This window comes from Mustela lutreola, chromosome 8 (assembly GCF_030435805.1).
Source record: "Mustela lutreola isolate mMusLut2 chromosome 8, mMusLut2.pri, whole genome shotgun sequence".
Lineage (NCBI taxonomy): Eukaryota > Metazoa > Chordata > Mammalia > Carnivora > Mustelidae > Mustela > Mustela lutreola.
Window position 1 is genome coordinate 11,452,111 of NC_081297.1, and position 71,218 is coordinate 11,523,328.

Below are 71,218 nucleotides of genomic sequence, written 5' to 3' on the forward strand. Positions count from 1 at the left end.
AAAAAAAAAAAAAAGAAAGATGGTCTATTACAATGAATACCACAAAAATAAAAAACATTTAGAATACAAATGTAAAATAAGTAAAAATAAATAAATAATCTCACTGATAAGAAAGAAAGAAAACAGGCAAGCCAGCAATTAAGCGAGCTGGAGTCACCACACTCCAATTTCAAGCTAGATTACAAAGCTGTTATCTTCAAAACAGTATGGGACTGGCATAAAAACAAACACACATGTCAATGGAACACGAAAGAAAGCTCGGAAACTGGTAATCACAGTAATTTTGGCAAAGTTTATTCATTAGTATATTAAAAGTATATTTAAACTTAGCTCTGATAAAATTGTTAACTCTGAATGGGAATTAATAATATGGATGTCCTGCTCCAAAGTTTGTTTCCAATAAGTGCATTTTTTAAACATGCTGTTTTATATAAATACATATTTTAAAATACGGATGACTTAGAATCCACACTTTTAAGAGAAATTAAATTCACTTAATGAACCTACCACGGAAAAGGAAATGTAGGTATCCATCATCACAACTGAGAACATCACAAAAGAAGACTTGAGACACAATCTGGTATCTGATGGAAGAACAGAATACTGCTTACGTAGTTCTGCCCAAATGCTCAACCTGTTGAAAGCTATAGATCCAGCTACTTAATTTACAAAAACACAGATGTCAGAGAAAAGTCCTAACAAAGAACATGAAGACGTTGCCAAAGAAGCCCACACTGCATATATTCCGACAGAAAAACTATTTTCCCAACAAATAAACTGTAAGACAAGAAAGAAAGGAAGAGAGAAAGAAAGAAAAGAAAAGAAAGAAAGAGAAAGGGAGGAAGAAAGAAAGAAAGCAAGCTCAGAAACGAACCCCCACATGTATAGTCTTAACTTATGACACAGCAGCAGAAAACTCACAATGGGGAAAGGTCTGTCTCTTCAGGGAATGGTCCTGGGAAAACTGGACACTAAATGCAGAAGAACGTGACGGGGTCACATCTTACACCGCACACGCAATTCATGAATGGATGAATGACTTGAACGTATGAACTGAGTCCCTAAACCTCCAAGAAGAAAACACAGGTAGTAAATTTCTCGATACTGGTTTTGGGGAAGAGTGTCTTCCATCAGACACCAAAAGCAAAGGCAACAAAAGCAGAAATAAGCAAGTGGAAAGACATCAAGCTGAAGTTTCTGCATGACCAAAGCAGCTGTCCAACCTTTAAAAGACAACCTCCCCAATGAGAAAAAAAAAAAAAAATCTGCAAATCCTATGTGTGAGAAGAGGCTAATATCCAAAGTACACGAAACAGTCCTTCAAATCCAAACACAAACTGAAGAAAAACGGGGGAGAATATGTGAAGAGACACTTTCCAAAGATGGCATCCAGGTGGGCAACAGACCCCAAGAAAGTTGTTCAACATAATGAATCATTGTCAGGGAAACAGAAGTCAAAACCACAATCAGCTGTCGCCTCACAACAGTGGGAATGGCAATCATCCCAAAGACAGACACCCGGTGCAGTCAAGGGTGTGTGGACAAGGGGACCCTGTGCACTGTTGGTGGGAATGGGAATGGGCGCAGCCACTGGCGGAAACGCTATGGAGGTTCTGGGAAAAAAATGAATACAACCTCCACATGACCCAGTAGCTGCTCTACTGAGTACTTCTTTAGAGAACACAGAAACACTCCCTCCAAAAGAGAGATGCCTCCCATGTTCACGGCAGCAGTATTCACAATAACCAGACATGGACACATCGGCCTTGGGAGCATTATGCTAAGTCACTCAGACACAGCAAGATACACACCCGAGGCTCTCATGGACATCCCACATGGAATCAAAAAAGTACTGAGAACAGATGGGTGGTGGCCGATTCTGGGATGGTGGTGGGTAAGGGGAGACGGTGGTCCAAGGTGCCACGTTTGAGTGATACAATCCGCACGTCATGGAATGTTCTGTGCAGCATGGAGACGAAAGCTAACCCTGCAGGATGGGGTCCAGGCTCTCCCGCTACTTGAAAGTACAGTGTTCCTAGGAAACCTTTCACAGCAGAAATGGTGTGAACTGAAAAGGGTACGACCATTCATTTCTACAGAAAAATGAGTGAGCACGCTCAGACACCGAAAGTTCTTCTCTTTGGCTCTTCTTGGGCCTCAGGACACAACTTCCTCATGGAAGCCCAGAGGGAATGGAGAGAAAGCACAGCAGATGCTCACACAGCCAACGGAAAGTGCTGGTGGCTGGACGTGGAGAGCCAGGGCCCCGGAAGGAGCCGGTTGGGGTGCACACTGCCTCTGTGGTGGTTCCCCGCAAAACAGATGCTGAATGCGATGCCCACTTTTTGACTTTTTTCATAAGAGGGAAATCCTCTTCAGGTTTATTCTTGCTACCAAGGCTGTGTAATAACATAGATCTTTCCAAAAAGCCAAGTGTCTTACCATGAACTCTGAGAAAGGTGGGGGAGACTTGTATGTGAAAGTTGCTGAGGGGAGAAGTTCAGAGTTCTCCCGGACACAAACATCAGCAGGTTCACTGTGAGAGGCACCGTGTCAGCAGGTGGAACACAGACTACTTCCTTCCCCCAGAAACCTCCTTTTGCCTCGCTCGGGACAACCCACAAGAGCTGGGAGTTACCTCAGTTCCTCCTGTCTCCCACTCACAACATCAAACCCAAATCCTGTGAGCTCCATCTCCAGTAGGTACCGGAATAGCACCAACCCCTCCTTCCAAGGCTCCATGTCTGATCCACACTGGAGCTCATCTCTTGCCTGAGTTCCCGGAAAAGCTTCATCAATGACCTCCCTTGCTCATCCTCAAACCTGTGTCCTCTGTTCTCAACAGTGTAGCCAGGATGGCCCAGAGAAACAGGGTCCCCTGGGGTCACAGCCCTGCAATGGCTTTCTGTTACCCTATTGTCACCTCCCTGAGGTCATGTCCTAAGCTGTCTCCTGTGGTCACAGGGTTTTCTTGCTGCTCCTGGACATACCTGGTATACTCCTGCCCCAGGGCCTTTACATATGCTTTCTCTTCCATTTACATATGCTTTCTCTTCCATTTAGAAGGCTCTAGGTGTGATATCCCTCACGTTCTTTTGAACTTGACTCAAGCATCACCTTCTTAGTGAAGTCTCATCTGGCCCCTCTGTGACTAGCAAACACCACTGCCACCTCCCCTTCAGCACCCCAGCCCTGTCTCCTGCTTTCTATTTCCAAAGCAGTTATCACAGTCACCAGACCATCTCGGCAAGGGGGAAACGGAGCCCTACTCGGCTGGTTTCACCACTGACTCCCTCCCTCTGATTTCCTAGTCCAGTGCCCTGGGGGAAAGGGTGACCAGAGCTCTTGCACAGCCAGGAACCCCAGACAATGGGTCTCCCTATGGCACCATGAAGACCATCAGGAAAATGAACCATAAGAGGAATCCACTTGCACATGAAACCTGAAACCGGACACCTTCCTCCATTCCAGGGGAGCACATCTCCGTCCTCCCCTTGCCGGCTGTCCTCACCTGTGAAAGCTGAGCAGAGAAGCATCCCAGCATCCAAACCTCCCTCTGGCCAAGGTCCTGGGGAACAGACATCTGTTCTTGCACCAGCCACCTGCGACAGATGCCCGGCGTCCTCCTGTGCTGGGGCAGAATGTGCACCTGTCTTCTTTCCTGGGACATCATCTCAAGCCAGGCTTTGCCGCGCAGGTTTCAGGAAGGAGCCTGCCGCCGCAGCCGCCGCCGCCCAGGCTCCGTCTCAGTCTCATACGGGAGTCCCCGCGTGGAAGGAGAGCTCCGAGGAGACTACTGTGCCATGTGGCCTTGGAACCTCATGGCAGTTGAGATTTCAGTTCCAAATGAAAACTGGCCTCTTCTGCAGGGCACAGGAAAGGGGAGGATTTCTCAGGGGTGTGGCTCTGGAAGAAGTGCTTCTGCGGGCTGTATTCACAGACGCCAGGAGAGGACACCTGCGGCGCCTCGTCCGAGGAAGCGAGGGGCACGCTGGGCAAGAATCCAGAACGCTGCCTGTGAGCTGCTTCCCACCAAGCTGCCGAGACGAGGCTGGAGAACCCAACAGGAAGCCAGTTTCCTATCACATCTGCAGCAGGAGGGCTGGCTGGGGAGCAGGGCCCTGTCCCTGAAGCAAGCTGGCCTGTGTATCCAGAGCGAAGGCCACGGCCACGGCTCACAACTTCCCAGCTCTTAGCTGACTCCCCTGCCAGGCCCCTGGCACAAAGCTGCTCACAGAGAAGCCATCTCCAGCCTCGGAAATGTTCATCACCAGCTCTGGAATCCCTTGGGCTTGTCCACACTGGCACCCAGGTGTCCCTTCCAGAGCATTCCTCCAGTGCCCGAGGGTTTCCAGCCACCTTCAAGCTGCCCTTCAAAAGGCAGGAACAGGTCCGTTTAGGCAGACGGGCCGGTGACTCCGCGTGTGGGAAACTCAGACCACATCCTCCCTGAACACCAGGCTTCCAAGTCCAGGCTTCGAACCCTCGCTCACTGGGCACGGAGCACCACGTCAGCAGGAGCACGGCTCTCAAATCTCGAGTCTCCCATTCCTTCGAATCAGAAACCAAGCCCCAGGCACCACTCCATTTTCCCTTCGGAGAAGTACGGAAAAGGAGAAAATAAAGCCCTCGGTGGGCACAGCACTCTTCTATCCACATAGAACTCCGGGTTCCTTCTCATCCGGGCGGCCCCACGTTGCCCATACTAATGAGAGGCGCCACAAGTTCAGTCCTCATAGATATATCTGACCTTGTGTTTTTCCTTTAGATATCTGTATCTCCAAGTCAATGTCTAGATGGCTTTCTTAAAATAACAAGAATCATGATGATGTGGTCGCGTAAAGGTCGGGGTCTCCATAACCGGACAACACGGCTCTGGTTCAGCCAAGGATGAAGACACCACCTCTTCCCACGAAGCAAAGCCCACACCCTCCGGGATCCTGACAGGCCTCACGGATGATGGGTTCCTTTGCTCCCTGGAGCTGTCCAAGTGCAAAGGATGCAGGCACCCTCTAGGGTCGATTCTGTTTTCTTCATGAATTCCCCAGTTCAAGTCGCAAGTGATTCACTGGATCAGGTTTCAGAGCCCAGGATGGGCCACAAGGTGAGCAGCACCCGCCCTGGACCCCGGGGATGCCAGAGAAGGCTCACAGGGGCTTGTGTTCCATGGGGAGCACAGTGAGCTACTCCCCAGCCTCCTGGACAACCTACACTCCTCCATTTCTCCCCCTCACAAAGGTCAATTCTCATGAGACTTTTACCCAAATATTGTGAGATGTCAGGGAAATCTCGTGAGATCTCAGTCCGAATCTTGAGATATCTCAGTCCCAATCTCCAGAGAACTTAGGCAATTCTCACAAGATTTCTACCCAAATCTCAGGAATGAAGACGTAGATCAGACAAAGGGTGTTGGGCAGCAAAGCAAAGTTTATTGAGCGATTGTACAAAGTTCCTGGAGAGGGAGGGGGCCCAAGAGGGTTGTCATGGAGATTTTAAGTCTAGGGGTTTTGATGGGCTTGTTGGCAGGCTGTTTTTTTTTTTTTTTTTTTTTTTGTTTGTTTTTTAAAGATTTTTTTTTTTTTTTTTTTGACAGATAGAGATCACAGGTAGGCAGAGAGAGAGAGAGAGAAGGAGGCAGGTTCCCTGCCGAGGAGAGAGCCTGATGTGGGGCTTGATCCCAGGACCCCGGAACCATGACCTGAGCCGAAGGCAGAGGCTTTAACCCACTGAGCCACCCAGGCGCCCCTGTTTTTTTTTTTTTTTTTAAGATTTTATTTATTTATTTGACAGACAGAGATCACAAGTAGGCAGAGAGGCAGGCAGAGAGAGAGAGAGGAGGAAGCAGGATCCCTGCTGAGCAGAGAGCCAGATGCGGGGCTCGATCCAAGGACCCTGAGATCACGACCTGAGCCAAAGGCAGAGGCTTAACCCACTGAGCCACCCAGGTGCCACGGCGGGCTGTTTTAATCCGATTTACCCTCCGGAGCCCGTCACCCAATCAGGTTTTTGTCATCTACCCATCACGTGGGAAAGAAAAAGGTGGAGTGCTCCTTCCAAGGTGATATAAGATGCTTTTAAGGTCGTTTCCATTTATTTATTTATTTATTTATTTATTATTTAAAAATTATATTTTATTTATTTATTTATTTGACTGACGAGATCACAAGTAGGCAGACAGGCAGGCAGAGGTGGTGGGGAGCAGGCTCCCTGCTCAGCAGAGGGCCCCATGTGGGGCTCAATCCCAGGACCCTGAGATCATGACCTGAGCCCAAGGCAGAGGCTTTAACCCACTGAGCCACCCAGGCTCACCAAGGGTGGTTTCCTTTCAGGGCATAAGGCGGGGTGGGGCTTGTGTCTTGCCTGCCTTTCTTCCAGCTTCCCTTATTACCGACAGGCTAGCCCTGGACCGTCTGCCTCTGGACCCCTTTGAAATGGGAGAGAAATCAGCTTTCATCTCATGTAGGCCACCGCTGTTTCTAACTTTCTGATGTTAAGCCGCTGAATCTGATCTTAACCAATCCATTTGGGACTGTAAGCTGTTACCTCTGGGTTTCCTCGCTGGAGGATCATTGTCTCATCCTCCTGGGAGGCAGCGGGCTAAGCTGCACAGCGTGGACTTCAGGTTGGAACCCTGCTGTGCTGCTAGCCACATGCTGCCTGTATCTCCTCTTCTCTGTACCTGTGTGTCTTTCGAAAGGTGACCTGCATTAAATTCGTGCATACCACATACCTGTCGCACCACAGGGACCCAACAATGAGTCCACCACGATTCAGCACTCATCCCCGTGTTGAGCATTTTATTTTAAATACTCAAAAGAAACTCTAGGTAAATGCACACCAGAGTTCATTTCTCGACACGCTGACCCTGCGGTCATCTGTGGGGAAACACGGGTGGGGTTAGGTAAGGTTAAAAACAGCCTCAGAGAAGGCAGCGGAAGCGCAGGCTGGAGGGAAGTTGCCAGAAGGAGAAGCGAATGGAGTCTCCGTGTGACCTGGAACGTCCTCTCACTCAGAGCAGAGCTGGACTCTCCGCCTGAAACCAAACCAGAGGCCCACGGGACCTGGGAGGGCGAATGCCTCCCCCACCCCACCCCGTACCCCACGGAGCGGCTGTCCCCTGAAGGCTAAGCCCTGGGGTGAGCGACAGCATTTCCAGCGGGTGGGACACAAGCTGACCAGTGGGGGAAGATCTGTGTGTGGGGTAGAGGCAGGAAGGCCGAGTGAGCGGTGCGTCCCCGACATCGGCGTTGAAGACTCCACTTAAAGGACCCCGAGCAGGCCGATTGTGCGCAAAGCGCTCCCCACGGACACTGGAGATGAATGTTTTGGGCGGCCAGCCAGCGTCGTAAACGCCCTGTGCCCTGCTCTAACATAAGAAAAATAGGCTTGGGAGAATTCAACATTGTCTGTCTCTTGGCTGGTTCCGAAGTACGGCAAGGGGGTTAGAAGTAAGATCAGTTACTGGCAGGGGAAACGGACCACCCTGGTGAGCGAAATCGTGGCGGGGCCCCCTACCCCCGCAGGGACCCGGTCCGCGGGCCTCTGCAGAGGTAGTTTTCACATCAGTTTCCTCTTGGACTCTTCTGGCGGGGCAGAGACCCTACAGACTTCCAACTTTGCCCCCCAAAATAACTATATAATCTTAGAGTTGGAAGAGACCGGTTAATTGAGTTCAGTCCCGCTTTTCCACTTGCGAAGTGTTCCAGAGAGAGCAGGGGAGGCAGCCAGAGTCCCGGCTAGTTAATGCAGAGCCAGGCCCGGGATGGGTCCATCTTATAGCATTAATCTGGTCAAGGAACTTCTTTCTCAGTTTTATTTTCTTATGTGGATTCAATTACCAACCAGCTGGGAACAACTCTTACTTTAAAACCTGCATTTAACAGGATCTGAAATTTCAGACTCCTAAGAGGGCCTTGGAACCCTAGAGCACGGAGACCCATACACGTGGGGCGGAAGAACGAATGAGAACAGGTCTGCAGAAGCCAGTGGGGAGGAGAAAGAGCTGAAGCTGGATAGAAGGACCAAATCATTTTTTAAAACTCACAGACAACAGCTTCTAGGTTTCCTAGGCTACTGGAAACAAATCGAGAGCATGATGGGGTACGGAATTTGCATCTGTTTCCAGAACTAGGATACTAAAAATGAGGATCCCCGTAAGAGCACTAAGTCCTGGATTTGCAAACCTGCAAGCTTGCAGTCAAGCATTTCCCCCGTACCCTGTAAGATACAGGTCTAACTCCATGCTCCATCCATTGATGATCCAAAGTGTGGGCTTTTCTAGATGTTTGGTTCTTATATTCATGGAGTCGGAGAGGCAGATGGGGAAAACAGAGACCAGGGAAGGGACACAGCAGGGCCACATGGCTAACAATGGAGCCCAAATTCAAGCCCTGTCCCCAGACTGACTGTAGGTCTCTTTCCACCCTGTGGTGAGTCTTTTGCGGGAGATGCGAGGGGAGCTTAAACACCCAGGAAAAGCTCAGGAGACCAAGAGGCACTGGAAGTCTGTGGCCCGCCCATCCCTGTGTTGGGGAACCATCAGAGCGGCCACCGGCGCAGGGCCCAGCCCTGAAGGCTCATGGGGCAGCTCCTGCACCCACAGCCAAGGACAATGGGCAGAGGTACTTTCATGTAAAATGTTTATTTGGAATACTTATGCTACTGAGTGGGCCAACCGTCCGGAACTAGCAAGTCTTTCCATTGTGCAGAGAAACAAGAGCTCCCCAGGGACATTCATCTGGGCTCTGCTGGCATCATGACTTCTCCTCACCCATCTCCACCTCTCCTCATCTTAAGGCCTCTGGTGCTGCCTGATCTGGAGGCAGCGAGCCACAGCTGGTGACTGGGTGTGACCCGTCGTTGTGTCTCTTCCTGGGATCCTCTCTACCTGCCTCCTTCTGCCTTCGTGGTGCCCAAAGAAATGATGGGCACATACAGAGCTTCTGTGGGGTTCCAGGCCTTTGTGGTCACCACACTTGGGAAGGTATTTTTGGTTCTATTTTGTTTTTTTTTCTTCGAGATGCCTCTGTTTAGCTTTCCTGACAGGGCCGAGCTCGAGGGCTCAAATTTCAGCTGACCCAAGTGGAGAGTAACTCATTGATTTTTATAATCTGTAGGTTCCCGTTTTTCTCCCTGGCTAGGACATATGGTTTTCATTTCTAATTTCTGCCATATGCTTCTCAACTTGAACTTGCTTTTGTCTCTCTCTTGCTCCGTGACAGTGAGTGTCACATATGTGGGCCTTGCCACAGGGTGGGGTGAAGGGGAGAAGTCTCACCCCGCTGGCGGACCTGCAGCCCCCGCAGGCCGGGCTTCTGCACGGAGAAGGGGATGGATCACCTTATGGGGTGTTCTTCCTCCTCAACACCCCCCCGCCCCCATCAAGGCAGTGGGATGAACGGTTGGACAGTCTGCACTTGCCTTTGGGTTCAAGTTTCAGTCACTGAGCTGAGGCCACAGAACAAGGACCTCCCTGTCTTCTGTAATAAACACAACTACGACAGGGGCTCTCGAAAGTCAAAGCCAGGAATCTGCAGGCACTCTGCCCGCCTCTCCGCACTGCTGATGAACCCAAGGACTGTTTCAATGGGCAGCTGGCTAGACCATATTGACCTTTTGAAGAGGCCTCAATCGGGACTGTAGCCTTCCCTGATTTTTTTTTTTTTTTTTTTTTTTTTAAATAAAGTGTGAAGGCTGGAGACCTATTCTCTCTTTAACCTTTTTTTTTTTTTTTTTTTTTTTTTTAACCACACCCCTCCTTCTTTGCTTGGTGGGTCCCAGAGTGGGCCAGCCCACGCTCCTGGAACAGGACCTCCCACCATGCAGACTCTTAAAGGTCACTTGGAATCTGTCTCTTAAATCCTGTCCTGAGTAGCAACCCTCCTCCCACAAACAGATGTACAGAATCTGCAGTTACAAACGAAAGTAAAAACCAATGCGAAAATCCCCCAAGCCTGCAAGGCTGCAGCCGGAGACTCATCCTGTCCCTCGAGCACAGACAGATCTAGTAGAAAGTGGCCCGGACACGGTGGTAACTGGTCGTGAGAACTCAGGAAACCAGGAGGGCTGCTCTGAGCCCAGCTCTTTAGAGAGTGGGAGCTCGGCTGTACTGGTCACTTTCCAAGAGCTGCTAACCTGACACTTAATTGTGTCCTACTTCACCAAACAAAACAAAGCAAAACAGCCAAGACACACAAACACAGTCTTTGTGGCGAGGGTCAAAGATGAAATGGAGGCTTCATCCTATTCTCCATCAGTCCTTTCTGCTGAGAGCTGGGAAGTAGTCATGTCAGCAGCAGGTCGGCTGTACCCTTCCTCCTCAGAAGCCCGAAGCCAACCCGCCACCGGGGTCTGTCATCCTGCTGCTGTAAAACGTGGTCAGGGTCGAGCTCCAGAGTCATCTGAGTTCACACACTAGAACTTCCATTAACCACCACACTTCAACCAACAGTCACATAGAAAAGGTTTGACTTAGAAACTGCACTCAGATCAAGACCTTCACCTATGATTCTAGTAAGGAAACCAGGATCTCAGAGAGCAGATACGTTTTCAGGGACTTTTAAAGAATTCCATGTGACAAGTGACACGGACAAACGTTCTGCAGATGTAGCAGGAGCGGTGCCCCTTGCGCGGGCAGCTTCCTGCGGCCTGCAGGGACCTAAGGTTGAAAATGGTATAATGAAGATACTTGGTTTTTTGGTAATTTCAAAATTTCCTTCAAAGCAAGCCAGTTAGAGAGCTCTATTACCAACCTGTTTTCCCTTCTCTTGTAAATCAAAAAGTACAAATACATTTCATGTGCAATTCCTCATGTAACATTGAGTCCGAATGGCCAAAGGTAGAAATTTAATTATAGTGAGCCCCAAATAGGAAACACCAACAGTTAGCATATGTAGGAGAAAAACAATGACAAACACAAAATATGAGAACTTTTTTTTTTCCAGCCACAAATAATAATGGAGAATTATAAAAGCATGAGAAGTAGTAATAATAAAAGAATAATTAGCATTAAGTTCAAAACTTCTTGGGAAAGCTATTTTGGATTAGAGAATGTATTATTTACCTCAGAGTGTGCAGGCTTAAAAGTCAAATTGTCAAAGTTATCCCCCCCTCAACACACACACCACATGATGTATATACAGGCTGGAATCTAGAAATTAAGGTTCAAAGTATAAATATTGATAATTTCAACTGAATTCAGAATGGTTTCAGAAAGATGGTACAATTTAGGATAGAAACTGAAAGGGTATCCTATTTTGCTTTGTGATCTATGTAGGTTACCCTGTTTTTTCTCTTCAGGATCCTTTTCTTTCTCCTAAGGAATAAGCTAAAATTTAGTTATTTTCATTAAAAGAACTTCTTAGATGCGATCAACAAATTCTAGAGGAAGTCAGGACAGAGTTCACAGACATGTGTAAGTGCATGCATGTGTGTCCGTGTGTAGGTCCGTCTACAAATACCTTCTCCCATGTGCAGCGGAAGGAGGGAGGCACGCCCCCACGAAGACCTCCAGGTCGCCACCCTTGTTTGATTCTACAGATCACTTGAGTGATTTGTAACAGACTGACCTCTTCCCCATTAAATGTTTCTTAGGAAAAGGTTCCCGCCATTCCAAATGCTGAGACTTGGCCCATCTCATGTGCTGGGAAAGCAAGAGCCTACTCCAGCTTTTCACCAGAGCCAAAATCTGGAAGGAAGTAAGAGTAAGAACCAAGAGTGCAGATAAGTGTATTTGAAATGACTGTTCAGTATGACTTCGATTCTGTGTGGTTTATTACAGTCCAAAGACATGAAGTTCTTATGAAATAAAGTCATATGGTACAGATAAAAACAGGCCAGTCAGAGTTGTTTTGCGGGCCAAACTGCGGACCACCCAACAGTTCACATTTTAGGAATTTGAAACGTCTAAAAATAGATAAGGTGGTTTCTCAAAGAAAAAGAGAGAGAGAAAGAAATAGGGAGAGAGAGAGTAAGACGGAAGGAAAGAAAAGCGAGGGAAAGAGGCAGGAAAGCAACAAGAAACCGCTGAGGAAGTGTGAGCTCACAAGATGCCTTACTTGGAAAGAAGGGGCAAATGCATAAAAATGCCACGTTTGTGCAGGCTACGGCGACAGTAAACACAGTTGGATACACAGGCCTCGTAGTAATTTTGTAATGGCATATATATAACGTCTCTGGCGCTTCTAAAAAATATGCAGAGACTAATAATTAAGGATCATTCTAGACAAAAATACAATATATGGTAACGGGGCAGGGGGGTGGGGAGTAGGAGGAAAGTCTGGTCTCAGGGAAGAGCCCCACAGACATTCTGAAATGAAGCTGTTTTTTGGTAATTCTAGTGGATATGGCAGCAAAAATAGCTGTAAGGGTGTTGGCTGGTTGTGAGCAAGTTATTTTCAAATATCACCTTACAGCTACATTTGCAAAAGCGTCTTTGTGAAAAGTTCATTTTGTTAACCCTGTAAAATGTCTATACGGACATCTCTTTCTGAGACAAAAGGAAAGGAGCTGGGCCGTGAAGAGGTAAGGGATGTGTGCTTTAAAACAGACATGAACCCCTTCTGGGCTCCTCTCACACAAAGGGACACAGATTCTTAAATAAAATAATACTTCCTTAAAAATCTGCCACCTCACAACTGTTTACATCATAGAAAAATAGCATTTTTTGGTAAAAAGAAATATAGTTACTTTGTTAAAATGGTCTATTTTAAACCAGCAATTATTTTTCATATAAAGAATTTCTGAACATCCATACAGAACATAAAAATAGATAATACTGAGGGCAAAGCAGACGATGGCGTGTTTGCGAATGATCAAAGTATTTCATCGCCAGATAAAATAATACTCTGAGTACATTATGGTACAAGTTTTAATCTTTTAGGAACTTAAAAAGATATTGCTTTTATTCTCTAATGGCAAGTTACTTATAAATAGAGTTACTTGCAGCAGCAGAAGGCCAGACTGATTAGAAACGGGTCGTATATACTCATCCATTTCCCCTCAACTCAAAGTGCTGGAACGCCAGGCAGCTGGCCCAAGTCCCAAACTCCTTAGCGTGAGCAGGGATGACAGGCCGTAGAGATGCAGAGGGGGTTTATGACATTCACAGTCCTTTCAAAATCATTCACGTCTGAATTTTCACATAGAACCAGATTAACACCAAACTATTTACCAGCTTGGCGAAGTCCATCATTACGGAGAGTTTGTGTGGCTCCTTTCTAAATACAGGTATTAACTCTTCATATTATGAAAACAGATGGTTTCAACGGACTACTGCTTTATTTCCACAAAGTGACTCTGGAGGGACGAGGAGTTTCTCGGTGGCAGTGGGAGAGGCTGTGACCGCATACTACAGGTCAGCGGGCTCCAGCCAACACGGGGGTGAGACGGGCCGGCAGGCCAGACGACACCCCGTGAGGAAACTCTAGCAATCTCGGACTTCACTGGCATCTCCTCACACCCTCTCCACTCTGCTAGGGTCATAGGAATCTGAAAAAGCAAAAGCAAAAAAAAAAAAAAAAAAAGGCAAAAAAAGTATTAGTGGTATATTCAATTAGTGTGTTTTCTGTTTAATCCTCAGACCACAAATAAGTATGTTGAAGGAACAAAGATCCACAAGTGTAAAGTGAATGCTTAGATATTTAAACAACATTGATTTCACTGAGGATTAAGAAACTATCATTAAAAGACTATTTTAAAAGGACACGTGTGATCATTACCTAATCACAGATGGAAACATGGGAGTTGCTTAATTTTTGAAAGTCCTTTCCTATTGTCCACAGTGGAACAGAAGGACATCGGGAACTTGACACACGACACTGGTAAACCTGCAGGGCTACGTCTGGCTGACACTCAGGAGTTTTTTCTTTTTCTTTCTCTCTCTTTTTGTAAATTACAACTCTAATGAAATCTTGCTTTAAAAAAATGCATCCTTGGTGGGGGCGCCAGGGTGGCTCAGTTGGTAAAGCGTCTGTCTGCCTTCGGCTCAGGTCATGATCCCAGGGTCGCTGCGGATGGAGACCCACATCGGGTTCCCCGCTCAGCCGGGGGTCTGCTTCTTGCTCTCCATCTACCCCTCCCCCCACTGCTTGTGCTCTCTCTCTCTCTCTCCCACATAAGTAAATAAAATCTTTTAAAAAAAGCATCTTTTTAATCAAATGCAAGCTTGGGGACCCTGAAATCCTGACTGCCTGGCCGACAGCGAGAAGCCTCCTATCCCCGACCACCACCAGCCAGCAGACAGGCCTAGGATGGACTCGTGACTGGTAACACCCTCTTCCAGGCCTTCCCACATACCCAGGTGTAGGAGCCTGGGCCACCACGCTGACCCATGCCACAGCCCACACTGGAAAATCCCAAACTGGGCCCAAGTGAGCGGGGTTTCCAAAACGGGACCCCATACACAAGGTCATGCGGTCGGAGGGCTGAGGCCTCCTCATCCGAACCCCTCTGGACTCACAGATCTCTGCGACCCGGGTCAGCCTCGAGCTCAACTGTGGGCCTCCTACAGGCAGAATTTCCCACCAGAGCAGATCACAGGTGTCCTGACTGTTTAAGAGAAGACGCCTAACGGAATCTAGAAGGACTGGCAGAACTTGGTAGTTACAAACACTACTGCAAAACGGTCTCTGCTCTGATCCGTCTGGGCCACTGGCCCTGACAAAAGCCATTGAGATCCTTCCCAATTTCTCCAGCAGCAAGACACTCTGCTGTGCTTCCTCACACCATCTCAACTCCGTCACGACCGGGCTCCGATCCCTCTGCGACCGTGACAGCGAAGGCCATGCGGACAGCGCACCCGCTCGGCCTCCAACACCGTGTGCTGCACCAGTGCCCGCGCAGCCACAAGCAGGCGGGGTGCAGGCTGGTCTGCTCCTTCACATCTCTGACACTTGGCCACGTGGCATGTGACGACACAGGCTTCGGACAGCTAGGCCCGCATCTCTGTGCTCCGTCAGCCTCCCGGGTGTGGATTCCGAGGGTGACCCACTTGGAGCAAAAACCTCTTTTTCTCCTGGAAAATGGGGTGGGCGGTCCTAACGGAGGACGCCGTGGGTGGGGCGCATTTTCAGAGGCCAGAGGCAGAGAAGGGGTTGAGCATCTAGAGAACATCTAGGTCCATACATGGGGCATGGGGCGGCACCACAACAGGCCTGCACCCCAGGGCCCCGCTGCCGAAGCTCGCTGCCTGGAGCCAGGCAGCTGGGAAGAGCTCTGTAGGACAACAGGCTCCTTCTGTGGATCCGGGAGGACCGTAACCCATAACCTCATGTTAAATTTTTCTAGAAGTTGTGTTAAAGCAAGTAAAAGGAACAGGTAAAATTAACTTCAATAATATATCTTATTTTGCCAAAGAGACCCAAATTATTATCATTTCAACAGGTAACCAATATAAAAATTGAGAAATCCCCCAAAAATGTTTAGACTAAGTCTTTGAACCCTGGTGTGTAGTTTCCACTTGTAGCCTGCTGTAGCCTCATCCTCGCTGAGCAGAAAGCCTGATGCGGGGCTCAATCCCAGGACCCTGGGATCATGACCTGAGCAGAAGGCAGAGGCTTTAACCCACTGAGCCACCCAGGTGCCCCAAAAGGACCACCTTTAAATTGCAATAAAGGTACTTTATGATACAATGGGTACTATGACACCACACAGATCACGAAGTTCTAGAAGGGCGCATGTGTGTACGCTGGGCAGGGGAATGTCTCAGATATCCGTGACATAAACTTATTTTAAAATTCCAAGACAGGGGTGCCTGGGTGGCTGAGTGGGTTAAAGCCTCTGCCATCAGCTCAGGTCATGATCTCAGGGTCCTGGGATTGAGCCCCGCATCAGGCTCTCTGCTCAGCAGGGAGCCTGCTTCCTCCTCTCTCTCTGCCTACTTGTGATCTCTGTCTGTCAAATATATAAATACAAAAAAATCTTTAAAGTTCCAGGACAAACTCTGAATCGGAGTGGGCCGTGAACCCGGGCGCAGTGAAGGGGCTCCTGCCCACTGGGACGCTGGGAACGGGGGTGGGAACGGGCACTGAGATGATGATTCCTGTGTGCAGAATGATGAAATACACCAAGAGGAAAACAAAACCCAAGAGTTTATCAGCCAAAAAAGCAATGAGACTTTATATTAACTTGCGAAGCCACAATAAGGGAAAAAGGTAACGTGTCTCCAAGTTCGACCATCTAGATTATATGATCTGCATTCCTCTCAGAATGAGTTTGAACGCCTGGTGACTGTCATGTGAGGGGCCGTGGAGGTTCATCTGAGCCCCGGCGCATGGATGAAACCTCATGGGGTCCTGCTATGTAATTATTTAATCGTGCCAGAGTGAGCTGTGTGGCACCCCAGGAGACTTTAGATCTGGGGTCATTTTATTATGTGCTAAGAAATGCATCAAATGGAGAGGGAAAAAAATTCTAGTGATTTTCAGTAACTATTGTTTTAAAAAAAAAAAGGTCTCGCAGAGCTGTTTCTAAGGGCTGGCCAACATAAACCTGGCATTATCTACATGTTTTCAGATAGCTGTCCTACCTGTACTCGCGTGCCAAACGATCGAGCTGAGGCGGGAGGGAGTGCCTCACTGAACTAGCTGTTTTATGTTATAAAATCCTCCCTGAAATACGTGGGCTGTGTACAAGACACAGAAACCTGGACAAACTGGCATTTATTATTGTAACAGGATTTGTCTCGTTTTAAAATCCTTACAGTTCTTAGGATGAGGCAGGACCGAGAGAGAAACTCATTTTAACTCACGCTTAAGAGCACGTGGGCATATTTTGGGTGGGGGAGGAGGGAGCAGGAGAGGAATTAGGTAGAAACCCCATAAATCCCAACAACTCAAAAAATGGGCCACGTAACACCTTCTTCCATCACTGGGGCAAGAGTTGCACATCCTTACTGTTGTCTTTCTTGGCAAAGACCAAACTGGTCCAGTCGGATGACCCAAGAGGGCCCCGACCAATGGGTTATTTCCAACATGTATTTTGTGGAAGCAACAGAATAGCACTCACTAATGTTCCTTACAATCATACTGTATTTGTGGGAAAATGTAAAAAGTGCCATGGGCAAGTTCTGTGGAACAAAAATTCTGGACATTTCTAGCTGAGGAATCCTGTTTTCAGGATTGAAATCCTGATTTCAAAGTAAGAAAGAGAGAAGGGGCGGGGGTGGAGCCTGACCCCACAGTGAGAGACCAGAGGGCCTGGCTCAGGACAGGGGCCCAGGGCCCTGGGTCAGCGAGGTCACACACACAAGGGCACAGTCTCCCCTTACTGTAAATAGGTCTGAATGAGGGGCACCTGGGTGGCTCAGTGGGTTAAAGCCTCTGCCTTTGGCTCAGGTCATGATCTCAGGGTCCTGGGATAGAGCCCCACATCGGGCTCTCTGCTCAGCAGGGAGCCTGCTTCCCTCTCCCTCTCTGCCTGCCTCTCTGCCCACTTGTGATCTCTGTCAAATAAATAAAAAAATTTATTTAAAAAAAAAAAAGGTCTGAATGAATGAGTCAAGGCCCCTTCCTGTCTGCAGTTTACAATCAGGCCTTTTGACATGTCCCTCTGCTCGTCTAGAGTTCTAGAATTAGTTCTAGAATACATCATTGCTGATTCCCCGGCCCCTGAAGAAAATGCTAGAAACAGAGATGCCTGTTTGTGGCAGCGCCTGAGAGGGTGAGACTGCGTTTGGGGGGAATCCCTGCTGCTGCCACCAGGAACCCGCCCTGTGCTTTGACCTGGAGCAGCCCTGAAGGCGTTAAGGTGATGGAAGGGAGAGGCCCAAAGGCCAAAACCCTCTGTCCTGGGCTTTAGCACTCAGACCTTAGGGGGCCTCCTGGGACAGAGCTGGCGGGGGAACCTTCTAGGGTGGAGTGTTGAGAAAGTGCAAACTGCTCCTTTTATCTACTAAACCTTCTTCAAGTTTCAAAAAAGGTAGCGTAGCAAAAACAGATGAAAGCGCGGGACAAAGGGTTTTGGAAGGTGCGCGGTAAGCCCCGGCATCCCGGGCTGCGTAGTTCACGTGTTATCTCGGTACGTCTTTCTTAACCAGGTGAATAAAGAGAGTGTGGGTGGCCTAGGTGAAGGCTTGTTTGGGGCGAGAGCAAGACTACCCACAGGACAGCCTCCTTCCTACAAGGTTCGTCAAGGTCCGACCAAAGCGGGAACGCTCTACTGATTTCCCTCTCCACAGTAAACAGCCCAAAATGTGTTTCTGTAGGTAGCTGTCTATACTTGTTCGCATGGGTCATTCCCACAAAGATATGATCCTCACAATACACACAGGATCTTGATTCTTAAGCAAAGCTTCTGGATAATTCTTTGTAAAATAAAAGGAAGACTCTTTTGGTACAGTAATAACTGACAGCCTCAGGGTTTTCATCACCCACCCACCCACCCGGGGTTTCCTGCACACCCGCCGGCTCGCCCGAGCCCTCACCTGGGCACCAGAAGTCCTGCAGGACGTCCTTCTCCCTCTGTGCCGACGGATGCCCGTCTTCTTCCAGCGGGGAGCCGCCACTGGACACAGGGGGGCTGTTCCCGGCCTTCAGAGACACCGGGCCTCCGGGCGGCACCCTGGGGCCCCTCTCGGCCTTCAGGTCCCCGGCCTCGTCCACGGAGTCCGCGCTCCGCGAGCTCAGGAGTCTCATCCGGGACACGGAGTTTACCTCCTTCATCCTCATCAAGCGGTCAGGGTCTGCCCTCCTCGCGGGGGAGGCCAGTTTCTCTTGTAAACTTTCGATCACTTTGGAAGTGCTTCTGAGCCGTTTTTCGGAGCCCGGCACACTTGGGGTCCTTTCTACAAAATGGAACAGCGTGGACCTGAAGGGTGGTCTTGTCCCCACATCCTTGTGATTGAAGGGCTGGGACTCCTGGGGGCTGGGCTGAGGCTCGGGGCTGGGGGCCTCGCTGGGGACGGTCCTGTCCACGGTGGAGTACTCAGAGGCCCGGGGAGCCCAACGGGCACTGTCCCTCTCCCCGACAAAGAGAGGGCTTTTGGTCCAGCCACACTTTCTCCTGCCATAAAAGGCGTCAGTGGACAGCGAGGGGTCATCCGGCGGGACTGAGCTGGACACAGACTCCTCCCTGGGGGCCTCCGGCCCGAGGGCACGCCCGTCAGGCTCGGGGTACTGGTTCTGACCCGTTCTCCTGGTGCCTGGCAGCAGGGACTCCATGGCCACCTCAATGCCCAGGATCCTTGCAGCCCTCGCTTGAAGGGACTCATTCGGGGGGATTTCTATTGCACTCGCTTCCCCTAAAAAGCCATCTAATTTCTGGGCACTCTGCTCTCGTGTGGGCGGCAGCCCCACAGACCTCAAGTCCGGCGCCGAGAGTCCTCGGGGTTTGCTGGCAAGAGAGAGCTGCGGCGGCGGGCTCCTCTCCCCTCCGGCCCCCGCCTTCCGAGGGGCTGCTGCGCTCAGCCCCGCCGAGATGGAAACGGCCGGCAGCTCCTCACCTCCCTGGGGTGGCCGCAGTTCAGCCGGATCTGACGAGGGCACTGGTTTTGTGTCACTTGACCTAGAAGATGTCCCTCCGTGCAGCGGACCCGGACTGTCCGCTAGCTTGTTCGCTCTGTGCTCAACCTCCTGGTGTCCCTCCTCCGCGCCCAGGCTTCTGTGCACCCACAGCGAGGCTGCACCCCTGCTGCCGCCCACTGTGGCGGGGCCCGGGGACAGAGGCGGGGCCGGGGACCAGCTGGGCTTCTGCTCGTCACTCCAGCTCTCGGATTTACTCTTCATTCTCCCCGTCCGGGCCCCGGGCTCGTCCAGCATCGGCCTCCTTCGGGGCTCCTCAGCTCTCCAGGCCCGGCTGTCTTCACCGAAGCCCCAGGTCTTGCCCGGGACATCAGCGTGGACTTCGCACGGCCACTCTGTGTCACTGTCCTCACTGCAACTGTCACTGCTGCTCTGACCGCTGTCTTCCTCCTCCTGAAGCTCCTTGTTAAAACTTTCTAACTGGCTGATCAAGTCCCAGGGGCGCCGGCTCACCGGCTTCAGGAGAAACTGCCCGAACGGCTGCTTGCTGTTGCAGGGGCCTGTGGTCGCCCCCTTCACCACCTCGCCCCGGGGCCTGGGGCTGGGGCCGCGGCCGTCCACGTCGGCCTGACCCGGCACTGCTTTCAGAGCGGGTGCTTGGTGTGTGCAGGACATAGTTCTCGAGAAAGCGCTATTGCTGGAGGGGCTCAGGGATATCTGACCTTTGAGGGCAGGGGCCTTTGGCCCCTGGTTCTGGTCTCTGGAAGCTAATGCCACGGGCACGTGAGCATCAGAGGCCATGGGTTCTGAAAATCTGGGAGTCAGTACGGCTTTGGGGGACCCTCCAGGCTTCTCGGCAGGGGGGTGCCGTGGGCTTTTGGAGTCCTCGGTGAAAGTGGTTTGTGTTTGCTGATCTCGGTACTGGTGCCCTGGCCACGAGCCAGAATACTTGAGCTCTCTGTGTTTTGCAGGGGGAATGAATCTGAGGTCATCTGTTTGTTTGCCTACTTCTGGTTCCCCCAGATCTTGTTTCTGGAACTCTGTTCTCCCAGCCATGCTTCCTGTGAGAGCCTGTAGCTCCAGGTCGGTGGAAGACAGGCTCAGCAGACTCTGTTCTTGCAAAGCCGCGTTCTTATCGAGCCCATTCTTTTTCTCGGTGCCCTGTTTTAAGTCATTGTTGTTCGTATCTGTATCTGGCAGATGTGATTCGGATTTAACTGGGATGGAAACCAAACAAAATATCGTCTCGTTCATTTTTTTCTTTGAACTTTTCTTGGTCTGAATCCCAGTTTCAAACTTCTTGAGCTTGGTTCGAGTTTCCCAGGTACTCTCGCCCTGTGGGCTTGGGGAGGAGGCTGGGCCTTCTGTGTGTACACGCTGGCCGCGGCCCACAGCAGGCCACCGTCCTCTTGTGGCGCCGTGGTCTCTGTGGTCAGGAAAGCCGCCGTTCTCCACATCCCTGGGGAGCTGGCCCCATGGCCACTGGGGACTGGGCTCGGCAGTAATGGAGCCGCTCACGCTGCCCGGCAGGGCCGTCACCATCTGTGAGCTCAGGATGGCACCGTCGTGCTGACTGCGTCCGGACGCAGGTGTGGGGACCGCGCTGGGACTGGAGCTGTAGGACTTCTCCTCAACCTTTGTTTCCTGACAGAAACCCTGGGGGTGGGAGAGTTTAAAGTGTCGGATCCGCGGATCGTCAAAGGGAATATACAGAACAGAGCTGTCGTAAGTGGTGGTGGGCCGGGGCGGCCGAGGGGAGCTGCGGGGCGAGTGTGGGCCCACCCCATACGTGCTCCCGGCTCGCAGGGAACTGGGAGGAACCTGACAACCAGAGCCGGCCAGCTCCATCGGGGCCAGCTGCTGACGGGGACCACCACACACGGGCCGGGGGGCTGGGTCGTCCCCGTAAGGGTTGGAGATGTGCTGGGGCGGCGACCGGTAGGACGGCGGAGGCACGTACACGGGCGGCTCCAAGCCAGAGTCAGACGCACCCGGCTCCAGCCGGGGCTCGTGAGTCCTGCTCAAGTAGGAGATGCACAGGTCTGCCTGCTGACTGTCCGCAGAGTCGCTCTGCTCCACTGCCACCCGGGTGTGCTGGTGAGTGTCGTAAGAGGGGGGCTTGAGGGGTCGCCCGAACTTAGGCCGGGGTAAAGGGGCCAAGGAGGCGCTCTTCTCGGGGTTCCTTGTGGATTCCAAATTTGGTGCACAATTTGGGGGATAAAATGGCATTTTAGGAGCACCTGGAAAATGTCCATCGTTTAACGGAATGGGAATGTCCATGCAACTCAGGCTCTCGGGCGAAAGCACCCTGGGCAGGGACTGGGATTTCCCTTTGCTCTGGGAACTCAGTGCTCGCTCTCCTTGCAGGAATGGGTACAGATCTTGAAACAATCTCTCCCCGTCACCATCAGACATCTGCCGCCCTAATTTCCTTGGCTGATTCCAGCTCTCAAGGCTGATATTCTGCCACTTGGCAGGTCCCGCCACTCTTAGCTCTTCTTCCCAAACCGCCTTCTTCGTCACATTCTCTGTCCTTCCTCCAACTTCCCATGGACTCTCCCTCATGGGGACGGGCAGACTGTGCGCCTGGGCCATTCCTCTGTCCTCCAGATCTTCTCGGTCCCTTGGCCCCAGCACGCCACTGCCCTCCTCTCCCCTTCTTCTCCGGTAGTTGTGGTGGGGAGCAGGCTGGGGCTGAGAGGACCCCCTTAGCACGGGCTGATGACAAAACCTACAAAACAAAGAGGCACGGAAGTTACACCCGGGGAGGAACCACACACAAGAAACATGTCCTTCTCTGCTTCTGTGACTGGTGATCCAAGTCAAACTCCGGGCAGTACTTCTGCAAAATATCTTCCCAACCAGAGTACTTACGGACTTTAAGGAGAGCAGGGCCCACTAATTATGGCCAGAAGGCAGCCGTAAGTTTTGCCTCCAGGGGCCTAGGAGTGGCAGCAACAGGCTGCCCACAAGAACATCAGGATGTTGGTGGTACTTGAGAGGTCAAGGCTCTTAGAACTCTTAAGTGCCTAAGGGAACAAGGGTCAGCTGGAGAGCGGTATTCCTCCAAGTGTGCTCACGGGCCACCAGGGGTCCCTTCCCTGACGCATCCTGACCACTGAGCTCTCCTGGGAGTCCGTCTGGGAACCTGCTTCTCATAACCCTACCCTAGGGCAGTGGTTCTTAACTGCAGTGTGGGCAGGAATCATGAGAAAGGGTGGTTCAGGCCCAGACTGCCGGGTCCCCTTCCCAGTTTCTGATTCAGCAGTTCTGGGTGGGACTCCGCAGAACTGTAATTCTAACACGTTGCCAAGCGATGGGGTCCCAGGCACCCCACTCTGAGAACCATCGCAGCCAGTCACTGTGAACCATGACTGCACGTTGGAATCCAGAGGGACTTCCCCAGTCCTGAGGCCCACACATAGCCCGGCTCCATCACATCAGAGTCCGAGAGGCGGGAGGCAGACCTGGCAGTGGGGTCTCTCCAGGCACCGCACACCCCGTGTGCAGTCTGAGAGAGAACCACGGCTTCAACAGAGTTCCCGTAACTTCCCTGGTGGCAGGAAGCCCCCAGAGGTCTTGTTAAACACATATGTTACCAAGTTTCTCGGGTAAAAAGTTCCCACTCGGGAGGTCTGTTCAGGGTCTGGTGCCCACAGGTGGTGTGGGAAACACTGCTCGTGCGACTTGGGAGCTGCACCAGAAGAAGGGGGGGCTCTGTCCGTGGGGCAGGAGCCCCGGGCAGGTAGGAGATGGCAGCAGCCGGTGCCAGCCTGCTACCAGCTCGCCCCCGCCCCCCGTCACCTGGCCGCATGGCAGAGTTTCCTTGGGAGGCCCCCGTCTGGCCAGCGGGATGACATTGCAGCACCCCCTCACGTGATTCCAGCACGCACTGGAGTTCGGAATCACTGCTCTAACGCAGCTGAAGAGGTCTGCACAGCACCGTGGCCCGGCGCAGAGACAGTCGCCGGCGGCTACGGGTGACCGGGGCCGCGAGGCTCGCTTCTCCGAACTGCGGAGAAACCATCAGCCTGAAGGCAGCGTGGCCTGCACAACTGCTCTGATTAACAGACAATGATCCGACTCCCAAACCACTGTTCGTTTTTGAAATTATAAAAGCAATATGCATGTGTTGTCAAAAAGTTGGAAAAATAGAGGAAAGTACAAAAGGCAAAAATTGCTTGTCATCCTTCTACCCAGCAAGTAATATTTTGATATATACCGAGTCTTGATGTGGGTGAGGATGTGGATTTTCGAAGAGCCCTGGTCCCAGCTAGGGATCTGTTTGTGCGGACACTTCCCTGCACGTACAGTGCAGACAGTCGCGGACAACCTACGTGGCTGTTACCATATGCCCAGTCCACGCCAAGTGCCTTCTGTCCATTAATGCACCCTGAGACAGGAACTGCTGTCCTTCTCACCAGACAGAGGAGGAAACGGAGGTACAGAAGGTCACAGAAGGTAAGTAACTTAACACTAACATGCACTCGGGCACTTATGCTGTGTCAGGCACTGTGCGAAAGATGCCGAACGAACTATATTTCCACTGTTCTCTCTCCCTTTTACAGGTAAGGAAACTGAACAGAGAGGTTCAACATCTCTCCCAAGTTGCACAGCTTGTAAGGGGTAGGGACAGCTTCAAAGACAGTTAAGTGTGACCCCAATAAAGCCCATTCAGGGAGCCACTCCGTTTCACTTCTTCCAACGTAATGCAAAATTCCTCAAGTGCATCATTTTAGCAGATGAAGTATTGTATCAGATCCCTTTAACCACTGTTGGGCCTCTCTAGAGGACATTCTGAAATGCTCTGAGGAATGCTGTTGTTCCGCAAACACTAATCAGATCTCAGCTTGGAATAAATCCTGAGAAAAGGAATTAGTAGACTGGGGGCATTATGTCATCTATATCGTCAAATCGGCCCTTACATCCACGGTTCCAATGGACTCTCCCCTCCCTAGTGCCAGGAGAGCTTATCCTGCTGAACCTTTCTCATCTCTGGTCATTACAATTAAATTGTTTCCTTGTTCGGTAAGTGGAAATAACTTCTGATTGGTTTTAATTTGCATTTCTTTGATTTCTAGTGAGCTTAGCTGTCCCCCCCCCCCCACATGCTCAGGTATCATTTGTGGTTTCGAAGGCTTCCTACAACACAGCCCACTTTTCGGCGGACAGACAGTGGCATGAGGATGGTGGGAACCCCAGGGAGCTCTGGAGCCGCTGGTTCTGGGCAACGGCAGGTGAAGGCCTGGGCGGGGGCTGTGGGGGAGCAGCTGCCAGGGACGGGCTGAAGGGGGACCATTCCCAACGCGCGGGCAGAGGCTGCTGTCCGGAGGGGGCCCGGGTGGTGAATGACTAATACACATCCACGAGCATCATCATCGTTAACACAGGCATACCTCGCTTTACTGTGCTTTGCAGACCTGTTTACAAACTGAGCGTTCAAGATTTCGGGGGAAGAAGTCGTGCAGACGGGGCACAACAGCAAGAGAACAAGAAGTAGGAGAGGAGCCTGGAGATAGGGCTGAATCACTGCTGTCTTGTGAGAACACATGAACGGGTGAGGCGTCGCTTTTTACGGACGAACAAAGAAAGCGGTTTCTGGAGGTGGGGCCCACTCCCAGGGAAGACGCTGTGGAGTCTGGTGCAAGCACAACAGAGGACTTAGAACCCTACAGACGCTGAGCTGAGAGGCACAGGCCTTGAGAGGAAGTCCAAGAGTGGAAGAAGTCCTGCGGGGTGTCCCATGCTGCCAGAGAGCATCGCCTCTCATAGAGAAAGCGTTCACGAAAGGGAGAGGTGACCGGTGTGGCCGTCACTGATGTCTCTTATTTTAAGAAATGGCCACAGCCACCCCACTTCAGTAGGTACCAACCTCCAGGCAAGATCCTCCTCCAGCAAAAGGATGATTTTGCTGAAACTTCAGATGGTGGTTAGCGTTTTTTAGGAATATTTTATAATTTTTTTAATTTTCTATTTTGTTAAGTAATCTCTACGCCCCACATGGGGCTCGAACTCATGACCCCGAGAGCAAAAGTCGCATGTTCCACCAAGGGAGCCAGCCAGGCACCCCCAATTAGCAATATTTTAAATTAAGTTACGTGCTCTGCTTGTTTAGACGGAACACTATTGCACACGTAAGAGACCATGGTGTGGTGTGCGCGTGACTTTAATACGTGTTGGGAAACCCTAAGACCCCCGATGGAACCCGCGCCGTCCCCAGGCACACCATCAGCAGTGCGGGAGCAGGATTGGTACTTCAGAACTACTTCTTTTGCCTCAAGTCCTGCTCCAGTTCCAGATAACTTCTCCAGCAGCCGCTTAAAGCAAAACTGAGCTACGGGTTGAAGAAGTAGAAAATACACAAAATCGATTCGAGGTAAAGCATTTGCACGGAGCAGCCCGAGTGCTTCTGCACGGACTCTTCATACAGAGTGGTGGCTGTCCTGACACTGGGCCTGGCTGAAGGCCGGCTTCTTTGTCTGCTTTTGTTGCTACTGAAATCTTGTTCTGAGCTCTTAGGATTTGAATGCTTAGCAGGACCTTCTTGGGGCAGGTTCCACAGGGACCTGGCAGGGTGGAAGTCATCGCCTCCGCACCTCCTTTCATAGCTGTGACCTGGGGGTGGGGGGGAGCAGCAAGTCGCCACCATGAGCTCTGGAGGCCACAGGCCCTTCCCTCAGGAAGTCCTCTATGACAGCCCGTCTATCACGGATGTCCTGAGAAACAGCAGAAGACGAACGGACTCTGGGGTCTCAGACTCTATGCACAGCCCAAGGGCAAGACTTAAACTCAATAAGAAGTGACAATTGTCACGGACCCAATTTAGAGAGAGTGAAGAATCTCTCTTGCCCCATTCTTCAGCAGCTGGTGAGAGGGTTTGGAACCACTCGGCTTTAATAAGCACCGCGCCTACTCCTTCCAGTCCTGTGACCATTTTCCTAGGGCACCTGACTTTATGAAAAACCGCATTGTGTGGCTTTCACTCATTTTCTCAATGGATAATCTGGCTTCTCAGTAAAAGTGTGGGGCGCTAAAGCGCCGAGAGGTGGCCGGGACCCCAAGGTGCTATTTGCCTATGGACGTACCGTGAGCACGACCAGAAGACAAATAAAGAAGGAGATAAATAGGGCAAGAACACAGACCATAATTACCTCCACGATGTACGTAGTCCCTTTTCTACCCCACCTAAAAAGGTGATGTTGTATCACCCTAACTTTGTCAAAACTGCCCTATCTAACCAATCAAAATGGCTAAGCATTCTTGATTCAACTTCTTCTATTTGTACAAGACACCCAAATCCCAATTTAAGGTAAATACAGGTCCTCTGGGAAATATTAATAATATGTATAATAGAAAATGCTAAAGAGCCTATTTCACAAACATCTGCCCTATACCCAAGATGAGCCTGACTCTGACAGGTTCAAGTGGACCCCACTCAGGGGCAGTTCTGGTCAGTTTCTCCCTCAGACAACTTATCAAGCATGGGTATCTATGGGCTTTGAAGTCCATGACTTCAGGGCCAAGAACAGATTTTCTCATACCTTTGAGAAAATGAGATGAGATCAAATTTTTCTTTTTAAAAAAATGAGAGCTAATAATTTACATCTTAAAAAAGTTAACAGTGGGACGTTTTACAAAAACAAGCTGAACACATTAATACAGGGTGGGAAAAAAGATAAGAAAAACAAAGTGGAATGTGAGAACTCAAATAAATTGTGTGGCCAAGTTCAAAGAGACAAGCAGGGTCTTTCTACGGAGCCCCTGGGAAAGCAGGACAGAGGTGAGACCAGACGTTACACTTGCTAACAGCCCTATACCTTATCACAGAGAAGAGACCTGATCTCAGCCAAACAATGGATAAACACTTTTTGGAAAGTATCTGAAAGGTGAACATGTGAGAAACAACATGTCCAAAGGAAAAGAGGCAAGCGCATTCACTTCATATATAAAAGCTAATGATGAAAAATTTAGGAGACATTTCTATTAGTACACTCATGACTCATTTTCAACCACAACAGAAAATATTGTCCTCCTTAAAAAAAAAAAAAGCCTCCTCGGAACGGCAGTATGGGACGTGACTTGGAACCATGGTTTCACACGCTCCGGGACCATCTTCTCTGTGGACCCAGGTCCTCAGGAGCTGTACCCATTAACCATCCAGACACACGAGAGCCGAGCTCTGTGTCGATACTGTTGATACTCCTGCATGAACAAGATCCTGAACCTGGTTCCCCGGGGGGCAGCCCCTGGGGTCTGGCCAACTGTGCTTCCTGCTGGAGGTCCAGGTGAGGGCGGCAGGCTCCATGGACGCGGACTCTGGGTCCCGCGAGCTCTTCCAGTTGGCAAGCCTGCCGGTCTAGCAGATGCAGGTGCTGCCGACCGCACTCCCACCCTACCGGTCACGTCCTACAGGACATGGGGGACAGTCGTGGCGCTCAGCCAACGCTATTCCTTCAGAGGCCACTCCCTATTCCAGCTGGGCCCATCTGACCCCCACGCACAATCTGAGCATAAAGGCCACTTAAAGAACCCCCCACTCCTTGAAGGGAAAACTCTCTCTGTCCAGACTGGCAGAGGCGTCGGGCCATCCCTTCGGAGTGATTCAGACTCACCAGTCCCCGTGTGAGGTGTCTGACATGGTTCTGTGACCGGTCAGCCATCTACTGCTGTGCAATTTGCCCTCGATGCCCTCTGGGCCTGGAAGCCTGCAGTTTCGTTTCTCAGCTTGCCTCGGTATACTCAATGTGCTATACTGTGGAAACCACCCGCCGATCCAGGGCAATAAAGAGGGGATTTAAGAAACGGGGAAACATGAGGGCAAGAGAAGATTCAGACTCACATATGGAGGGCAGCCTAAAAATCGGAGAAGATAAGGCGGCTCTGGACACATTATGGACCAATATCACTGTCGAGCAAAAATTCAGTCTGAACAAGAATTGTTACTTGTACTTACTACCGGTTACTCGTCACATCTGATCAATCTCCTAGCTTCGGGAAGACGACAGAGCAGAGGGCAGAGAGGAGCTGGTGGCTGTGGTCAGGCCAGAAGGAGCCCAGTGAACCTGGGTCCGCCCCCAGGAAGGGTCAGGGCCGCGGCGCCCACACCCCGCTACAGGGAGCATGGCTGGCTTTGGGCTTCTCCGTGTACCAGCAGGGAGGGTGTGCCAGTGCCCTGAGGGGAGCCCGAGCACCTGGTCAGGACTTCCCCGCCTGTGCCTTCCGTGACATCACTTCCCTTCGCTGTGTCTCTGATTCTTCATTTCTACTCAAGGGATGGGAACAGTTCCTTTCTAAGTTTCCTGGGAGGGCTTAATGAGAAAATACATTTAAACTGTTTGGCGAAGCGTCTAACACAATAAGCCCTCAGTTTTGTTTTTGTTTTTTTTTTTTTAAACAAGTATTACTATTATTAACCCGATTAAAATAAATTCTCCGCAGCGACGATCATTTTGAAAATTCTTTTCCTCACGTCGTCCGAGGAAGGAGGTAAGCAGCACAAAGGAAAGAGAGAACTGAGTGTTTGTCTTATGTGGTGATTATTTTAGATCGGTATTGTCTTTTCTGAGTCCTAATCAATGGGCCTTCACAATAACAGGAAATGATGATAGAGCCGACTGTCATAACAAGGCTCCACCCCTCCGGGGCCGGCTGGTCTCTAAGGAAGAAGCTACACCCGCTTCCACAATGATCGTGGAGAACAAACCAATATTTAATTTATGAAAACAAAGCAGGAAGAGCAATCTCTGATCCATTTTTTTGCATGTAACACCAACAGGTGAGGCAGATCCTGAATTTTCATGTTTTCTCTGTAATAAAGGCATAGCTCTACCGTAAAAACGTCTTCACCGGTGTAGTCTACACAATGTCGCTGTCAACAATGAGGAAAACCAGCCCTAGTCTCTGGCTTCTCCCCCACGATCCTGTCACCACGCACAAGGACATGCAAGGAGTGCTCTCCATGCCTCAGAGGCTAAGCTTAGAGCAGAGCCCAGGGGGCGAGCCAGCCCCTGAGGAAGGTCAACCTGAGCCAGACGGGGCTCGAAGGAATGAGTCCGCTCTCTGCGTAGACAGACGAGGACACTGCCCTCCGTCAAGTACAAGTACACGTCAGTGCATCCACTCCACTCTGGTCTCAGGCTCTTTGACCCTCCTCAAGAGCTCAGAGGTATCATCATCTCTGAAACAAAGTGAGCCAGAACTGCAGACGCGCTCAAGGCTCTGTTTTGGACCCATGTTTCATCTCCTCACCACCCAGTGCCTCTCACCTGGGTATCTGCTGGCTTCCCTCGCAGACCCAGTTTTCTGGTGGAAGAAGGAACTCAATTCTCCTGACGAGGGCCCGGCTACCCAGGCCGGTGAAGCTCTAGGCTGTGCTGTTGGAATCTCCCCATGAGCTCTGGGGGCACCTCCTCATCCTCATGGCTGATTTTCCAGAAGTCTCATGTTTAAAGGATCTAACCTGCCTCTTGTCGGGAAGCCCTGGTAGCAGGAAAGCCACGTGAGAAGGTGTGTGGTGGGACCGGCTGCAGGTGTGTCTGGATGGTGGCAGCGCTTAACAGCCAGAACAAGGCACCTCAAGAGAAGGGTTTACCAGAAAGACAATGGGAAACACAGGGGGTCAGAATCTTCCGTGTGTGCCCATGAGCTCCTCGGCTCAAACAATTCGAACTTTCCTCTGTAAAGAGGTCAGGATACCACCACCCAATAATTAGGCAATGAAGCAAGCAACTCAAAGACAAATAATGTCTGTGGAAATATAATTTTGTGAAGAAAAAGAGATACATGGAAACAGATGTTAAACTTGAGGCCTTCCTTTTTGGAAAACCATTATGAGCAGGCGATGTCTTGAGAGAAGCTTGAAAGGCCTCTGAGAAGTGACTGTTTACCACACCCATTAGCCCTATCGAGAACGGATGTTGGCTGATCAAATGGAAACCTCCTCAGATGAGGCCCGACCACATCAGAGCCCCGTCTAGATGGTGCGCCTCTCCTGAGCGACGCCTGTCGCTGATGACAAGATGTAATTGCTAGTTATTCTCGTGGTGAGCTAACACACAGCTTTACCAGAATTCCTGGGGCCACACAGAGAAGAAACTACTATAGAATGACTTTCAGATCCAAACTCCTGCTATGTTAAGTTATTTTACAGCTTCCTCTGATTATGGTCTTTCAGCGGAAACATAGTAAGGAAACCGGGAATGCCTGATAACGGCCTTTTACATATTTTAAAGGTAGCTAAGTATTATTCAGTAACGGCTACTTACATCTTAAGCCTGCAGTTTCCTCCACGTATAGATAACAGCTCGCTCTTGCCCTGTGCCCGCTTCCTCTGTTCTCTCCTTAATCTCGCTGCGTGCACGTGCTGACAAGCCAGCCTTGGAACAACACAGGACGTGCACCAGTAGCTCAACTTCGTGCAAACTGATGAACTAAACAGTACTTCTCATTATAATCTTTGAACACAGATGCAACCGTGAGCTTCCGGAAGCATCCCTTCCAGACTGCTGGCGGGGAGGACACCGGCGCCACACACAATGCACTTGAGAAGTTACCTGTTGTCGGTTATACGGCAAAAATGGGGACCTGCTAAAAATCCAGCACCAACTCATTTGGTACACAGAATGCTATCTGGAGTTCTACGACAGCCACGGTCTTCCAGCTATGGACGTGTCAGTCCTGCCGCGGCGTCTGAAGGGCCCACGAGGTGTTCCCTGTACCACGTGAGCAGCTTTGGTGCAAAGCCTGCAGCTGGCTCCGTCTCACCATCTGCTAAGCCTGCTAAGCGAGACCACTCAGGAGTGGTTAGCCTCGAGGGAAGCGCTCGGAGTACCTGACTTAAGGGGGAAACGCCGAGTATGCAGAGTTACTAAACGAACGACATGTGAAAAGAGCACGTTTCGGGATTCATGCTCGGCACCCCTCTCCCTCACCCACAGCCCCTTGATGGAGGGTGGGTAAAGACCACATAGCCGCATCCGGTCAACCCGCCTCCCTGTCCACCTTCCCTTCCCTACCCAGCCCCTGCTCCCCGGCCTGCTGATGGGATGGGGCTGAGACGTGCTAACCGAAGCCCAAGCCTGACCACTGAGTCCTTCTCTCAAAAACTGAAGAGGCCCGGGCAGGAGTCATGAGCTGCGTCTGGAGCTAAAGCACCGTGTAGAAGCAGCAGCAGAAGTAAGTCACCGTGAGTCAAAGTTCCTGGGGAGTAGGGGCTGCCAGTGACAGGAATCGGCTCCTCTGCAGAGGAGGGAGCAGAAGCATGGGGAGAGGCAAGCCCGGTGACAACGGGGGACAGAGAGGGAAGAGTCCCCCCCGGGGAACAACTCACAACCCCAAAGAAGGTCGACTGACTACCAACCTCGGGTCCCAGGTTTCTCATGCCCACATCAGTGAGGCCCTGCTCGTCGTGTTCCTCCCGGTGGGCGCTCCCGAGACTCCCCGTGATACAGCAGCTCGTCCCTCACCACCGGAGTGGGCTGGGGTCTTGCCCCCGCAGAATCTACAAAGGAAGGAAACTTTCCCCGCCAAGGCTATTCAGCCTCTCGGGAGTTGTGCTGTGTCCGCGTCTGGTCCTTCCTTTCCCTTCCTTCCTTTCTGTCCCCCAGGAGGTAGTGGTGGGGACGAAGCCCCAGAAACTGCCATCTCGGCCGCTCAGCCTGGAAAGTCAGTGCCCCTTCTTTCCACAACGGAACCTTCCCAAGCCAGCCCCGCCCAGACCCTCTCGCTAGGAAAAACCTTCTCTACTTGCATCCAGTCTTATCCCAATGTTCCGAAACGCTCAGCATTTCCACAACCACCTTGGCACGGGAGTACTAGGTTTCATCGGATTTATTTAAAATGTTTTCTTGAGTGTCAATAAATACAAAATTCCTTAATAGCAGTCAGCAAAACCAGAGATGAATTCGCAATGGTGTCAGCTTTTGCGAAGCGGACAGTCCTGGGGACCAGAAGACAGCGCTGGCAGAAGACCCCAGGGGGAGCTGCAGAAGTCCTCAAACCGGTAGGAGGGGCTGCCGGTGGGAGCTAGGGAGGGGGGCTCTGGCTGCACCCAGGCAGGGCTTGGTGCACTGGGAGCACACAGTAGTGCGCCCAGGAGAGGGCAAGGGTCTGGGGCTTGGAGGAGGAGCGGCTCTGTGGGCCGCTCCAGAGCTGGGGGATGATGTCGCAGACAAAAGGGACCAGCGAAGGGACTTCAAAGCTTGCACCAGCCCTAACACGCACAGAACACACCCAACGGAGCTTTGGAAAGCGGTCGCTGTCTTCTCACTGATCTGGATACCTGTGTACAGGGAAGAAGTGACTCGGTCCTATCTCCACCCCCAGCACAAGAGTTTCTGGGCGAACCAGCGGGTCCCTCCCCTCCCCGCACACACAGCTGCCAGTCCCCTCTCATCCTGGGAGCGCGGTATCACCTGGTCTGGGAACAGTGCCAGGCGGGAGAGCAGCCCCTTCGGCGCACTGGGAAACACACACACACCGCACGTTGGAAAATCGAGTCAAGATTCCAGATGTGAGGGCTGTGTTTGTTTTGTTTTGTTTTCTTAATTGAACTGGATCTAAGCAGCCCTTACCTAAGGAACTCTGCTGGAAGACAAGGTTAATTCCTGAAGAAAGACCAAAGTGCCAGCACGCCCACCACCAATCTTGATGTTCCCGGCACGCCCCCGACACCCGACGACAGCGCCCTTACCAGGCACACAGGGTGGCAGCCCTGCGCACGCACATCTCCTCTGGGTGCCACTGCGTGTGCTCCTTGGACAGCCCCCCAGAGAGCAAAGGGACGCGGCTGTGCTCCGAGAGCCACTGCACATCCGCGCATGCCGGGGGGAGGGCAGAGGATGAGGAAGCGAGTGAGGACAGCCCACCCCTGGGCTCACAGAATCCCGCGCCCCTCCTGGATGGGGGCAGGCCTCACGTGGGCAGCGCCTGTCCCGGCCCGATGCTGCTAACCATGCGGCCGCCTCCAGTCTGCCCGGCAGCCCAGAGCCTGGGGACTGAGCCAGGCATCAACCACCGTGGCACCAAGTGGCCCTTATGGAGTCACCAACATGCACTGGCCTTTATGTCCTTTGGCTATAAAATAAGGACACTGCTAACCTGCCATCTTACCAGAATGAAACAAACACACCTCTTCTGGCCCCTGAGGCCTTTCCAACCACTCTGACCACCCTCTTCTCCAGGGAGGCCCTAGGGTATGGAGGACTGGCCTGGGGTGTGGGGATACACTCTAGGGCCAACCTCACCTCACCCGAGAGAGGCACCGCCAGAAGAGGAGGCCCTCCTGAGGCTTCCTTGTCTGCTGGCTTGGGGTTGGGGGCCCCACTGGCCCCTCCAGGCCCGGAGACCAGCCCCGCAGCATCACTGTGTGGGACAGGCACGCAGCAAGACCTCAGCTGCACGGGTCCAGACTGAAGGCTGGGACTTGGCAGAGGACCACTCATTCATCCAGATTCAGAATTCACAGAAGCCAAAGTATTGTTGGGTTTTCTTTTTCTTCAACTTCCAGGCTTTAACTGCTAACACCTATTTTTTTCCTCTTGAGGCACTATTTTTGTTGTTGTTGTTTCCTGAGAAGGAATTCTCCTGCCTACCTTTCTGTCACTTTTCTGTTTGCCTCCTGTTTCCAGCTCTGTCTAAGCTACTAGAGAAAGAAAACACCTTTTCAATTCAACCCAGGAAGCCCTGCAGCTGGTCTCTGAGCTCTGGGCACTGGCATGGAGTTTTGCAAACGTGTACACATATTCTCTTTTTACCCGATAAGGCAAGCTTCCATCTGAAAGCTACCCTACATGTCATAAGTTAATCAGCCAACCTCAGAAATGGGCACAAATGGCCAGATCTGTCGAGAACTGGGTGTCAAGACATCCAGTGCCACCAAAAGCTACCCGTCTGAGCACTTTACTCAGGACAGAAGGAAAGGCTACCTGTGGGTCCCATTATGCCGGCCGGCCTGGAGGCTGGGCTGTGAGCACTGGTAGTCCTCAGCAGCCTGTCAGCACAGAGGGACGACAAAGTCCTGAGGAGGCTGTGGACGAGACTGGGAGACACACAGCCCACCCAGAATTCAAGAGGGGATTTTACTGACCCCTACTCTGATCTCCTAGTCGGAGGGAGACCCGCACAGCCAACCAGGCCCCTCTGCAGGGATTCCGCCGCCTAGAATTGTTACAGCTGTTACAATGGTGGCAGAAAGAACTGAATCCCTGAGCACACATTACACACAGTGCGTATGCAGGACTGCAACAAGCTCTCTGGCAGACACACAGGAAGGGGCAGACAAGGTGGAGAGCATCAGTGCCCTGAGATCCCAGGTAGAAGGTACAGACACATTCAGCATCAAAGCTAGAAGACTGAAAGCAGGACAGACTCTGGCACAAGTCTGCGTAGTGGTAACTAAGGCTGCCCTGTCTCCGCCAACTCATCCGTAAGCAGCCTCTCCCCAAATCCAGGGCGGGCAGGGTTTTCTGGGCATGGGGCTGAAAGGAGACGGAAGCCCAAGACAGTAGTGGACACGAGTGTGAGTCTGAAGGGCAAGGTTAAAGGAAACAACTTCAGGTCCCTTTCCATCCCGGTTTCCTCCTGAATTCGAATTCGAATCCGAATCCGAATCCGAATTCCTCGAATTCGGAGACACAGCGCTTACGTGGCAGCATCACTGCTAGGACCAGCCTGGGCACTAGGAGGGCAACCGATCGCCTTTGCTTTCACTCGAGAACCAAGGTGCCAGATGCTCTACATTTTTTTTTAAAGATTTTATTTATTTATTTGACACACAGAGAGAGAGATCTCAGAGAAGCAGGCAGAGAGAGAGAGGAGGAAGCAGGGTCCCTGCTGAGCAGAGAGCCCAATGCAGGGCTTGATCCCAGGACCCTGAGATCATGACCTGAGCCGAAGGCAGAGGCTCAACCCACTGAGCCACCCAGGCACCCCTGGAATGCTCTATATTTTAAGAATAAAATCCCTCCCATTTTCACAATCCCTTCTGTGAAAAGGTGACTTTGAACCATGGAAGGCAGGTTCATGGTCTTGAGACTGAATTCACTCCATTTTTTTGTTTGCTTGGTGTTTTGTTTATTTGTTTCCCTTGAAGGCCAGCCTCTGCTTTCATTTGTGTCGTTGGTTATGCACAATTACATGACACGCTCTGCCCCTACAGAGCCCTCCTCCCCCAGGCTGAGCCTGGTCCCAACACAGCACTGAAGACAAACACACTTTTATGCAGTGATGACACGGGTTTCCTCTCGGTTGAAACTGTGTGCGTGGGGGTCGCAGGGCTCCTCTCCCATGCTGGCTCTGCGGCCAGCTGCCCGGAGTCCCTCTCTTTGAGCCCCCCTTCCCCAGCCAACCCGCCTTCTTTTTGGTCGTAAGAAACACCCACAGATACAGCTGTGTTCAGACGGGACACCCACAGTGGGGCCAGTGTACGCGAGGGAAAGACGGGTCAGAAGCCAGTGGAATTATATGAATATACAAGAAGAAAGGTTTTCTTCTTCACACACAGAGGGGAAGACACAACTCTTTCATCTCTGCGACGTACGCAGGATTGAAACCTATTTATAAGGAAGCCTAAAGGATTGGGAATGTGCGCCCGACAGGAACTAGTTTTTATGGAGTTTTGACATAATTCGTAGCTAAGGCAATCCGAGGGGCTTCTAAGGGCAAACGGAGGGGCGATTAGAATGCTGTATGTCTCATGTGATAGAATTCATAGAATTCATTTACTGGCCTGTGGCCAGGCCCCGCGCTCCGTGCTGCTGGAACAGCCCACGTACCCCAGCGGAAGGAGGTGTTTTGTCTCTCACCCTCTCCTTCCCTGGCTCCTGCCAAACACACAGCATTCGGGGACCTGACTTCTGCACCCACTGCCAGATCCCCGAGACAAAAGGACATGGTGGGGTCGCACTGACTCTTACCCCAGCTCAGAAGCTCTGGGAGCCGAAGCGCTCTGGGGCTCTCCATGGGCTCTGGGAGTGCGGTGGCTGTTCTCTGAGGTGCTCGTGTGGCCCTTCCCCTGGGACGGCTTGCTGCGTGGGAGGGCGGCCCGGCCGGTGTCGCACCCGTTGGGCAGGTCCTGGCCAGCTCTGGCGTGGCTCCTGGCTTGCCGGCGGCCCTTGCGCTCATCCCCGGGGGGCGCAGGGATGCTCCGTGACACCTTGTACCCGTGAGAAATCAGGAGGTCTTCTACACTGTACATAATGCACCTGCTTCATCAAAGCCCAGCCCCTGGGACAGTCGCGCTGGCAGGACCCACACTGGAGGGACGACAGAGAAAGTGTTTGTGAGGAGTTGCCGAGGGTCCCCGGAACACGCCTGACACCTCCCGCTCCCTTTACTCCGACCAAAACCAGAGCCCGGTTATGCACACAGCACAGTGGCCGCCCCGGCCAGGAAGCGCAGAGGCTCCACCTGAAGTCGGTCTCTATCCCACGGAGCCGGAGAGGGCGGACGTGGCCGGAGACCTGCAGGTCCCACCTGCTGCCGGGGCCTGTTGGAGCAGAGTCTGGACCAGTGTTTAAGCAACGAGATGATTAACAGTGTCCACCACTCCCTCGCCCCTGTTCTCTGAAAACACTGGGCATAAGCAGCCAAGACAAAATAAACACGGGTTCGGAAGCTGCAGTTTCGACCGGGAGTTTCTAAAAAGAGCGGGGACCAGTGCTGGCTTCACCCCCTGACACTTCGCCCTACCATCCCGAGCCCTACCTCTGGCTTCCCGGGGTGAGCCCCGAGCCAGGAAGGGCAGCTGGGGAAGCCTCTGGATGGCACCACAGCGGGGCCCCACATGTCTCCCTTCACCTGGGAAATCTGCAAGAATCACATTTTTCCCCCAAGAAGTCTTGGGGCAGCTTTCCCGCCTCTCTGAGCCCGGGGTGGCCACATCCCAGCTCCCCGCAGGGTACACGAATTCCACTGCGCCTCCTTCCCTGGGGCCACCGTCCAAAGGCCCCAGCGCTGCTGAGAACTAAAGGAACAAGGAACTTGGGAGCTCCAAGCAAAAACAGGTGGGGCTGCCATGTTTATTTTTACATGAGGGAATCTTCTTTCCTGTGTCTTCCGGTGGCTCTGGGGATGGACTGCGGGGCCGGGCGGGGAGCACTCAGAGGCCCGGCCTGGAAGAGCTGCCCGAGCGGGCCCCGCGCCAGCCCCAGGCCGCCGGTGGGCGGAAAGCGCGCGGGGGCAGCCCCCGCGAACAATGGCCAGGAAACGCCTGCTGGCCTGGGTGCAGGTGAAAGGCAGACACATGTGCTTCCTGCTGCTGCACATTCTGACTGGGGCCCACCGCCATTCTGCTGACCAGGCACGTCCTCGCTCCTCATCACATGCTGGATGACCGGGGCCCAGAAGCCCCAGCCGTCAGCACGGGGAGCATCGGACTTTGGAAGTGGTCGATTTCCTATTAGGTCGCCCCATTTCATGGAAGGCTGATGAGCCCGGGCGGTTACTGCACAGTCCTGCCCTCCTGACGCTCCTGCTACAGGCCTCGCAGGGGTTGGGGCACTTGGGTCGTTCACACAGAAATGGAAGGACCAGAGAGGCGAGCATTTGCTCTCTGATTCAACCGAGCACATCACTGGACTAGAGTCTGCAGGAGAACGTGATCCCACGACGAACACAGGGCTAGGGGAGCACCGAGGCCAGGCCGTGAGGCCAGGGTCCTCGTTTGGTTCAGGGCTACCCCCCTCCCCGGCATCCAGCACAGGGTAGGCTCTCTCAGATGCGAGAACGCACAGATACGAGAAAGGGACATCCCAGCTAGGTTTTGGAGAGTGACAAGGAGCTCACTCTATCAACTGCGTGCTTGGGTGCATAAGAGGGATTATAGACTTGGGGAACGATGATCTCAGAAGTAAAGAAAAGACATGCCAGCAAAATCCTGGTGGCCTACACCAGGGAGGGTCCCCACACTGACTGACTCAATGTCACACGTCCAGGTGGCACCAGAGTTAACAGGGGAAGTTGGGCCTCACTACACTCAGCTTCTCTCTCTCATACTAGGTCAGGCTCTTTCAAAGCCAGTGGTGCTGTCCTCCAAGTGGCCGCGCCGCGCTCAGAGGAGTGGATGGCGTCCACCGCAGAGCCTGCGGGGCCGCGGTCCGCTGCCGGGGGGTAAGGAGCAAAGGCCGCACAAAGCACACATGTGTGCATCATCCTCCTGAGGCAGGAGTCGGTCTACTCGGTCTAGACTGGCCACATCAGCACGCTTGCTCTGTTCCTAAGCCCTCGAGGGGCATGACAACCCAGCAGAGCCATCTTCCGAAAAATACTCAAAGTCGAAGAGCCATAACCTGACCTTACAGGTCTAAGGTCAAAAGTGTACCGATTACTGGAAACGTGCAACTTGTTCTGTCTCACAGAGGCCCGCAGCCCATGGGGAGCCGGAGTACAAAGCACAACAGCGTGGGCGCACCCGGAGCCACATGGGTGGGCCGAGACGAGAGGGGATGACCCGCGAGCCCCACGACCCAAACGAATGTTCCCAGTCCACAAGGACTTCTCTCCCTTGGGCCGACTCTCTGCACCTTCTGATCCCAACTCCGAGCTGGGGTTTCTCCTCATTTCCACACCCCTGCTCAGCATCACCACTCCCCTGGAGCCGATTTCTGAATAGCTACGTGGTTCTTCCTGATCCCGATTGGACTTGGCTTACTCCCTTCAGCATCCTCATCTACTGAACACTTAACGGGCTGCCTCGAGAGGCAGCAAGAGCCCCATCACGGACACATCGGTCCCAGCGGCTACCAGGAGAAGACAGTGACGTGCTGAGGAGATGGGCCTCCAGTGAACTGCTGGGCAAAACGATGTCCCTTTTAGAGTTTCTCTCTGACCCTGAGACACCAGCATTCTAAATCAACAGTATTTGGTCTGATCACCCACCCACCAACTCAAGGCATTGCTGTAAAGACAAACACAAAGCAAAACCCGACATAAATGTCAGTTACTGTAACAAAAGATTTAACAACTTGGAAATGTAGACGCACAGTTAAAGCGTGCAGTATCACGTGTGATGCTATACCCGCCCCAGCTGGGACCCCTGCAGGCAGTGGCTAACCGCACCAGACCGCAGTTTTCTGACCTGCAGAATGGCACTGCTACTCTCTTCCATCCCACCAGGCTGTTCTGAGGACCGAATAAGATCTTGTGACAGTGTAAGTCACCACGCAGACACAAGACGGTGGATTTAGCATGCTACAGTGGCCTTAGTTTGTCTCTGAAGAGTTACTTGCCTTATGAAAAGACTTCACATTCGTTATTAATTTTCACTTTGAAATTCAGACCATTTCCCAATTCCTCTTGTATCACTTAGGATGTAACTTTTGATTTCCAAGGTCATACCTTTATATCTTTATATCACCCATATTTCTTGTCTCTTGTGAATGGACACTTCGACCTCCTTCCAAGTCACTTAGAACAGTGTTATCTTATACAGTCTGAAACACTAAGACACACTTCCTGAGCACCTATAATGCACGAGGCTCTGCAACAATAATAATGAATAAGACACATTTTTTGTCCTTGAGAATCTTATTGTCTTGCTATACAGACTGCAGGAAAATAGGCAGAAGGGACCCTAACCTGATCTCAAGGGATCAAGGAAGCTTCTGGAAGATCGCTTCTAAGCCAAACTAATTCTCCACATCAAGGCACACCCACACTATAAGTATGATTTTCCAGGCGGCTCATTTAAGAAAACTTTTCCTTCATTACTTCTGTTTCCTTGTAGCAAATACTCACAGTGGAACATCTCGAGAGAGTGGTTACAACAGTGCAGGTGTTCACATACAATCTCAGCTACCAATCTCAGCTACGGGGGAGCTTCTAGCATGGGCTGGACCCAAACACAACAAGAGACGAATGAACCCACTTTAAATATCTTTTTCATTCCATGAATATCTAAATACCATTTATACAGAGAAAACATTTAACCCAAGAACAAACAACTTTATTTCATTATATGCCCTCAGCAAACTTCAAAGGTAGCCATGAATGTCTCCACTTTGCAGACAAGAAAATTGAGGCTGAAGGCCTGAGCTTGGAAGCACAAATCTGAGGTTCAAACCAAGGTCTGTTTAGCTTCAAAGCCCTTGCTACTTGCTACTATTTTAGGCTCATCCATCTAAAGTTCCTTCCTATCAAACAATAGAAGTTTCTTAATTTACTAAATAATGCATAAAAATAAACAAGAAAAGATGAAGTCATGGCGGCATTAAAATGGAAACTATATTTAAAAAGAAAAAAAAAACTCCTTTGTTCCACTGGGTTAGGATGGCTCTTCTACAGGATTCCTTCCTTATGCACACCATGCACACCTGTATGCACATACGTGTACACATGCACAGGGCCTGTTGCCTCACTTGACTGTGGTTTTTTTTTTTTTTAATTAAAGATTATTTATTTATTTATTTATTTGACAGAGAGAGAGAGATCACAAGTAGGCAGAGAAGCGGGCAGAGAGAGAGGAGGAAGCAGGCTCCCTGCTGAGCACAGAACCCGATGCGGGGCTCGATCCCAGGACCCTGAGATCATAACCTGAGCTGAAGGCAGCGGCTTAACCCACTGAGCCACGCAGGCGCCCCTTGACTGTGGTATTTTGATGGCAGGGCTTGTATTAATTTTAAATGCTCAGTAATAGAATTCATTCACAAATAGACCATGTCCTCGCTTCATGACCTTCAGCGAACCTCAGATCATTTTTGGTTTCAGGGTCCTACAGAGCTATCGAAAAACTTGTTGGGTGACTCTGAGAAGCAGACAAACTACATCCGTGATAAATGGATGGGAAAGGAGCGAGTAACTTTTAGAAAGAAAAAAAAAAAACACAACAACAACAAACAATTAAATTCTAAAAGAAAAATGATCGATATAGAAACAGTCACTCTATGCATAACACGGATAGAATTTGCATCTCGTGAAAGCAGGCACTGGGAAACCACAGGAGTGGGCAAACGGGAAAGACTGCCTGACCTTCAGTATGGTGGGGAGGTGGAGGATGAAAGTGGTGAGAGCAAGGACAGACGTGGGGACAAGTAGTTACAAGTCTCTTTCCTGAACGTGCACAGGTGGTAACAGGGGATGGGGAAAAGGAGTTCAAGTACGTGGATTCTAGTCTTTTTAATCTATTGAAAAGGAGTTCAAGTACATTTATTCTAGTCTTTGGTGACTAAGCTAATGGTCATTTCATTGAGGAGAAATAAATCACAAATAACCAATAGCTATTGGTTGGAGGAGATGACAGGTAATTTGATTTTAATTTAACCAACCCAGTCCCATAAAATTTTCTTTTTCCCAAATCACTTTCAAGTGGATTTTCATCTGATTATTTGTCTCATCCAAAAAATGAGAATGAGATCACTTCCAGTAATCTTATTTTGTGGAAGATTTCTACGTTCTTTAAATATCAGCCCGGAGTGTTTAGGCGCAGGGTTGCCCGCCCCTTCGCTGTGGGGGTAGATTCTGCCACTCCTTGTGGCTCGGTACTGTCTGTTCTAGCGAACTGAGCCTGAGACACTGCCCCAAAGAGGGAAGCTCCTTGGGCTTCCGTCTTCCCCAGAAGAAGTAAAATAAAGTTGAACTAGAGGTTCTTCGGGGTCCTTCTAGCTCTAGCCATCTGTCCCTCTCCTGAGCCTGTTTACCCCTGTGACAAGCAGCATGCCTTTCTAAGTCAGCTGGCCACAGGAACAAGGATACAGCTTGTGGCCATGACAGAGAACAAAGCTAAGGAGGTCATGTGAAGAAAGAACCTCTGACCTTGGCCCCATCACCACCCAGAAAGGCCAACCAAGAGAGCTAAGCTAGATGGCCACACGGGGAGAAGAGGTAGCAGCGGGGGTGGGTGCGGAGGCCGCAGGGTACAGCAGCCAGAAAGTCTCCATCCAGAGGTCCCAGAGCACAGTACTGGACACGTCTTCCAACTTATGTTACTCAGGACACTTGCTTTACACTGACTGCGCGAGGCACGGGGCTCTGGGCTGGAGATCAGAAAGACCAGCCCCATCCACACCCTCCCCTGCAGACGCTGTGGTCTACGTTGTGGTGTGTCCATTAGCACACGCTCATCATCAGAGGTGGAGATGGGCAAATGAATGTTACTTTGTAACGTGTACCGTTTCCTCCTCCCTTTACATTTATAAACATAAAAATAGTTTTTATTCTCATATTTACAGTCATAAGGCTCCCCAAGGCAGTGAAATAAAACTATTAAAAAGCGCATTAGATCAACCAAAACTTTCCTTCCTTTTTAAATATTTTATTTATTTATTTATTTGACAGAGAGAGATCACAAGTAGTCAGAGAAGCAGGCAGAGAGAGAGAAGGAAGCAGGCTCCCCGCTGAGCAGAGAGCCCGACGCGGGACTCGATCCCAGGACCCTGAGATCACGACCTGAGCCGAAGGCAGCGGCTTAACCCACTGAGCCACCCAGGCGCCCCTTTCCTTCCTTTTTAAAAATTGCCTAAAACATGAACTGAAAATTAATAAAGGAAAGAGAAAAATACCCAATTAAAAATGTAAAACAGATGTTCACTCTCACTAGTAATCAAAGATATGTAAATTAAACCAAAATGCTATTACTCACCGATCATATTACTGAAGCTTTTTTTTTTTTTTAAAGATTTATTTATTTATTTGACTGAGATCACAAGTAGGCAGAGAGGCAGGCAGAGAGAAAGAGGAGGAAGCAGGCTCCCGGCTGAGCAGAGAGCCTATGCGGGACTCCTGGGATCATGACCCGAGCTGAAGGCAGAGGCTTTAAACCACTGCGCCACCCAGGTGCCCCCATATTACTGAAGCTTTTAGAAGGCAGTATTTGTTGTAGGTGAGGGCATGATGGGTTCTCCTATTTGTGGGTGTATGATTGTGTTGGGGGGGGTCTGTTGTAAATGGGTATTTCCTTTCTTAAAAGTGATTGATATGCTGTAAAATCTTTAAAAATCTGAGACTCTGCGGGCTAATAATCTTTTATCTTGGAATCCATCCTACAGAAATAATCAGAAATACCCACAAAGTCATCTATAAACATATTTACTCGTCTTAATTATGATAAATAAAAAATTAGACCAAATAAATGTCCATTTTAGATATGATTTAAAAATCCTAATACATCCATATGGTAGACTTGGATATGTAATATGTATGTATAAAATTATGTTTCTGGATATACAATGGCACAGGGAAATGCTCACAGTACCATATTAAATGGTAAAGACAGGCTACATAACCTTATGTTAAATACAATAGTAATTTCACACACACACACACGGGAGGAAAAAAAACACCAAAGAAAACATATCAAATTATCAAAGGTGGTACTGCATTCTGGTTGTTTCTTTTTTTCTATGGCCTTATTTATACTTCACTATATTTTATGATGTCCTGTCATGAAATATATTTGGTAGAACCGTATGAAGTTGCCATGTTGCAGGAAAAAAATGGTCAGACATTGGCATTTTCATGTACTTTAACCTGATATGATTTCACCATCAGAAGAAAATTTAGGGGCGCCCGGCTGGCTCAGTCAGTAGAACAGGCAACTCTTGATCTTGGGGTTGGGAGTTTGAGCCCTACACTGGGGGTTGGGTTTACTTTAAAAATAAATATTAAAAAAAAATTAAGAACTGTTTCTTAAGTAGGATTAAGAAAATGTATGTTTGAAAATTGGAAGACTTCATGAAAATAAAAGAAACACTGAAGAATAAATGAACTTTGAATTGTGTAAGGTTCTATGTGTCTAGTATATAGTACATGTGTCATATCTGCTACAGAAATTCTTAACCTGTTTCCAGTGAGCCAAAAGTTACATGTTCTGCTAATAAAATCTAATACAAGATTACAAACAGCATTCTAAGGGTCTTGATTAGACATTGTTACTCTTCTTGAAAACCTAAAACTTCTCCGTTATATTCACCGACATTCCACATTTAAGATGTAATTAGTCCCTCAAATTGTTGGCAGTTCACTGTAAATACTTCTTCAACTGACAACTTCTCAGTCTAATGTTATGATTAATATATAACAAAGTACTTTCTTTAAACAAGAGGTAAATAGCTAAGACCCAAACCAAAGCAGAATAGGACTCATTGCTAACTGATACATGGACATTAATGCTTTCTGTGGGTTTCTTTTTTGAATCGTAGAACTATGTATTTTATTATGAGCAACAGGATTGCCATTTCTCTTCTCAGTCTTAATTCAGTCGAGAACTCCAGAGGCCCAGCTGAAGTGCTGGGCCAGTAAGTACTCACACACCACTGTTACCATCGCACAACAGTGTGATGGCCAGCTGTTGCCAGAGCCCTCAAGTTGTTAAAGTCTCCTAAACATAAAAAGCGTATTTAATCTGTGAAGTGATAATTTTAGTAGAGCAAACATCACTGAGTTAAGTTTCTTTAAGGTGACAAAAAAAAAAAAAAAAAAAAGAGGGAGGTGGAAAACTTGGTTCTGAGATCAAAAGGATCCTGGAATGCTAGTCTTGCTGGGTTGGGTCAGTATGAAGGCATTGATTCCAAAACACAGAGAAAGAGAAGGGAAGTACCAAATGTTATGCACTTTATTTTTTTCGTAAATATTATCTCTTCTGATTTTTTGCCTTTTCTCCCAAGACTTGTGTGAACACACCCAGAAGCGCACATACACCCATGCACTCCTGTCATCTTTTTCACCTCTAAATTCTGCCATTATTGCTTTGGCGACCTCACCCTCTTCTTATGAGACCCTAAGTGCCTCAGTAACATTTCTGGAAGATTAGCAGTCATTAAGAAAAGGAGTGAAATTGGATAAGATTTTTTAAATCTTCTGGAATTTTTGGCTATTTGTAAAAATAACTATAAAACTTAGATTAGAATGTAATCCCACTACCATGATGTAAATCAAACTCCATGTGTTAAGATTCCTGATATGGTCTATTTAACTTAAAACACACTAGTTTTCTTTTAAAATATCTTTTGGATAAAAGAACCAAGGTCTTATTATAATGTTAAAGTTTAAATGATTTCATATAACTTGTACATTATTTTCTAATTGCAGAAGTCATGTAAAGTTATACTAGGGGTAAACAATGCAAAATTCAGTGTTTCAATAAAAAGTAAAAGTTCCCAGTAACCCCACTCTGCCAAGCAACAGTCTGGTTTCCATTTCTCCTACTACTCTTTGTATATACCTACAGTTGCTTTCTGCCTCTTCCCCCCTTTTTTTTTTCTCCTTTGAAATATATCTTGGTGTCTCTTCATAATAAACTATTTCATTTATGTACAAAAGAAACAAGCTTAGAGGTAAGCTATAGAAAGATCACCAAGAAGCAGCAAATTACAAGGATATTTTGGGGTCTGATAATTCATCTTTACCAGCTTGGCCTGACTGTTCCCAACTATATTACCTACAGAAAGTTTTTGGAAAAATATATTTAAAGAAAGCAAAGGTAACAATCCAAATTTTATTTGACAGAGAAGATCATAAGCAGACAGAGAGGCAGACAGAGGGGTGGCGGGGGGAGCAGCCTCCCTGCTGAGCATAGAGCCTGAGGCGGGGCTTGATCCCAGGACCCTGAGATCATGACCTGAGCAGAAGGCAGAGGCTTAACCCACTGAGCCACCCAGGTGCCCTACAATCCAAATTTTAAACAAGATATCATCAATTTAAATCAAGATAATTGAGATTTTAGTATCAGGGTGGTTCCAACAGTTTTTCAATGACTTTTAGCATTTTAAAGGCTATATCCAAGTACTGGAGACCTACCTCGCCTCCCCTGCGCACTGGCCCCAGCAAGTGATTGTCCCTCAGCATTCCTTAACTCCATAGGCTCTTGAAACAAAGCACAATAGCAAGGTTTTAATGAGCGAGATAACCCCTGCCATCCAAAAGGTGAAAAACAACATCTGTTAAAAAACCAAATAAAGCACAGTAATGGGTTCAGCATAGGCCTGAAATAGGATTTCAGGGAGATAGTCTTCCCTTATCAAAATCAAAACCACAACAGAACAATTGTTTCAAATCCAACGCTCTGTGTTCTAAACTCTCCCTAGATTAATTAGCGTGAAATCCCGCCAAGCTCATTAAAAGAGAAACTCGAAACTCCTGCAGCAGGGCTGGTGTTTACTGTCCTCCTAGACTAGAGGACTCTCCAGCCAGGACAATGAGAACTTGGCGGAACCACAGACTTCTGGGCTTTCTTTACTGATAGCATTTCTAGTTTATTTTTAAACTGCACTTAAAAAAAATTATACTCCAAGGATCTTTTCAGATTTGTTTGTTTGGTTTTTAAACTGAAAAACTGGTCCTTATTTATTCTCTTTATGTACCTCCAATCTCTAGTTGCATATTATAGCTATTGATCGATAGGCCATAAGCTTCTAGAATCTATGACTACTCAGATGGGTCATTTGATAACTCTGATTAAATTGTCAAGCCTCCAGAGCATGTGAACACTCAGGCACTTTTAAGTTATAGTCCAGGGAGGTAGAAAGACAAAATTCTCTCTTTTTTTTTCTGGCAAAGACTTTCTCCATCCACCCAATCCCCTTAAATCTCTTGGGCCTGCCAAGGGCCTGACCTTCCATTCTCTGTAGCACAGGAGTAAAGTTTGCCAGGAGGAAGGCCCAGCAGATTAAGGCCTCGTTCAACAAATATTTGCTCACCCACTCTTGGAGAAGTGAAACTGCTACATGCTGTCTGCCCAGAGTAATAGTTAGGGACCTTCAGGACCACTGGTCAGCTGGTAGCCAAGATTAAGACACTTAATATCAAGGTAAAAAAAGCCACACAACAGTAGAAACCAAATGAATTTACTGAATTTTCAATTTCACAGGCAAACCATCACAACTCCCCTGAACTAGAATTTGCATGGGATTTCTAAAACAACGATACATACTTGCCTTGCTACATGGTCTTAATCCAGTCATCTTAAATTCTAAAACTTCCTGGCATCAGACACTGTTTTCCTGAAGTTTAGCCTGTGAGCACTCAGGTTTGAATACTGAGTCTGCCATTTTTGTCTAAGTATTTCTGGCTGTCTGAATCCTATGTCCCTCTACTCCCAGGAATCCTCTGCTCCCCCCACCCCCACACCCATCTTCCAACCTTCATCTCAAATCAAATTTCTTTGCAGACCTGAAAAAACAAGCAAGAGACTAAGGACATGAAGATGTAGGGAAAACCTAGCAGCTGTATGGTCCACACGACTTCATCCCTCTCCCCAAGACAGACCAGGCAAATAGACTGAGGGAGGGACAGCGAGCAAGGGGGTAGGGGGAGGAGAGGCAGAGGATGGGGGTGGAGGGGAAGGTGTTTTGCCTAAGCTAATTGCCCAAAGCCCTCTGCCCCTACAGAGTACGGATGAGCAAGGAACAGGGCAGGACCAGGCTGCGCTGGCGTAGAGTTCTCGTTTTTTAAAATGTTTTTCTCCAGTAGTGAAATCACAGCTTCTTTTTCAAACCCCCAGAAGAATCGGAGGCGCTGGGCACTACCTCCAGTGACAGGGAGCAAGGAGGGAGAGCTTTCAGCTGTAGGTGCTGAACCCCACTGTGGCTAGGGCATCTAGGCAAAACCTGGCATTCTAGGGTGATCTGATGGCGATTGGGGGGGGGGGGTGACGAGGGTGCTCGGGAAATCGGTGTGCGGAGACCTGGGCGGGCAGCCGGGCAGCCCGGCAGGCAGCCCGGCAGGCAGACAGGCAGGCAGGCTCCAGACCCCATAAACGAGCTGATTAAGGAGATTTACAGCACTCTCAGGCGGGGCTCTTTCCTTTCTCCCACCCCTTTCTCTCTCTCTCTTTTCTTTCTTTTTCTTCTTCTTCTTCTTTTTTTTTGGTGGGGGGGGGGGGTGGGGGGGGCTTAACCACCAGCTGCCCGGGGCCGGGCCGCCCCAGGCACTTGCTAGGAAGCGGCGGCGATTAGCGCCCTAATCCCCGGTCCTGACCCCGCAGAGAGGGGCGCGCAAGGCCCGGCAGAGACCCAAGCAGCGAGCGTGGGGCGCGGCGACGAGCTCTCAACGTCCCGCGGGCTGGTCCGGACGGCGCGCGGGGTGAGGGGGGAAGCGGGGGAGGTGGCCACTGTGGGAACCGGGGACCGCTGGGACTCTGAACAGTGGCTGTCAGTTCCTGGGGTGATGTCCGCGAAGTCGGGGCGCGCAAGCGAAAGAGGGGATTGGTTGGAGCCGGGCTGGCGGGGAGGACGCCGAGAGGGAAGCCCGCGACCCCCGCCGTCCCGGGCCCTCCCTGCGCAGGGGGCCAAGCGAGCGCTAACGCCGGCCGCGGCCCTCGGCGCCGGACCCTGGAGTCCCGCACCCCGGCTGGCACCTGAGGGACGGGGCCGCCCCCTCCCCGCAAAGCGGGCGCTCCCTCACCTCGAGGCTGCGGGCAGGGGGCTCGCGACGGCCGGGCAGGGCACCGTGCGGGACGCCCGGGGCGGGGGTGCGGACATCCCCTAAAGCTGGGGGAGGCTCAGACCCGAGCAACGTCCGGGCTGGAGAAGTTGGGGGAGAGCGCGGGAGGCTGGGGGCGAGGCCCGCGTAGCGCCGTGGCTGCGGGCCAAATGGACGGCGGGAGTCAGGAGGGGCGAGAGACGCCGGGACTTACCGAGCGGCTCCCTCATGCTGCCCCGCGCCGCCGCCGCTGCTCCGGCCGGCCGGGGACCAGCGCGACCCGGCCCGCTCGCTGCCGCCACCGCCGAGCATGCCCGGAGCCGCCGCCGCCCGCCCCACCCACCCTGGGCCTCGCCCCGCCCACCCTGGGCCTCGCCCCGCCCGGAAGCCCGCCCACCGCCCGCCCCGCCCCGCCCCGCCCGCTAGGCGGTCTCCAGGCTCCGACTCTCTCCGCGGCGGGGGCGGGGGAGGGGGCGGCACCTGGGTGCGGAGCCTAGCTCCCCCGCCTCGTGCGGGCCCTGCCTGGGTGGGTCGTCCCAAAGGCACAGGTGAGCGGGACAGCTTTCCCTCTTCCTGTCACTTGGGTTCAGATGGCTTCGCCCCTGGGCTAATGTACACACACACAGACACACACACACACACACACCAAAAATATTCACATACAGATGCACCCACATTCATGTATAATCACACAGTTGCGCACCAACACACCCACATGCAGTCACATACAAACTCGCATAGACACACACACACGCACACACACACCCTCGCATAAAACACACAAACAGCCGTACACACCGTTTCACAAAAACACAATCACGGAAGTCGTGAAGAGCAGAAAACAGTGCCGGTGACAACAGCTTAGTGCTTGGGATTTCCTTGTTTAAAAAAAGACCTCTAAGAGTCTTAGCTGTAGGGCTCCAGGACACTTTAGAGGTCAGTCTATCCTCTCCTGGGACAGATGAGGAAACTAAGGCTGGGAGTGGGATCTGCCTAAAGGCAAGAGTAGGAGAAGGTCAGTGGGAGAGTTCAGGCTGGAGTGACCAGTTACCTCCTAGCCCACTCTATGTTTCCGTGGCAGCAGTGATTAGACTGCTGCTAGGTCCATTCAAGGGCAAAAGCTGTGTACTCTGGAGGGTGGAAAAAAGACATAAAGTGTTCAATTTTGCTGATGAGTTGGGGAGAGGGAGAGGGTGTCGGCTAAGTCGAGTCCCCAGGGCTGAACATGGATGGCAGAGCAGACAGGAACCCCTGCAGAACGAATTTTTAGAAAACCTCTCAGAGTTAGGGTTGTGCTCATTGTAACACCAGTAATACATAAAGTTGTTTGGCCTCTCACTGCAGATGACCCCACTCTGAGCCCTTCATATGCATTATTTTCTGGTAATCCTCACCACAGTCCTATTGTGGGAGGGGGAAGGGTGCATGGGACACTGGGGCTCCGGGAGGCACACAGAAGTTGCAGAATCTGGCCAAAGACCTTTGCTCTGAACACGAGCCACAAGGAGCATATAAGCTAAGAGAGCAAAGAAAAAAAGCCAAAAACACTAGTGCTGGAGAAGAAAAACAATATGATCCAGTGCTGTGTGTGACATTATCTACAGGGCTTCTGAGTAAATCCCATCGGGGAGATGGGGCAGACAGGACAGCATGATCAGGTGCTTGAGGAAGGCACAGATCCCATTTTGGGGTGCTTCTGTCTCTTTCTAGACGTGTTACTTGACTTCTGTCCTTCTCAAACTCCTCTCAGACAAAATGGAGATAAGGATATAGTGCTCACGTCCTGGGAAAGCCGAAGTACTGCCACAGAGTGAACGTGCAGAAACTGACAGCTCCTACCATGGGTGCTTGTACTAACAGTGTTCTGTGGGCTGGAGCCACTGGGGAAGGCTTTGTGGAGGGCCCGGAAGGACAGCTGCATTGTGTCTAAGCAGAGGCGAAGGGTATCCTCTCCAGACTGAGGGAGTAAGATGAGAAAAAGAGAAAATGAATTGCAGAGGCTTTTGTGGAAAATCATAGTCCTAGGCGGTGGTGCTATTACTTCTTGCCATGAACATGTCTTTCAGGGACAGAGTGTTTCAATGACATACAATTCCCATTTGTCCTCAATTTGTCAACTCGGTGAAACAACTTTTCCTCCTTGTGTGTCACACCTGTACGTGTCCAGCCCTCTGCAGACCCATATGGAGCCAAATGTTCCTGCGAGATCATTTATCAGCCAGCAAACTGATTAGAACAATATGATATTGTTGGGTTTTCTGGGTCAGCCTTGCAGAAGTTGTACAATGTAACTGAAATGCTGTATGGTTGCAGTAGGAAAAAAAAAAAAAAAAATTGAAGCGATACTAGAAACTAAGTTAAACCCACCCAAATAAAGTTTAATGAGAAATTGTGTTTCAGTGGCAAGTTTGGTAAGGGCAGATTTAATTAGAAGAAGCTAATGAGATTGAACCGCTGTGGGTTCTGAAGATGAATCTGCGATTTTAAAGATTTCTGTGGTCGCTGAGCCCTGGTTCTTTATCACGACAACCTCGGTTCAGACTGTTTGGCTTCCCCCTTTTTCCAGCACTGATACAGCCCTAGCCCTGCTCTGCTGATTCCCAGCCATGACTAAGGCCACTTGAGATGAACAAGCAAAATGAAAACAGGACAGAACGTGGTAGAGGACCTGGGGAGTAAGGAGGAAGGTGGGAGATTTTTTTCTGAAGATTTGAGAATAGAATAATGAAGGTTAAGGTTGAAAAGATACATGAGTATCGGAGGGTTGGGTTGTCTGAATCACAATGTAAGAAGACAGAGACGCAGGGGAGGGCGGTGCTTCCCCAGAGGAGGATAAAAGTGGGTAAGGCCTGTCCACCGGGCCAATTGGCCTCCCTGGTGAGCGGTACACAGTTACGAGACCCTGGACATGGCACATGAGAAACCAGCTCCACAGCCGCGTGTAGTCTCATGTCATCTATACGTGCACCTATGCGTTTGTTGGTTGTTATATTTTTAGGAAAAAAAGGATTTTTCTTTCGTACGTCAGGACTCTGTAACTCAGAAACCCCCTGCGCCCGTTTCATTTTGACCGTGGGAAGAATCACAGTCCCTCTCCTCACCGCCAACCCCACTTTCCTGCAACTTCAGGCCCTTCCTCCTACCTACTTGATTGGGGGAGGTTTAAGCACAGGGGAGAATATCTATCTGCTGCTTCTGTGATATGTGATCTAAATCATGATTTAAACCAACGTTGAGCATGACGCCCTTAGAAACCCAGCACTGGTCCAAGGAACGTGTGTCAGGACCAGCCCTGGGTGCCTGAATGTCCCTGCCTTCCTCTGAGTCCCAGAGAAGGGATTTCACAGACTCAGGAAGGAACTCGGATTATTGAGTCATCAGGGCAGATGTGCGATGACCAGAGAAAGAATGCTTAAGGGCCGCTTAAGAAAAAAGGAAAAAAAAAAAAAAAAAAAAAAGACAAAACCGATGTTTCTTTAATTCCCTGCCTTTTCAAGGACCTTAAATAACCCTCCTCCCTCCTTGCTTTGGGGCTGTTTTGTGATGACCTACTATAAGGTTTCCTTTAGTTGACTTAGATATTCTTTGATGTTTTTCTTTGTCTGAAGAACACTACCAGTCCTCATTTTTTTAAAAGATTAATGTCCTTGATAAAACCTTGAAGTCCTTCTTGTTGACTTGTTTTAACAGTCAGACAATAATAATTATACCAACACTGGAACAGGTCCCAATAAGCCTAATATTTTAGGTAGTGCCATGCTATATATTAATTCAGAGAGTAGTCTGCATAATTACTTTTAACCATGAACTAGAACTCTGTTTCTCAAAGTGCGTTCCATGGACCACCTCCTTTAGGATTAACCAGGGGTTTGATGGAGAGCCAGGTGCCTGGGCCTGATCCATGTTGGGCACAATCAAAATTTCTAATTACTACAGTTGAGACCCAGCAATCTACACTTTACGTAAATGTCCAGTAAGTGTCCAGATGATTCTTACACACAGGAAAGTTTGAGAAGCAGGGATAGAGCACAAGAAATAGAAATCGCATGTCAAAAGCCTAACAAAATGATTAGCCCATGATAAACATTCAAGAAAGACCAGAGCAATGTCCTTGGGAATAAAATTCAGGAGGTGTCTGTTAACCATTGACTTAGACAGCAATGGTCAGGGCTGTCAGGGCACCAGCCCAGACAGAAAGCTTCTAATCCTGGGAATTAAGAGAAGAATAACAAATATTTTTTAACCCTATACCTTCATTCTAAGGAAAGTGAATCTGCAGAGTTATTGCATGGGAAAAATCATTTTTGATTATTTGCTACCTCTTTGTCAGCTTTTTCCTCTCTGAGGCTACGCATTGATGGGAAACAGCCTCTCTGCCTCTCTCCCAAGCCCTGTCACCACCCTAGCAAAGGGTGGCTATTTACTCGTGGTTGACAGAACATTCCAAGCATCCGCCTGCTTGTAGGCTGCGATTCTTGGCCAGATTCATTAGGAAAATCCTGTTTTGCTATCCTCCCGGGAATGACAGTGGCTGGCTGGGATCCCACTGGTACAAAGGAGACACACATGTGGCCTCAAGAAGACAATGGTGTGGCTGGCACCGTGTTGTCCAGACACGGGCACCCCCGAGCTGCCTCTCTTTTCATCACACACGGGCTCATCAGGAACCAACAAAAAGAACTCTAGCATTTTCTTTAACCCCTTCTGACTTCTCATTTTAAAAAAAGGGAACTATGTGAACAACAACAAAACAAGTTGTTTACCGACATTAATTGCAAGAAGAAAAGAAAGAAAAGAAAGCTTCCGTTTGGGGCGAGAATGACCTATTGGCCTTTTAGTAAGACGGTGATGGCTAGCCACACAGAAATGACACCACATTGTGCCAGACAAGTGGGAACGACCTTTTATCTAATGTTTCTTCTATGCCAGAAGGCTGACTAGGCCTTGATCTGCATCCTTCCACGTCTATAAGGGCAACATCCATTACCGGAGTGGGAGGACTTTGAGGAAGTGAGGCCAGCTGAGCGTTGAAGAGAATGGGAATCTCCCACGCAAGAAAGCGTTCTATGACTTGGCATGTTTGCCTCCGTGAGACCCCTACAGCATTCTGCTCAAGCTGCGAGGATAGATCATGGCCTATCCTGCATTTCAGCTCCTAGATTCTGAGTTCCCAGGGGAAAGGCTCGGTCACCCCCCACCCCCAAACGTGTTTTCCTCTGTTCTGCATTTGTCTGTTTGGATCCAGGAATTACAGTGCAGGGCCCACCTGCCAGCCACAGCTGTTTCCAGCCCCCCAGTGATGCAGAGCCCATTCTCCAGACCACCTTGGTACCAAACTGTCACATTCCAAGCCAGTATGTGCCCTGGCTTGGGACCGCCCCTACCACCCCAAAGCCTACTAGAATTCTTCAGACCAGCCGATCCTCAGCTTTCCCCCTAACCCTGCCTTGCCTTTTACACAGAGACCCCAATAAAGGCCGTGGTCTGTGCTTTCCCCATGCTCCTTTCTATCTCCTGGTGGACACTGGTGGCCCCCACCCTGCCTGTGGCCCCTGCATGGGGCCACACCTCGTGTTTCTAGGGGAACTATGGGTTACTTTACATTTGGCTTTCAGTGGCACCGACCTCTCCACGCTGTCACTCAGTCACCTTTGTTAAATCAAGACCCAGGTACAAATCAGTCCCTCTGTTTGCGCCAACCTAGCCCCATATCCTTGGCAGCTGGATGAAACAGCTGTCCATTGAACTGAATTGGTGACTATCTCTGAAGCGGAAAATGATCAGGAAACTCACACCGTACAAGTCCCGAGCAATAAATCCTCACCATGCAAATGGGGCCAAAACGTTCAGCTGAGGGTCAGAGTTTACCAAAGGAAAACTGGCCAGCACTTCTAAGAAAATGACTAGTTTCCTTGAATTATTTATTTGCTTGTTGTGAATCTGTTTTTTGAGTGTTACTTTTGTTTTTTCCACGTTCTGCCTTAAAAAAGTTTACTGTTGGGCGCCTGGGTGGCTCAGTGGGTTACGCCGCTGCCTTCGGCTCAGGTCATGATCTCAGGGTCCTGGGATCGAGTCCCGCATCGGGCTCTCTGCTCAGCAGGGAGCCTGCTTCCTCCTCTCTCTCTCTGCCTGCCTCTCTGCCTACTTGTGGTCTCTCTCTGTCAAATAAATAAATAAAATCTTTAAAAAAAAAAAAAAAAGTTTACTGTCCTCAAACTCTGTTTATTGACCTCTTAAGTACCTGTGGGGATATACCAACCAGAAGGCATACTAGTTGTCTCTTTGATTTAATCCACCAGAAATTAAATTTTCTAAAAGCAATCTGTATGAAACATGCAAAAAAGAGAGGACAAGGGAGGAATTAGTAGTTTGCAGGAAGGCAACCAATGGACACGAAACATAATTCAGAGAAAAGAAAACAAATCATTAGTGAAAGTCAGCTTTTCATCAGCAATGGTTAAAAAGTAACAATAAAAGTCTGAACCCAGTGTCCCATTCAGCTAGAAAGCTGGTGGGTAAGTTTGATAGCGGCTGCCGTGTTTCTTTGGTCACCCACCCTCTCCTGATAACTTGGTTCATTCGTCCCGGGGCTTTGCCGATAAGACCCAGCAAGACTCCGCATTCCAGCAAGTGCCATCACTAGAGCATCACTAGTCCTGCCTGGGAACCTAAAGTGAGTTTCTGCCTTCGGAGGCTGAACGGAGCACAGTTCTGAAGTCTGCTGGAACTGCACGTACTTTCGGGTTTTGTCAAATGAGTAAATGTATTCGTTCTTTGTCTAAACATTTTTACCATCTTCCCTACAGTTCTGGATGCCGGGAATGTGCATCAGACCTTTTGCTCAAACCACCAAATACCTGAAGTTTACCATGACTAACTAGTCACAGAATGAGTACGAAACCCGCTCTGCTTCCCCCTCTCTCTACAGCATACACTGGAGCTACGGTATTATGCATTCTTGGAACAGATGATACTCATGTACACATCTAATATCCTTTCCAGAGAACCTGCCTTCTTCGTGGTCAAGGGCCACCTGTTCACCAGTAGGCAAACCTTTATATAAGGTAATAGTGGATTTTATATGTTGAAGGATTAATTTAAAATGTAGAAGAATATTTCCTAGGGTGCCTGGGTGGCTCAGTTGGTTAAGCATCTGCCTTTGACTCAGGTCATAATCCTGGGGTCCTGGGATTGAGTCCTGCCCGCATCAGGGAGCCTGCTTGTCTCTCTTCTTCTGCCCCTCGTCCCTGCTGGTGCGCACGTGCGCACACACACACACACACACACACACATGAACGTCTGTGTATGTGCACACACATGCACATTCTCAAATAAATTTTTTTAAAAAAGTGTTTCATAGTTATAAATTCTTTGCTGCTACCTCATAACAAATTGTTCCATTATTATTATTATTATTAACTTTTCCCAGATTTCCTAAGGAACTGTAGTGTGAACAGGGCACCAGCACATGGGGAAGGGAAATCCTGACAGAGTTAGGAACAAGGGGACCAAAGTTAGGAATGTGGGGACCATTTGCAGGATGGCAAATCTGATTTTCAGCCATTTGATGTAAAATTTTAAGGTCTTAATAACTATGTTTAAAGGAATATATTTAAAAGTTAAAAAGGCAGGGGATTCTGGGTGGCTCAGTCAGTTAAGCAACTGACTCTTGATTTCGGCTCAGGTCATGATCTCAGGGTCCTGAGATCAGATCTAGCCAAGGGTCAGCCTCTGCACAGAGTCTGCTTGAGACTCTCTCTCTCCCTCTCCCTCTGCCCTTCCCCCTACTCATGCTCTCTAAATAAATAAACAAACAAATAAATAAAATCTTTAAAAGCTAAAAGATTTTCTCTGAGGTGTATTTGAAATGCCAATATAAAGATAGCAAGAAGAACCCCCACAGACACCAACGCTTGAGGAAGACCAAATCCTCTCCCCTCCTTCATAAAGGCAGGTGCCATGAACCATCTTTAGTTCCCACACAACTCTCACTGCTGAGGTAAGTCTATTTATTGAACATTCCCACTTATTAGTCTACTTATATCTCAAAATAAGCGCCTGCCTTCCTGCTGCATGGCTATGTGCCCAAAGGCCTCCTTCATCCCGCTAGATGGAGAGTTCCTTCGGGGCAAGAGAGCTGAGGACAGCTGCCGTTCACAGCAGAAACCATGAAGACGAGAAGCATCACCGTCTGAATCTATTGCAGTATGAACCCGCAGAGCTGTGGGCCATTTGCAGAAAGATGAGTGGTGCGCTGTCATTGGCCAAGAACCTAGGGGTGGGGCCCGGGAACCTGCCTTTTAAGCAAGTTCCAGGATTCTAATGAGCCCCGAAGGTTGAGAGGGGCGGCTTGTGACCTATCCTAATATTAACTTGCCCCTACCGGCAGGTTGTCCTGGTCCCCCCTCTCCTCTGGCTCTGCAGGTCTGGTTAACCGCCAGGCAACCAGCCGCCAGGCAACCAGCTGCCCCGCTGGGGGAGCTCAGTGAGTTGACAGTAACGTGCCTCCCAATTCCCCTGCTTGTCAGGAGGTGACATAACCTGAAGGAAGAAATACTTAGGCTCCGGGGTCAGGCAGATTTGGTTTGGAGCTCTGTGGTGCTGTTTAAGAATTGGGCGTCTTGAGTTCTCTGAGCTTCAGTTTATGCGATGACAAACCACAATCCATTAAATGAGATATTTTGTGGACGTCTTCAGCACGGAGTCAGCATTCCATAAATGTAGGCTGTTCTTTCGCTGCCCTCTTCATCGGGTTCATGTGAGAATGAATGAGGGAAATGCAGGGCACCTGGCACGTCATAGCCCTCTGCAAACACGAGCTATTAGTATCTTCAGTTTCGAGCAACTAAATATAACTTATGAGCACAGTGCCTTCATTTGTTGAGAACCAAGGGAGGAAACTATTTCTATATTCATTTGCTTTTTATAGGAAAAAATGTTACAGAGATACTAGACGATTAACAAATTTTAAGAAAGACTGTTCCACTTAGCCTTTTAGATGGAAAGCAAGATTGGCATTTCTTTCCCTCCTTGCTTCCTTCCAGACAAGGGAACTGTATCGCAGAGACCATGTGCATTCTCAGGTTAAAACAAAGTGTTAGAACTCCTTAAAAGTACTGAAATAAAGAGTTTAGTCCAGATACTATATGAAGCAGGATATTTAGAAATAGCTTCATTTTTCCAGGGATCCCAGGTATCACAAGATTCCAAGAGAACATCTTAATAAGGGGACTCTTGTTGGGGCGCCTGGGTGGCTCAGTTGGTTGAGTGTCCAACTCTTGATCTCAGCTCAAGTCTTGATTACAGGGTCATGAGTTCAAGTCCCATATTGGGCTCCATAAAAAAATCAAATAAAAAAATAAAAGGACTCTTATTTAATATGAAATGTGAATTCTCAGAGCTCAATCGGAGCATATGGCTCTGTGTGTGGATGCGTGGAGGGCAGTAAAAGAACTAGCTTTCAGGATTTAGAAGACCAGTTTTGGCCCAGTGACGAGAGGATGAATAAATGTGTTAGAAATCTTGACAAAAATACTGTGGACAAAATAGCCATCTGATACCAAGCCAAGCATATACTTTGAAGCATATATGAGCAGGATAAATTTACATGACTCTTCTAGATATTAACACCTACTGTACCTGTGACTAGCCCATTTCCGCACTACCTTTCACCCCTTCTTTCCAAATGTAATGGAAGAACACCTAGTAGGCAGCTGGTCAAGGTGAAAGGAACGCAACCAGATTATAAACCTACTGAAAGTTTCAGTCATTTCAAGATTAAGTGCTCTAATGTATCTTGGGCCAAATTCTCTGGCCTAAACATCCAGAAGAGTCAGCCTGGCTATCTGAGCCTGGCTTCCAAACATTCCCAGGAGGGCAGCATCTCACCTCATGTATCAGTGGGTCTTGGCAGGGGTGGTGTTGATGCATACAACTCAGCAATGGTTTTCAGGGAAAGGCAAGATCTGCAGTTGTGTGCTTACCCCCAGCTGCCAGGGGTCCCCCCATGGAGGAGGAATCCAAAAAGGCTCTGAGCTGCGTTGTGGGAGAGGAAGGTCACGGAGTGTACATCACCCATGGTGTGCCTACCCTTCCCCTCCCCGCATCCACCACATCCCAACAAAGGATGCTTCTCCTACATGAAACAAAACCTGCTTATTCTTAGAAGGCAGACCCCTTCCTTTGCATTTCTCACCTCAGACTAGCTTTTAGAAGCTTTAATTATTTTATTTGAATTCTGGTTACACAAACAGAAAATCTATAGAGACTCTTAGGAAGCATCTTATTCTTTCATGGGGAAAAAGGTCTTGGAATACAGAATGGAATGGGTTGGGGTTGTCCTAACCTCTGAAGGAAAGAAATGTGCTTTGAAAATGAAGGCTCTAATGCAAGCACAGTTCCCCTCCACTCCCAGGAAAAAGCCCATATAAGAGATTCTGTGACATGTTGCTTTCAATATGTTTTTAGTAGGATTCCTGAGGAACAATATGCTCTTCTCATTAGACCTGTTAGTCTGGTGTCATCTCACACAGCTTTCTCCCAATTCCACAGAACGGCTTCATTGATTTAACATTCCTCTCAGGTTCCTGGGTAACTGTCACATAGTCATTGAGCGGAGAGCCCGCTAAGGAGATCCAGTGCCCAAGGTTTGCTCCGACTTTGTTAGATTTCGAAGCGAAGCTGTACCCCATAGCCACTCTAGGAAATTATAATCATTCTCAATAAAAATGCTTCCATACAAGGAAGCCAGTGTCATGTCAGAAATGCCAAGCACCAAACACTGGCAGATGCCAACCTGTCAGGTTCATGCCATCAGATCGTGGAGCAGCACAGTGGAAAAAAACTGAAGTGAGTAGGAATGGGGAAATGGCCTCGAAATTAGGGCAGTTTGTTTTTGCTTTACTAATATCTGCCAAAGGGGGAAGAAGTCTCCTGGAAGAATCAGGGTAAAATCAACAGAGCTGTCCTGCCCCTGGTCTGCTCTGGTCTCCCCAGCCTGCCACGGCCGTCTCCTCATTATATTATAACACTTATTCCCAAGCATTGTCATTTGTTCCCAATCTTCTTGACTGAGATGACAAATGGAGTTAGCCTGATGCTTCCTGGGGCGTACATGTTTTCACTTCTAATTTATAAATATGGTTCAAACAGGACTTTCTGAGCATTTGGTGCCCAACCAGAATTAGGACAGTGTCTTCTTTCTAGAGATAGAATGCCAATGCTTTTCTTCTGTCGAAAGAGCGACACTGTCCAGGTGTTCGTTGATTGCAGGAAACACAGCTGGAGCTGAGTTACCAAGTGTAGTCCTCCGAGGCGGCGGGTCTCCCTCGGCCAGATGTAGGAACAGGGCTTCACGCTTCAGCGAGGGATGCATCCCAGAGCTGGCCCGTCGGCCCTGCTTGAGTTTTGCGGCGCAGTCGTGATGCGCTCTTCGTGTGCGGTTCGGACAATACAAGGACACACGTGTAGTCCCGGGTAGCACAGCACCGAAGATCACGAGACTCTATATTTGATGGGACCGACAGAAGGCCCGTTATCCTCAACTTCACAGGAATGAAAGTCAGCATGAGAGCAAAGCCATCATCTTGTCAAGGGTGGAAGGAAACAAAAGACATCCTCTAAGCTGGTGAGAACCAGCTGGGAAGGCTGAATTGCTCAGGCCCATGTTTTATTCATTTTAAAAGGGTTTCTCAGGGAGAGGAGAAGGTACATTCCCCAGCAGAACTCGCTTGCCCGGAATGGCAGGCGAATAAATGGGCATGTATGTGATTGAGCTTGGAAAAAATCTAAGAAGACCTTTGGCATGGCAGAGAATATTAAGAGGGCTGCTGCAGGCCAGCCGGAATGGTCCAGGGAAACCTGCCTCCCAGAGTCAGAGCTTGTAGTCTTCTGTGTGACAAGGGGACACTGGGGCGTGGCTTCTTTCCCAACCCCTGAGCAGAAGACAATACAAGGCAGCTACCTCTGCCCTCGGCGAGTAACTGAACAGGAGAAATGTACTTTTCCATGTATTTCTTCTTACGAGTTCAACCATCTTTAAGCGTACAGTTCAGTAGCATCAAGTACATTCACGATGGTGTACAGCTGCTACCACGGTCCGTGATCGGGGCTTTCTGATCACCCCTCATAGAAACCCTATAGCCGTTAAACAGTAATCGTGCACTTATCCTTCCTTTCAGCCTCTGCCACCCTCGAGTCTATTTTCTCTTTAAATTTCCCTATTCTGGGCACCCGAGTGGCTCAGTCTGTTAAGCATCTGCCTTTGGCTCAGGTCATGATCCTGGAGTCCCAGCACCAAGCCGGCATCGGGCTCCCTGCTCAGTGGGGAGTCTGTTTCTCTCTCTCCCTCTGTTCTCCCTTCTCCCTCATGCTCGCTTGAGCTCTCTCTCTCTCTCTCTGCCTTTCTCTTAAATAAATAATACAATCTGGAAAAACAAACAAACAAACAAACAAAAGGGGCACCTGGGTGGCTCAGTGGATTAAAGCCTCTGCCTTCAGCTCAGGGCGTGATCTCAGGGTCCTGGGATGGAGCCCCACATTGGGCTCTCTGCTCAGTGGGGAGCCTGCTTCCCCCCCACAACCCTGCCTGCCTCTCTGCCTACTTGTGATCTCTGTCTCTCTGTCTCTCTCTCTCTGTCAAATAAATAAATGAAATCTTTGAAAAAAAAAACAAAAAACAACTTCTCTCTTCTAGGGACCATGTAGGAATGGGATCCTAGAATACATTTCAGGCTGTGACTGGCGCGTCTCACTCAGCACAGAGTTTTCAAGGTTCCACGTTGGAACATGGGCCAGAATTGCATTCCCTGTGCAGGCTGAAAAACCGTCCATAGTGTGTAGATACCACATCTTGCTTATCCGCTCCCCTATGGATGGGTGCAGGGTGTCCCATCTTTTAGCAATTGTAAGTAAGGCTGCTGTGAACAGTGGTGCAGAAATGGCTGTTTGAGTCTCTGCCTCCAGCAGTTTTCAGCAGTGAGCGGGGCTGCGGATGATAGGGTTACTCTATGTTTAACGTTCTGAGGCACTCCCTGTCTTCCACACTGGCTGAGCCAGTTCCCATTCCCACCCCGATAAATGGGGTCCTAAAATCCCCACACCCTTGCCAACACTTGTAACTTTTTTTTTTCTTTTTTAAAATAGCCACCCGGATGGGTGCAAAGTGGTATCTCATTATGGTTTTGATTTGCGTTCCACGCTCTTAATAACGGAGTCACTAAAGATAGGAACGGCTTTTCCGTTGAAATTTCAGTGGCTCGCCCTGGTCAGCCAAACAGGGCTTGCGGGAAGCCTATTTCCTGACAAATCTTGGAGCCACTCTGCGGGGATTTCATCTTGTAACTGTCGCAACCACATAGTGCACGGGGACTGATTGCAATTGTAGAAAGGCAAACATCTGAATCGAGAAAGGCACTTTGCACTCCCAGCAGGCCGGATGAAGGGTTTCCTTTTTTAATGTGGCAGCATCCGAGACCCGCCGCTTAGTGCAAACCCAGGCAAATCACCCATCAGCCCCGAGAAGATAGTTGAAATAGATTCTTTCATGGCTGAAAAGCTAGACAGAAGGTGACCATGGCCAGGGTTTCTGCTTTTGAGGGAAAGGCTGATTGCTCTGACCCGACAGCAAGGCCAGTAAATTATACCTGTGATATTTGGAAAGAGCTGTCTGTGGAAGGATCCATCAGAAAAGTTGCCTCTCAGGTGATCGGCCGACGGCAGCAGGCCCCTTTATACTCCTACATAAAAAGGCTGCAGGACAAGTGTGCGTTCCTCTTTTGAACTAGATATATCAGAGCTTTTCTCCCTGGTGACTCTTCGGAGGATGGCGGTCCTGATGTGGGGACGGATGCTGGCCACCCTCAGGAGAGAAGGCATCTTAAATACACCGTGGCAATGGATGGTGAGATGGCATGGTCATCTCTGTGTGCCCCGGAAGCAGCCGACCGTATCTGAGGCTGTGGACATGGCCGTGGGAGCTCCACAAATCTGGCTCCGGCCTCCGATTGTCAGACGCTGGTGACATCGTCTGACATCCGGGGAGTTGCCCGTGATCCTGGTCTAGGGATCTGACTGACTTCCCGAGGAGGTCAAGTAATTCTAGGAGCTCCTGGCTAATGGGCAGCAGAGTACAGAAAGGTACGAGTGAACTTTAGACTGATGGAGACATCACAGATTACTGTTCCAGATGGGGCTCTTTGAGTTGCTAAGGAAGGAAATTTCTAAGAGAAAGAAACTGATTAGCTTACTATCATCTCCTGCGCAGAAACGTCTGCCCAGGTTTCCTGCCACAGATTGGCTGACCCATGTCAGCTCCTGGGTCAGGTTCCCACGGGTGTGGCTAGGGGGCTGAGTCACGTGACACACAACCAGGCTGCTCCCCTTCAGATACTAAAGGGCAGTAGGCAAGAGGGTTTCTGGAGGGTCACACCGTGGCTGATGGTTCTCACACACTCATGGTTAACTCTTAACTCACAAAAACCAGACACTAGGACTTCACATTTTTCTCCCTTGCTTAAAACTCAGAAGGATTTTGGGGCACCTGGGTGGCTCAGTGGGTTAAGCCGCTGCCTTCGGCTCAGGTCATGATCTCAGGATCCTGGGATCGAGTCCCGCATCGGGCTCTCTGCTCAGCAGGAAGCCTGTTCCCTCTCTCTCTCTCTGCCTGCCTCTCCATCTACTTGTGATTTCTCTCTGTCAAATAAATAAATAAAATCTTTAAAAAAAAAAAACTCAGAAGGATTTCTGTGGACTACGAGAATATGATAGAAGAAGGATTCAGGTCAAGTCTTACGTCCATGGTTATTCCCGGTTATTATTCATCATTTGTTTACTTTTTCAAACAACACCCCCCTCCTGAAGAAAGAAACAAGAATGAAAATAATATCCACATAAAAGACTTGGCAGGAAAAAAAAAATCTCTAAGCAGGTTTCCCTAATGAGTTACCTGAGTCGAGTAGCTGTGATGTCTCCTACAGTGAGTCCAGATGGGATCGATCCTCTCACTGTCCAGTGATTTGATCTAATTGTCCCTGAGTGGGGAAAAAAAAAAAAAAAAAGTTGTTCTTTTCGGAATTCTCGTCTTAGGAGAACCACTAGGTCTCCAAGCATCACTTGCACCTTTCTGCTCACAGAGTAGGTGTTTCCCTTTCCTGTTCCCATCTTCAAAGAGCTGCGTGAACCGTGCCCTCCTCTCGGTTCCTGGGCTCTCCGCTCGGAATCAGCTGCAGCCCCTTCTTCCTCACACATCTCTTCCCCTAACAGAAGGGCATCACTCTGTGTCCTTCTAGCCTGTCCCTTCCCAGCTCTTCCTGCAGTTCTGGCGACAGTGTCCTGTCTGGGGCTCTGCGCTTGGCCTTCCTCTACTGCTGCAGATTTCCCGCACAACACCCGGAGAACAATCTGGCATGAATCCCATGCGGACCACCTTCCTCCTCTGTTGGCAGACCTTTGGTAGAGCCTCTGCTGAGATCAAATCCGATGTCGCACGCTTCCTACATTAAATTCCCGCTGGTGGGCTTCATGGGTTTCCAGCCCTCCCCCTCCTACACCCGACCACTCTTCGTCCACGGAGCTAGGCCTGCTTCCCTCTCAGCCTTTCGACAGGCCGTGGCCGCCTCTGGAACGCTCCCCATACTCATCACCCTCTGGGTCCCCTTGGATCCCAGTCCCAGCAGCAATGCCCAGGGTTATAGCACAGGCCTGCCTCGATGGAGGCCTTCCTTGAACGGCTTTCCTCCGGCTCAGCCCGTGTCTCCTTGCCTGTGGCCCCTCCTGCCCAGCTGGCTCTGGAGCTCCTTTGCCACCTGAGACCAGGAGTCTACCAAGACTTGTTCTCCACTTATGGAAAGAGGAAAACAAGCTCTTTCACCAGGGTGATCCTGGCTTAAGGCTGTACCAGGTACTGTGCATACCCCAGACTCACGGAAGAACAATAGAACATCTTCCCCTGGCCAAAATCCCTTTCCTGCTGACCACCCAGAGTTCCCCAGGGGAAGGCAAATGCTTCCTGAGGTCAAGTTTAGGAGGCATCTATGTTGTTGGGGAGAAATAAGACCTTACTGGCCCCTGGCGAACTCATATCGTGGACTAGTTTCCCACATTAACTAGAGAGTAAGGAATAAACTAGAACAGAGGGCCACTCTATTTTGATATTTTATACATCAGGCAGGAATGATTTGCTGAAAGTGGCCAAAATGCAGTGTGAACCAGCGTATGGCATATCAGAGAGAGAGCTGGCTCCCAGGACTGAAGAAAGGGTCAGACACACCAGTGGGGTAGGTAAACGCACGGGGTAGAATCAGAAGCCGGAACTCAATGCCAGCAGGTAGCACGCCAGTGCTGGCGTGTCTTGGACTAGAAGGGAGCCTGGTGTGACGGGACACGCCTCTGGGAACATGGCACCCAGCTGCTGCGCAGCCGCTCCCGGAGTTAGTGGTCTCGTGCTTAGAAGCCGTCACTCCTACTCTGACCTCCGGCACTGCCTGCCAACCTGGAGTCCACATAACATGTTCTGGGTGTCTTCAGCGGTATCAAATGCGTGTGGAACTAGGAGTTGCTGGTGTATTTGTTTAAATATTGCCTCCTTGAAGCCTAAGTGTAATTGTGTTTTTGCCTTTTTCTTAGAAATGCATAATTATGAATATATATTTATACATCTCCCACATAATGGTGATGAGAGAAACCTTTAAACGTGCCATGGAGCAGATGGTAGTTTTAGAACAAAAACAGATCCATTAGCTGTCAAACGCAGCTTCCCAAAGGATGAAAAATAGAGTCAGTTCTCAGGTAGTGCTAAGAAAAGCTCTCACTTATTCTAATCCCTTAGGATATGGATTCCTTTGTAAAAATTTTGCTATGGGAAGGCTGTGACAACTTGTTATTAAGGAATGTCATGGAATGCAAAAAAAAAAGGCTTCTGACCAAATGATCTGAAACTTAATTCCAAATGTGTTTTAAGAGGTGATGCAGTTAATTCCTGACCAATTTCAGGTACACATTTCCAGGGTTTTCCAGAAATTCATACTATTCCTGTCCTCATCTGTAGAAATGTTTTATCTCTTCTATTAAGCATAAGAAGGAGGAAAAAAAAATCTATTTTTCGAAAGTTAGAGTTTTCTAGAACTGGAGAAACCTCAGAAGTCATTACAGATGAAGGAAAGTACTTCTTTAGGGCCAGACCGTGGTTTAGAAACAGAGCAGCGTTCTGTCCCGTGCCTTCCCACCACCTCCACCCAATGCTAAGCGGGCATTTTCTAAAGGACCATTTCTATAAATGGTCACTTCTATTAGATTTTCTGCCTATGTGCACTTACGTGGATCTATGGAATGATTTGATAAAAGATTCTTAAACAGCATTTTACATGACTGCAAAGAGTTTTCAAGATTTCAAATATTTTTATTTATGGGTGTCTCGCTTTACTCTATAGAAACAGCAGAGTTCTTCGTGTACACTGGACTACAGAGCTACAGATGGCCAGAAGAGTTTTAATTTAATAGTTAAACCTCAAATGCCTACCTGCTAAGTCATCCCATCTGCGTTTAAACAACTTGATCCATCATTTGACACGGGCATCAAATGAAACTTCTATTGGCCCTTAGAGCAGTCAGTCCCGAATCACAACAGAAATGCAGCCTTTTAGACCATGAGAAAAAAACATGCGCTTGGACAAAACAGTTTTAAAGAATCTGAGAATGCCTCTTATCCATGAGGTGACAGAGGAAATTAAATTAACTTAATATAAAATCATTTACACTCTGGGGCGCCTGGGTGGCTCAGTAGGTTAAGCCGCTGCCTTCGGCTCAGGTCATGATCTCAGGGTCTTAGGATCGAGCCCCGCATCGGGCTCTCTGCTCAGCAGGGAGCCTGCTTCCCTTCCTTTCTCTCTGCCTGCCTCTCTGTCTACTTGTGATCTCCTCTGTCAAATAAATAAATAAAATCTTAAAAAAAAAAATCATTTACACTCTGGAAATCACCGTAGTCACCCAGTCCATGATCGTTCTGTTTTCTGCCTTCGTATGGTCTTCAGATCGGCTTGTCCTCGTCTCCTCCCCGACAAAAGTCAAGTCCTGATCCTGGTACTAGACCTGGCAGTACACTTGGATCTGGACACTAGAAATGCGAGAGGCAAGTGTTCTGCTCTTCACGGCTGTCTTTTCGTCCAGTCATATAAACTGGGGTGGTTTTAAATTTTTTTGGTTAATTAATCCTTTGGTTTCTTTGTGAACTCAAGGTCAATTTCTACATTTTCACTCTTGCAAGAGGAGTAATTTGATTGTCTTTTGGTCTGACCTAGACACTTGGTGTTAAAGTCAGTGCCTCAAACTGTGAAGTCAGGCAAGGCTTAACTAAAATGATCCACTATAAAACAAGCACATTGTGGCCCAGTTTGGTGTGGACCATCTGCTTTATCTGCCACTATTTTTATGTGACGTTGTATGGGTCTTTCCTCTTCAGTAGTGTGACTACATATGCCCCTTTGCCTTTACTGTAAGATTCTTTCTAGCTCAAAAATTCTATAATAAATAAAAGCCATTGGCTTCAATAAATTTACCATGAAGTTAGAGAGAAGATGTGTTGGATTGCAATGTAGGACACAGGCTTTGCAGAAACTCAGAGAAGACAGAGGCCAGTGAGAGCCACGCGATCACGAAAGGTGACTTGAAAGGAACGAAATGCCCTTACAGGATAGGAGGAAGGGAGGTTCCAAGTGAGGAACAATGTGAGTCATGATCAAGGCAATGAGAATGAGTTTCAAGAACCAAGGTCGTACGTAGGAAACTATGTGTGAGTCGGAAATGATGGGTCGACATGGATGATTCCCTCCGTCACTGCCCCTAGGCCAAGAGCCCAATCTGTAGTGTCACTGAAGACTCAGTTTACCTATTCTATCTAAGAGTGCCCATGGATCTAAGGGGATGGTGCCCAATCCATGGGCTTCTAAGCGCCACCCCTGCTCACCTGCATACAGCAGAGAGAATCAGTTAAATTATAACCCCAATCCAGTCTTCCCTCTAGTTTGTATAAATGAACTCCTTTGAAAGGTTAAGAATCAAAAGGATATGGCAAATGGAGTGGGATGGTAGGACAAAATGTATAAAACTCTGTATCTCTGACAACTGTTTTGAAAAATGGAAAGCTCAGACTCTTTCTTAGCATCAAACTGTCAGCAGAAAAATAAACCAGTACACTTAATTTTCTTCATAAAAGAAATTTTCCTCCAGGAAAAATGAACTTGTATAAAGTACACAAAAGATGGACTGCCCAGCAAAACAATTAGAAACAAAGTCTACTTATTATCTGCCTCTTTGGGGACATTGGACTTCTCCCCTCCACAAAGGACTGAGCTGTCCTTTGGCAGGCAAATCCGAGTAAATGATGTGTCAGCTGTGTGGGCCGTTAACCCAAAGGGGATGTTTTACTGACAGGGCAGATAATAGAGTCTAGTACTGAGTTCGAAATGTGCTGCGTTAGATAAATCAATCAAGAACTCACTTCTCTTGGTTTGCCTGCAGGATGAGGTCAGCATCCCAAGGTGGGAAGCTCAGATATCTTCGCTTTGATTTTCAGCAGTGACTTCTGCAAGCTGAGAGTCACATCCCAAGGCCGAATCATTCAGCACTCTCTCGCCTGGGTGTAAATTCAGTCCCACTATTGAAAAGAGCCATTCAGTGCTTTTTCTTCCAACTGACAAAATGTATCCTAACTTTTTAACCATGGTCCTTCCCGTAGCTCATACGTTGGGTGGAGAGAGGGGGGACATCCATCTAGCTTTTTCCAACCAGCAAACCTGAACTTTTTCCAATGTGGGGCATCTGATTTTAAAATGTTCAATGCTTCTTATAAGCAAAGAAATTCAACTGATCCGAGATGTCAGAAATAGCTTTCTAAAAGGCACACTGCTATCTCTCTCTCTTTTTTTTAAAGATAGAGCAAATTTCTTAGTTTTGGTAGATTTTTATGTCTCACTTAAAGAACTCTGCTGTCACCTGTTAAGAGAGTAGAGTAGGAAAAATGGACTGAACCCCAGACTCTAGAGACTTGGACGGGAATCCTGGCTCTTGCGATGTAGGAACACCAATAAGACGGAGGAAGCCCTAATCTCCGTTGGTGACACAGTCAGACTCCAGGCTCTCCACCCCACTGCGCACACTGTACCCCAAGCAGCAGGCCAAACGGCATGTCACTCTCAAGTCTGGGAGGAACTGAACACAGCTCAGTGCCTTCTCTCCCCCTCCCTCTGAGCCTCCCTGTCCGTCCTCCAGGCACATGGTCACGGCTGTTCAGCACCAACGCTGTCTACGGCTGAGAGCGGGTCTAATTTAGGGGCGTGGTACTGAGCCCGCTTGGCCAGTAGACTGAAAGCACGTTCTCCAGTATCATTTTATCGGCAACATAATTGCCTGTCTCGACGGGTTCCAAATGTGTCAAGGGAAAAGTCAGGGCTGTTTTTCCTTCATTCCTCTTTAAAAAAGACCCAGTATGGTGCCAGGAACCTCCTTGGACATGAGTAAATTTTTGCTTAAAATTAATAAATATAGAGCAGAACTGGTGGGAAAAGGCAAAGTAGTCGAGTATGAACAGTATAAATAAGCAGTTTGAAGCTGTGGATCCAACTTTAGGCCCCCAAAGATAGATCATTGGTGTTCGCATAGAAAATGCCAGTATTTCTCCCCACAGGACGTTCAGATAGAAAGGGCCCCTTAGATGTGCTAGAACACAACCCTGCGTAGTCTGCTGGTCTCAGCCCAAGCTGGAGGAGTCCTCACGGCAGGCCTCCTGGTTCCTCTGTTTACTCAGAGCGAGTGGACAGATCTGGCAGCTCAGGGTTCAGGCTTTAAATCAAATAGTGTGGAAGATAGTAAGATAAAGGCTGTAATTCAGTTTCTTTCTCTTTAAAAACCAAACCAAACAAAAAGGCTGATCAGGTTCAAAAACACAGTGATTCAAAAGCAGGAACTAGACAAAGTCCATTTGGTTCCAAGCCCTTGATCTCTATCCCAAGGAGGGCAGAGAGGTACAAACAATAAAGCTCGTGAACCAAAATCAAGAAGGCTCCCCCACCCCGCCTTTAGGACAAACTTTAGAAGCCATGGATAGCATAAGGTCTTCGGTTCCTCAAGCCCTGCTTCGCCTCTGTGATAGCCTGACCCCTGGAACAGGAGTCGAGAGACTGGAATTTTCCTGAATCATTCCATGTCCTTGATAAGTCACTTTGCCCGTCTGCATCAAGGTCTCCCCATCTGTGAAATGAAGGGCTGGGTGGCTTTCTTCCTTTGGTGGTGAGGGTGGGCCTCCCGCCTCCAGCTGCCTCGGTCTGGCGAGCGGAGCGGAACCGCCGTGGCATGGCTGAGCGGCTACCTGCGAGAGAGCAGGAGGAGTATCCGGCTCTCAGCATCTTGAATAGCACCCCTTCTCTCCCTGCCTCGTTTGGCTGCCCTATTTGGCAGCCACTTGCGAAACTACTGCTGTGTTTCCATCTGTCAGATCTCAGCGGAACATCGGGAGAAGGGGTGTGAAATGGGAATGCTCCTTCCTTTTCTTTTCTTTTTTTTTTTTTTAAGTTGCTGCTAATGGCTATCCAGGGACAGGGACAGCAATGTTGGAAGACCTTTGTGGAAGTCCCTTCTGAAATGCATCAAAATATCTAGAGGTCCCTGGGTAATCGTTTCATAGAATATAGGCCAGCCACCACCGTGTTTGTAGCCAGGGACGCTGTCTGATTTATCAAAAGAGAAGTCACTGTAGATGAGTTAATCACTTGGAATAGGACAGCAGGTGCTAGCTGTCTAGCAGACAGCAAGACTTTTCTGTATTCAGGGACTCTTAAAATACACACACACACACATCAACTCCACTGTATAAATGTTATTTGCAATATATGAAAACACAATTGTTTCCAGATAAATCTAAAACGACTAGTTTGCTTCATTCGCCGTTACGTTTATGAAAATGGTCAGAAGAATGTCTGGGTCCCAGACCGGGTCCACAACCCGGTTAACTTTTACGAACAACTGGAGAATTTGTTGATATTTTCCTTCTCAATCTAATGGGCACCTATTTAACTAATTTAGGGGTTGAATTTAGCCAAAAAGCTGCTAGTCCGGCAGTGTGATAAATGGTGTTCGGTAAATTCCGTCTGTTTCCAAACCCAAGGACGACTAAAAATACTCTAAGAACACACCAAGGTGCCAAACTCAGCCTGGACACCGCCTGGCTTACTTGCGGACGGCTTGAGGAGCTTCTTAGGAGAAGTATTTGCACGGGTGGTAGGCAGCCACAGAGGCACGGGGCGATAGAAGGCAGAGTTAAGGGAAGAAAATGTGAACATTCTAGATCTTATCCTTGTCTACACCTTAATCCCTTTCTGTCCTCAATCAAAGGTCCTGTCCACTCTTGAGACGCAGGACCCTTA

General features: G+C 49.3%; 1 protein-coding gene across 3 annotated transcripts; it reads right to left on the bottom strand.

Annotated features, from left to right (window-relative positions):
- Positions 1-10,828: 10,828 nt before the first annotated feature.
- JCAD (junctional cadherin 5 associated) lies at positions 10,829-49,129 on the bottom strand. 3 transcript variants are annotated; one of them, XM_059183802.1, is made up of 4 exons: positions 49,021-49,129; positions 36,371-36,709; positions 18,422-22,188; positions 10,829-13,488 (listed from the first exon to the last, which is right to left on the bottom strand). In XM_059183802.1, exons 2-4 carry the CDS (start codon positions 36,649-36,651, stop codon positions 13,454-13,456), a joined length of 4,083 nt encoding a protein of 1,360 aa, XP_059039785.1. In that variant the 5' UTR covers positions 36,652-36,709; positions 49,021-49,129; the 3' UTR covers positions 10,829-13,453. The 3 variants fall into 3 exon arrangements, with proteins under 3 accessions (XP_059039785.1, XP_059039784.1, XP_059039786.1); XM_059183801.1 differs by lacking the exon at positions 49,021-49,129 and adding an exon at positions 37,313-37,424; XM_059183803.1 differs by lacking the exons at positions 36,371-36,709; positions 49,021-49,129 and adding an exon at positions 28,411-28,624.
- Positions 49,130-71,218: the final 22,089 nt, after the last annotated feature.

Bases quoted from the DNA above. Each gene is read 5' to 3' on its own strand.
- JCAD (XM_059183802.1), bottom strand. From the start codon at position 36,651: ATGTACAGTGTAGAAGACCTCCTGATTTCTCACGGGTACAAGGTGTCA. The intron at 22,189-36,370 runs GTAAGAGTCAGT...TTTGTTTTGTAG, and splicing joins CCCAGAGCTTCTGAGCTGGG to GTTTTGTCATCAGCCCGTGC. The intron at 13,489-18,421 runs GTGAGGGCTCGG...TTGCTTTTTCAG, and splicing joins GCAGGACTTCTGGTGCCCAG to ATTCCTATGACCCTAGCAGA.